Genomic DNA, 72,089 nt, shown 5'->3' on the forward strand with positions numbered 1-72,089 from the left:
GGGTGCGCGGTGGGTGCAATCATGGGAGTACGTCATATGACGCCCTCCCAGAACTGGCCGGCTGAGCTGTAGCCATCATTCGGCTATATCGCATTTGGCAAGCGGGTTAATCATTAGCTGTTTGCCGAACCCCGCACACACATATACGTCGGCAAAATGGCACAGGCAGACAAATGGGTGTACAGGTACATCCCTTTAAATTTGCCATCATTTGGATGCACACCCACCTCGGGAGCGTCCCCGCGGATCCCGGGAACTCGATGTTCGGCGGCAGCCCGTGATTGCAGTGTGGAAAGGTAGAATGGGGAGATGCCTATTTAAACAAGGTATTTCCCCGTTCTGCCTAGTGACATGACAGAGATCCACCGCTCCCTGTCATCGGGAGCAGTGATCGCTGTCATGTCCTAGGTAGCCCATCCGCCCACAACCCCTTGATCGCCCCCTAGTGATTAACTCCTTCCCTGCCAGTGTCATTTACACAGTAATCGGTGTATTTTTATAGCACTGATCTCTGTATAAATGACAATGGTCCCAAAATAGTGCCAAAAGTGTCAGATGTGTCTGCCGCAATGTCGCAGTCATGATAAATATCGCAGATCGCCGCCATTACTAATAAAAAATTTATAATAAAAATGCCATAAAACTATCCCCTATTTTGTAGACGTTATAACTTTTGCGAAAACCAATCAATAAACGCTTATTACGATTTTTTTTGACCAAAAATATGTAGAAGAATACATATCGGCCTAAACTGAGGAAAAAAATGTTTTATATGTATTTGGGGGATATTTATTATAGTAAAAAGTAAAAAAGTGTAGCCGCCATGACCCTTTGTAGGGTGGCCTTGACTTACTGGGCTTACCGGTTACCTCCGCTTGGCTTGTTCTTCCACGTCTAGGGGTTCCCAGGGTTGATACTCAACAATTTGAATGCTGACACAAATAAAGTCCTTTGAAGGGTTTTATTTTGCAGTAGTAACATCCAATAACACAGTCTCTCATGGGAACAGAAGGCACGGGTGAAGAACTCAGGTACCTGGAACTGCAGGTCTAACAAAGTCTCTAATTCCACCCAGAGAGTAGCCACTCGCAGCTGGGCACTTCAAGGCTGAACAGATCTCTAGCCAGAGATCATGGCAGTCAGCACATTGATTCAAAACTTGGAGCAATCCTATGAACGTGTACAGATTGTAATTAAGAGTGAACAGGAACCTTTTTCCTCAGTACCTGGAACGTTCTCTGTCTCCTTAATAGTACTGGAAAAAGCATTGATTTAGTCAATGTGCTTCCCAACTCAGTAACCAGGCACTTCTCAGGATGCCGAAGAGTCCTCCCCCGGTCACTTCCACGAGCTGTGGTGCCTCTCCAAGCCGAGAGCACACCCGGACACCTTGAATCCTCCCTCAGTTACTGCGCCTTGGACCAGCCGGTTCCAAGACTCGGGAACAGACGGATCCCTACCCCAGACCAGGCAGGTCTATTGGGGGTAACTAACAGGAACATGTTTCGGGATGTCAGACACCCCGTGACCAGGACCCCTCGCGGGGCTACCCTGGTCCTGGAAAAAGAACAGACCACACGGGCCTCACAAACTCCTCTCCCTAAACACGTGACCCCAACATCTTAAGCATCCCTTCCCAGACTCCTCAGCGGGGCCCAACACACCCACTGATTGGCTCAGAGAAGGCCGATACCCAAACCCAATCCAACCAGGACTGGTTCTGGTCTGTCCTGTGCACCTCACCATACACATGACCACGCAGAACTTCCAACATAGCCCAGCCAAACTGATGTCAAAGTCATCCTACATAATTAACCCTCAGAACCCCTACTGTTCGGAGGCAAAAACTAAATTTACATCTGTGTGACACTTTAGCCAAAATGTCACCCGCTACACAAATATAGCTTTTTCAAAATTGTTGCTCTTTTTTTGTTTATAGTGAAAAAAATAAAAACTACAGAGGTGATCAAATACCACCAAAAGAAATTTATATTTGTGGGGGAAAAAGGACGTCAAATTTGTTTGGGTGCAACGTCGTACGCCCGCGCAATTGTTAAAGCGGTACAGTGCCAAATCGCAAAAAGTGTTCTGGTCAGGAAGGGGGTAAAATCTTCCAAGGGCTGAAGTGGTTAAATTGTTTCCATGTGCCCAATCTCGCCAGGAAGCTGACACTGCACACCGCTAATCACCGGCACTGAGACATCTCCCAATCCACAACTGCACAGATCGGGAAATGTCTCAGTGCCGGTGATTAGCGGTGTGCAGTGTCGGCTTCCTGGTGGGATTGCGTGGTGTCACCTTCGCTACTTTAGGAATTCCAATTTTCATCACGGCATGGGGGACTAAATACCTGACTCATCACATCACATCATTTCTTTTTGACTGTTAGTCATTTTTTATCTATTATTTACTGTATATTCTAAGTCACGAGTTTATTGGGTTGTAATATAAGCACTTTGATACAAGGTCAAAAAATTGGCGGACTTTGTGGGCACACAATGAGACGGAGAATTTATAAAAAAGTATACATTTTATTACAAAATCATTAACCACTTCCGCCCCGGAAGATTTTACCCCTTTCCTAACCAAAGCACTTTTTGTGACTCGGCACTGCGTCACTTTAACTGACAATTGCGCGGTCGTGCGACGTTGCACCCAAACAAAATTGACATCCTTTTTTTCCCCCCACCAATAGAGCTTTCTTTTGGTGGTATTTGATCACCTCTGCAGTTTTTATTATTTGCGCTATAGACAAAAAAAGAGCGACAATTTTGAAAAAAAAGGCAATATTTTTTACTTTTTGCTATAATAAATATCCCCAAAACATATATTTAAATGTAGCGCTGGTATTTTCAATACCAATGCTAGTATTTTTCTAAATTTAAGTTTGTCTGAAACTGCAGTTTGGTTCAGACTAATTGTGCTTAACCACTTGCTTACTGGGCACTTAAACCCCCCTCCTGCCCAGACCAATTTTCAGCTTTCAGCACTGATACACTTTGAATGACAATTGCGCGGTCATACAACACTGTACCCAAATGAAATTTTTATCATTTTTTTCCCACAAATAGAGCTTTCTTTTGGTGGTATTTAATTACAGCTGGGAGTTTTATTTTTTGCTAAACAAAAAAAAGATTCAAAATAAAAAATATATCAGGTAATTTTTCTCCTTCATTGAAGTGCGCTGATGAGGTGGCACTGATAGGCTGCACTGGTGGGCACCGATAGGCTGTACTGGTGGGCACTGATAGGCATAGTTAAGGCGGCACTAATAGGCACAGATAAGGTGGCACCGATAGGCACAGATAAGGCAGTACTGATGGGCACAGATAAGGCGGCACTGATGGGCAAAGATGGGCACGGATGGGTGGCACGGATGGGTGACAGGGATGGGTGGCACAGATGGGTGGCACTAAGGGGCACTGATAGGTACCACTGATAGATGGGACTGATGGGCACTGATAGGTGGCACTGATAGATGGCTCTGATAGGTGGCACTGCTGGGCACTGATGGGCGGCACTGATGGGCACTGGTAGATGACATTTATGGGCACGGATATGTGGCACTGGGGTGCAGCACCGTTGTTGAGGCAGATTGTGGGCACTGATGGGTGGCACTGTGGGCATTGATGGGTGGCACTGTGGGCACTGATGTGTGGCACTGTGGGCACTGATGTGTGGCACTGTGGGCACTGCTGGGTGGCACTATGGGCACTGATGGGTGGCACTGATGGGGGGCACTTATTTATTCATGAGGTGGCACTGGCAGGGGGCAGGTGGGCACTGATAAAGCTGGCCGTGATCGGCTCTTTTTTTTTCTCCTCGCGCATGCGCCGTAGACAGCGGTGCCTGTCTTCGGGCAAATATCTCCTAAACCGTATAGGTTTAGGAGATATTTCTTGGACCTACAGGTAAGCCTTAATCTAGGCTTACCTGTAAGTCAAAGTTGGTTGTAAGGGTTTACAACCACTTTAAGTTCTGGCTTCTGTACCAGTTTGGCTGCTTTGTGCTGATTTCCACTTGACCGTGGGTGTCGCTGTCACCACCGGTAAATGTTGGAAATACAACAAGCTAAATGTATTGGGTACCCCTTTTACTCAGAAACAGCCCGGTGGGAGTGGTCTACCCGTTGTGCATTCTGGGTAAGGGTACTTAAGGTATTGATGCCATTTTTCGGGGTCTTTTCTTGGAGTTCGTTTTCCCCGACCTCGTGGCCCTCCTGGCCTGAGGTTCCGTAACTGCAGGGTAGGCCCCGAGGCTCTGGGGCCTACTGATCCAGTGATGATCCTGTGCTGTCTTGCCTGCGGGGAGAAGCCAAGCAACTGGAGGATCCAGGGGAGGACTTTTCTGAGGAGGACCGAGCAACAAGGCTGGTGCCTCATGGAGAAGCCTGGAGACTCAGTTGGAGGATGCATCCTGAGTTGCTTACCATACAGTATCGCCGGGTCGGCTGAAAGAATCAGGTACTGTGGGGAAACTCTTTAATCTTTGCAACCAGAAGCTTATCGTGCCTTCTTGTGGCAGAGGATTGCATGACAAAATCACTAAACTTATCAACTCTGTGGCAGAGACTTTGTTCGAGCATCTCACCGGCTGCTAGGTTAGTGAGAGAGGTCTATCCGGTGATTGCCGGATCCAGCTTGTGGAAATTGTTTGTCCTCTGGATCAAGGCAATACTTCTAACCCGCAAAACTATGAAGATACCTGAATTCCCCTTACCCTCTACCGCTCTATTGCAAACGTGTGTGTTTTTGTTAAATAAACACCCAACAGAAAAAGGGCTAAGTGTCGGAGCCATATTCTTTAGTCCACTCTACAACGGACGGACACAATGAGAAGGGGAGGTAACGGTAAGCCCAAATAAAAACCAGCAGCTCCTTCGGGGGTTAGTGCTACATAAAAAAAGTTTTTTTTCTCAGTTTAGGCCGATACGTATTCTTCTACATATTTTTGGTAAAAAGAAAATCCCAATAAGTGTGTATTGATTGGTTTGTGCAAAAGTTATAGCGTCGCGGACCCACGGGCACAGTCACAGAGTATACGATGGATTCATGGGGCCATTAAACATAGCTCCCAACTGTCCCTGATTTGGAGGGACTGTCCCTAATTTGTAGCAATGTCCCTCTGTCCCTCGTTCTTCCTCATTTGTCCCTCATTTTGGTCTGATCTGTATAGTTGTATATAAAATGCACTTTTTATCTATCAAAAAGAGTTTCCCAGAGCTAAACCTTTCATCCAAATTCTAAATTGCGATATCTGTAAACTTCAAAAGCCAATATAAAGGAATAGTAATGGTAAAAAAAAAGCACTCGTGTTAACCAATCTTGTTTTTTTGTACAATTCTCCTTTAAGGGGGTGTGGCAAGGGGTCCTATGCCTGCATACTTTTTCTGATAGGTGTCCCTCATTCCCGTCTCAAAAAGTTGGGAGCCAATCTTGTTATCAGACAGTGCAGACTGGTCTGGATCTCCCAGGTAATTCATACAAGGTGGTTTAAAGCCCCGTACTCACGAGGGGACTTATGTCCGACAGACTTCCGAAGGAGTTCCGTCGGAGTTCTGCTGGAATTCCGACGGAGTTCTGACAGACTTTTCGGCTGAGCGGACTTGGCCACACACGATCACACTAAACTCCGACGGATTCCAACGTGATGACGTACGACTGGATTCGAATACGGAAGTTCATAGCCAGTAGCCAATAGCTGCCCTAGCGTCGGTTTTAGTCCGTCGGAGTAGCATACACACGAGCGGATTTTTCGAAGGGACCGGGTCCGGCGGAGTTCCGTCGGGAAAATTTGAAGCATGTTCCATATTCTAAAGTCCTTCGGACTTTGGCGAGTCAAAAGTCCGTTGCAGCCCACACACGATCGAATAGTCTGACGGACTCAGTCCGTCGGACTTTGGATGTTGAAAAGTCCGCTCGTGTGTACGCGGCATAAGACATGCCCCATCCTGCCACTGGGCAATGAACAGCAGCACTCTGCCCCTATTGGAATGTAAAATTAGTAGGACAATTCCAGGATTCCACTGCTACCTATCTATACCTCTACATCAGTGGTCTCCAAATTGTGGCTCGGGGGCCGGATGTGGCCCTTTTCTTGCCTTTATCCAGCCCTTGGGGCACTATTCCTCCAACTGACACAAACAATGGGACACTATCCCTCCAACTGACACAAACAATGGGGCACTATCCCTCCAACTAACACAAACAATGGGGCACTATCCCTCCAACTGACACAAACAATGGGGCACTATTCCTTCCACTGACACCAATAACGGGGCATTATTTCTTTCTGCTGATAGCAATTAAGGGGCACTATTGCTCCCACTGACACCAACGAAGGGGCACTAATCCTCCAACTGACACCAATAATGGGGCACTATTCCTTCCACTGATAGCAATAATGGGGCACCGTTCCTCCAACTGACACCAATAATGGAAGATTATTCCTCTCACTGACACCAACAATAGGACATTATTCCTCCCACTGATAACAATGATGGGGAACTATTCCTCCAGCTGACACCAATGATGGGGAACCATTCCTTCCTTCCATTTCTATTCCCACTGGCCACAATCTGGCCCACTAAAGTCTGAAGGACAGTAAACTGGCCCTTTGCTTAGAATGTTTTGAGTCCACTGTTGCACTTTTCTAACCCTGAATATGCTGTAGATGTATAGAATTGGTGTTATCTACTGACAGGTTGGCCCATGTGTAAACTGGCCCATGTTGGCCCATGTGTAAACCGGCCCATGTGTAAACTGGCCCATGTTGGCCCATGTGTAAACCGGCCCATGTTGGCCCATGTGTAAACTGGCCCATGTTGGCCCATGTGTAAACCGGCCCATGTGTAAACCGGCCCATGTTGGCCCATGTGTTCACAGTGCCACAATTTTACCCTCTATAATTAGAAACCAGCATAGAATCTTAAGGGGGGAAACACCTAAACTACACCTTGATGTCAGGATCCCAAGGACTGACACCAACAATACATGACACTGGGTGGGGGGGGGGTAAATCAAAAAATGTTACCCCCTCACTATTAGGGTGACTTCAATTTGGAGGTTCAGAAAATGGCCAAACCCAATGGCCGATCCCTCACCCCCGAATCCAAACCCCTGGCATTCAGCTCATCACTATGCACTACCTAATGCAGTCCTATCTAGCAGAAAGACTAGATGTAACTATACCTTGAGAATCTTCTTTTTACCCTTATGACCTGTACACACGACCGTTTTTCCCGTCGGAATAAACTCTGAAGGTTTTTCCGTCGGAGTTCCGACGGAATTCCTCTCAAGCTGTCTTGCGTACACACGACCACACCAAAGTCCGACCATCAAGAACGTGGTGACGTACAACACGTACGGCGGGACTAGAGAAAGGAAGTAGCCAATAGCCTCCGTCTCGTACTTGCTTCAGAGCATGCGTCATTTTTGGTTCGGCCTAACATACAGACGAGCAGTTTTCCCGATAGGAATTGGTTCCATTGGAAATATTTAGAACATGTTATATTACTAGGTCCGTCAGAATTTTCGAAGTGAAAAGTCTGATGGGGCATACGCACGATCGGAATATATGATGAAAATCTCCTGTCTGACTTTTTCTGCTGGACATTCCGCTCGTGTGTACGCGACATAAGTCTCAAAAATGAATTAGCACAAGTACGATCAAAATTTATTTTTTCTTCAATAATAATAATAATTATCTGACACACAGGCATTCTATATCTTATCAGTCACACACATCTATTTCACATTACAGCCTAATGCACAGAAATGTAATACATTAAATGTATGGAGTCTCTGAGACTGCTCCAGGTCCCAATTCATGCATTTCAAAATAGCCTGTCGGAGGTCATTGGTCAATGTGTACCTTTGCCTTGTCCTTATGACCAATTAAAGTAATTTGAAGGAGACTTATAGTACATGGGTGATAGTATACATAACCTAAACTGGCTTTCCCTATTCCTCCATCCTGTTGTAACACAAATCTTAATATTATAAATAGTTATAAGATTGTAGCAAAGCCCATTCTAAAGGTCAATGTCTGAAACAGCTTCACAGTACCCTGTATGCAAAATGTCAAGGTACCGCGGTCTAAAATGTTAAAAACATAAATGTGACTTATCAATGGAAAACCTCCTGAGCCTGGAGCACAAATACCTTGATGAAATTAACTTCATGTCGGAAGCCCCCCCCCCCCCCCCATTTACATCAGAGGCCTCCATCATGTTGACATGCTTACAATCAGAGCTTCCCCTTCACGTCAGAGGCCCCCTATCACATCAGAGGCCTCTGCATCACTTCAGACCCCCCCATTTAAATAAGAGCTCCCCTTCATGTTAGAGGCCCCCATCACATCAAAGTCCCCCCCCCCTTAAAATAAAAGCTCCCCTTCATGTCAGAGGTCCCCCATCACATCAACACCCCCCCCCCCATTCAAATCAGAGCTTCATGTTCATGTCAGAGGCCCCCATCACATCATGGCCCCTGTTCACATCAGAGCCCCCATCACTTCAGAGGTCTCTCCATCACATCAGAGGTTTCTCCATCACTTCAGAGCCCCCCCCATTCAAATCAGAGCCCCCCATTACACCAGAGCCCCCTTTAGAATAAGAGCTCCCCTTCATGTCAGAGGTCCCCCATCACATCAAAGTCCCCCATTCAATTCAGAGCTTCCTCTTCATGTCAGAGCCCCCCATCACATCATGGCCCCTGTTCACATCAGAGCCCCCAGCACATCAGAGGTCTCTCCATCACATCAGAGCCCCCTATACATCAGTGGCCACCATCACATCAGATCCCCCATCACATCAGAGGGCACCCATTAACATCAGAGCCCCCCCATACATCAGAGGGCCCCATCAAATCAGAGCCCCCCTATACATCAGAGGCCCCCATAACATCAGAGCCCCCCTATACATCAGAGGCCCCCCTATACATCAGAGCCCCTCTATACATCAGACCCCTCGATGCATCAGATCCTTATACATCAGAGCCCCCATACATCAGAGGCCCCCATTACATCAGAGGCCCCCTTTACATCAGAGCCCCCCATCACCGCAGAATTACCCCATCACAGAGCCCTGTAATCATACAGACCACCTATTTCAGAGCCCCCTAATTACACAGTCAACCTCTTTACACCAGAGATCTACCTTTTGGTTTTATCTATGATGCAGAGCAGAAAGAGGTGAAAGAGTTCTAGAGGAGACAGACTTCTGTCTTCTCTTGAATGTTGGGGCTGCCTATGTCAGTAACCCCCCCCCCCCCCCACCCTTGTAATGTAGGCTGACCCATTATGAATAGTGAAACTCCCATTTTCCAAGCTTTCCATACATTTTCCAGAACAAAAAATAATCTCTGCTCTCTGAAACAGGCTACCAACCTTCCTCTAAAGCCTCGTACACGCGATCGGACTGTTGGCCAACAAAATTGTGGACTTTTGTCCGAAGGGCGTTGGCCCAAACTTGTCTTGCATTCAAACGGCACACAATTGTTGGCCAACAAACACGAATGTAGTGACATACTACATTGTTTTTCAGCTCTTTAGCGCCACCCTTTGGGCTCCTTCTGCTAATTTTGTGTTAGTAGAAATCTGGTGAGTGTTGATTCGCGCTTTTCATTTTGCACTTTTCAGTTAGTTTCTGAACCAGACATGTTGCGGAATTGGAGGAGATAACGTGTTATTTATTATTGGCCTTGGAGTTATTGCTTTGACATTATTTTTTGGGTTGAATAATAATAATTTGATTTGGTATATTTTCTATATTTTTGGATGTATAGAATGCACTTTTTGGTTAAGTTCTATTGAAGGATAGCATGTCTAATTTTATTTTTATTTTTTAATGCACAATAAAAACATTGTGTAGAATAATACTTGGCTATGTGTTTTACTTCACATGACTGTTTGGTAGTAGGCAGTTACATTTAAAAAAAATACAATGTAAAATTAACAAGGGACACCGACACAGTTATCTTTGAAAACTACGGGATAATGATGTTGTGGTAACTTTCCCAAATGAAAAAAAAAAAAGCATAATAATATTATTCTTGATATCACTAGAAAAAAAAAGCCTTATGCCGCGTACACACGAGCGGACTTTTCAACATCCAAAGTCCGACGGACTGAGTCCGTCAGACTATTCGATCGTGTGTGGGCTGCAACGGACTTTTGACTCGCCAAAGTCCGAAGGACTTTAGAATATGGAACATGCTTCAAATTTTCCCGACGGAACTCCGCCGGACCCGGTCCCTTCGAAAAATCCGCTCGTGTGTATGCTATTCCGACGGACTAAAACCGACGCTAGGGCAGCTATTGGCTACTGGCTATGAACTTCCGTATTCGAATCCAGTCGTACGTCATCACGTTCGAATCCGTCGGAGTTTAGTGTGATCGTGTGTGGCCAAGTCCGCTCAGCCGAAAAGTCTGTCAGAACTCCGTCGGAATTCCAGCAGAACTCCGACGGAACTCCTTCGGAAGTCTGTCGGACATAAGTCCCCTCGTGTGTACGGGGCTTTAGAAAATTTGTTTGCAATAACTCCATCAGTATCACCAGCAAAGCAGCTTCCAGATTTCATTTGCCGCGTCACAAATGTTAATTCTCTAGTTTACAAGACCGACCACTTCCGGCTCCTCCTTGCTTCCAAGCATATGTGTTTGTACTTTGGACTTTTGTCTGACGGACTTGTGTACACACACTTGGAAAATCCGACAACAGACATTTGTCCGCGTAAAAATGTAAAACCTGCTACCCAACATTTGTCCGCGGAAAATCCGACAACAATTGTCCGATGGAGCACACACACACAGGGTCGGATTTACCGCCAACAGCCTGTCATCGAACATTTCCCGTCGGAAAGTCCGATCATGTGTATGCGGCTTAAGCCCTTTTCCGACCGCAAAATCCGTCTGATTTTTTCCAACGCATTTTGTCCAAAACTGGTGTTACATACACACGGTCGGACAAAGTTGTCGGAAAATCCAATCGTTCGGAAAGTGATGACGTTCGTTCATTGTGACGGGACTACGTTCAGGCTAGTAGCCAATAGCTTTGGTCTCATAATTTGATCTGAGCATGCGTGGCACTTTGTCCGATCGGAATTCTCTACAAACGATCGGACAAAGTCCGATCGGATCATGTTGTCGGAAAATTTTATATCCAGCTCTCAAACATTGTTGGTCGGACATTCCGACGAAAAAAAAGTCTGATGGATCGCACACGCGGTCGGATTATCTGACAACACGGTCCGATCGGACATTTTCCGTCGGAATTCCCGACCGCGTGTACAAGGGCTTAGACTCATTTTGAAATATGGTAAAGTTTCAGCCGCAGATAGCGTATCAATCTTTAACCATCAAATATCCCTCATTTCAGTTGTCACTATAACTGGCAGTTTGATATAGAATTTGGATGATGAGAATTTAATATATGTGTCATATTCAGAGTCTGATTGGTGGCCAACGTGAGGAACCTGGTGAAGAATGTAATCTGGTTTAGCTGCCCAGATGTAACTTTCTGTAAATGTATCCCATAGTAGAAATGCTTTAAGATAAATATTATTCCAGAGTAAATCACACCCTCACCGCTGTTCATTCCATTATCTGACTACGTGAAATCCAATTAGTTCTAGGTTTGCTATTGATTTATAAGAATCAGCTATAATACTGTATAGAGATAGAGATAGGCGCGCGCCAAGCATGTGCATTATCATAGTACAGCTGTGTAGTTGGCGGACAGTCAAGATAAGGGAGAGTAGGTGAGAGTTAAGTGTTTCCTGAGAGTCTTCCCTCTACAGTATAAGTCCAGAAATGGGGAAGATGTAATCTGAATTCATTCCAAGATAGCAAAAATGAACTTGCACACCTGCTGCTTCCATTATGAGAAGCTCCCGCCTTCCCAGAGGTATGTTAACTTATGAGAGGTTTGTGTCCATAACCACAGTATGCCAAGCAATCAATGGTGGGGAAAAAAAGGAATCTCATGCAGTATGCTTTATATAAACCCATTCAAGAACAAGTTGGTACTTTACAAAACTTTTTAAACGTATATTAAGATGCCAACATGGAGTGCCCAAACGGTTTCATCCTTGTCCTCCTGTTTTCATCCTTTATGGGCAGGCACTGACAAAGTCTCAGAACAAAATATACTGACTTTTTCTCCCTCCTTCCTTCCTTTTTCCCCAGGCAAGCTCCCCTATCTTACTCTCCTCCTGGTCTTCTTCCACCCCCTTTTCAGTGCCATCTTAATAGCATCATGGGCCCCTGGGCAAAGTAATGCACTGGGGCACCTACCAGCCTGCACCAGGTGACCCCATTACATTGCCCTCTTACATTAGGTTCCTCCATCACAGTGCCCCCTTATATCAGGTGTATCCATCACACCACCCATATAAATCAGGTTTCCCCATCATAGTGCCCTTATGCTTTACATCAGGTGTTCCCCTTACATCAGGTTCCCCCATACCATTGCCCATTTACATCAGGTGTACTTGTCACAGTGTCCCCTTACATCAGATTCCCCTATCACAGTGCCCCCTTATATCAGGTGTACCTATCACAACACCCATATACATCAGGTTTCCCCATCATAGTGCCCTTATACTGTACATCAGGCGTCCCCCTTACATCAGGTTCCCCCATACTATCGGGACCAAATGTGATGGGGGGGCACTAAACCGCTAATGCGGCGTACACACGATCAGACTATCCGGCGGACAATCCACTGGACTTTGCAGTGGAGGTCCACTGGACTTTCCAAACGAGCGGACTTGCACACACACGCCCGGACTTTTCCGGCGGACTAGGTCCAGCAGACAATCCAACAGACTATGGCGGGGGTCCACCGGACTTTTGAAATGAACAGACTTGCCCACACATGGACTAAAGTCCATTCAGTTTGAACGTGACTCCAGGTAGCTGGGACTAGCAAAGGAAGTCAATGTCACCGCCTCCATCGGAGAGATTGACACTTCGTGAGCCCCGTCGCCGGAGGATGCTGGGGTTGTGACATCATATGGGGTGGGGTCACCATGTGACATCACCCGGTGACTCTGCGCCTTATGCCTATATAAGTAGCTGCACAACACGTCCCTGCCATTAGGGCCAGAGAGAGTGTCGTGTCAACATCGGAAGGAAGAAGAAGAAGAGAAGAAGAAGAAGGAGAAGAAGGCAGAAGAAGAAGGCGACAGCGACAAGGCCGGGCCAACGCTAGTAAAAGAGCTGCAAGAAGATAGCGGAGGCCCGGTAAGAAGAATCGAAGAGTGGGACAAGACCCCCGAAGTCGGAAGAAGACCCCCGGATGGCGGCGGCGGCGAGGGAGAAAGCCGGGCTCCTCCGCTAGTAAAAGAGCTAGCAGTAAAAGAGCAGAAGATAGCGGAGGAGCCCGCCGAGAAGAGCCCCAAAGAAGACCTACGGAGCTTTCTAATAAAGTATTTTAAAAACCTTTGTTGTGTTTTTTTATTAACACTTTTTTTCCCCAGGTGAATGGGTAGGGGTACATTGTACCCCATACTCATTCACATAGGGTGGGGGGCCAGGATCTGGGGCCCCCTTATTAAAGGGGGGCTCCCGGATTCCGATAATCCCCCTGCCCACAGACCCCAACAACCAACGGCCAGGGTTGTCGGGAAGAGGCCCTTGTCCTCATCAATATGTGGACAAGATGCTTTGGGGTGGGTGGTTCACCTTCCCCAAAGCACCCCCCCCCATGTTGAGGGCACGCGGCCTGGTATGGCTCAGGAGGGGCGCTCGTCTCCACCCCCCTTCCTGATCGGCCGGGCTGCATGCTCGGATAAGAGTCTGCTATGGACTTTGGGGGAGGTTTTTTGGCATAGGGGTTCCCCTTTAAATCCATACCAGGTGACGGGGCTTGTGAGGTGTCAATCTCGCCTATGGAGGCGGCAACATTGACTTCTTTTGCTAGTCCCGTTCATTTCAAAAGTCCGGTGGACTAGCACACAGATGAGCGGATTACAGCAGACAAGTTTGAGTCAAGACTTCTTTCTAACTCAGCTGGACTTTTGGGAACAAAAAGTCCTCCGGAGCCCACACACGGGTGGATTGTCCGGTGGACTCTGGTCCGCCAGATAATCCAATCGTGTGTACGCGGCATTTATTATTACTTGCACAAATCAATAGTGAATAAACATATCCATAAATGAAAAAAATGCCTTAAGTGTATCTAAATCGGCTAAGGGACCTGTGTGCATCTCTATTACATAACCGTGTATAAATAGTGCATATATCAAATAATAAACCATATATTCAACCATATATTCACTGCATTCACTATATTCACTACATTTTTAACTACACTACAGTGCTGAAAAAAAACTATTTTTGAAATGAATAAAAGATCACGAAGAAAAGTCCAATGTGCAAAACACAAAAAACATGAGAGAGTGCTTCTTCCACTGTAGAGATAAGCCACCTTCACCGACTGCGCTGTACACCCAAAAGTGCTCTGTAAGTGGATGTCTGCTTACCAGAAGTTGTTGACTTTATTAATTAAAAGAAGGTCAAATGTAGCCTATAGCAAGAAATGGCTTGCTGCAATTAGATGGATGAGCCGTGTGGGAAACCTTTGCTCTCTCCCAATGTAAGTACCAGGAAATATATGTAGGAAGAATACAAAAAAACGGAATAGTATAATCCCATTTATTGAAAAAATAAATAAAAACAAAGCCAAATGCCTGCTTACATTTAAAAGTGCCTTCTCCCGGCACTGAGGCTGTTCCGCTCGTCTATAAGTAAAAACTTCGCTCTGCGCGTAGTGTCTAGCGTGTGTTCCACCGCCAGCTGCTGACAACCAGAGGGACCGGATGTGTGAATCAGATCACACAACCAGGCACGCCTTGACGTACGTTTCATATCACGTCTTCAGGAGACGTTTATAATTTATATTTATCCCCCATACCATTGCCCATATACATCAGGTGTACTTATCACAGTGTCCCTTTACATTAGGTTCCCCCATCACAGTGTCTCCTTATATCAGTTGTCTCCATCATACCCCCATATACATCATCCCCCGTCACAGTGTCCATATACTGTATATTAGGTGTCCCCATCACAATGTCGCCTTACATCTGGTTCTCCCATAACAGTGTCCATGTACATCAGGTTCCCCCCATCACAGTGTCCATGTACATCAGGTTCCCCCATCACAGTGTCCATGTACATCAGGTTCCCCCATCACAGTGTCCATGTACATCAGGTTCCCCCATCACAGTGTCCATGTACATCAGGTTCCCCCATCACAGTTTCCCCCATACATCAGGTTCTCCCATAAAAGTGTCCCCAAACATAAGGTTTCCCCATCACAGTGCCCATATACATCAAGTTACCCCATAAACACATCCCCAGAAATCAGGTTCCCCCATCACAGTGCCCATGTACATCAGGTTCCCCCATCACAGTGTCCCCTTACATCAGTTTCTCCCATACCATTGCCCATATACATCAGGAGTACTAATCACAATGTCCCCTTACATCAGATTCCCCATCACAGTGTCCCCATACATCATGTTCTCCCATAAAAGTGTCCCCAAACATAAGGTTTCCCCATAAAAGTGTACATATACATCAGGTTACCCCATAACAGCGTCCCCAAACATCAGGTTCTCCCATAAAAGTGTCCCCAAACATAAGGTTTCCCCATCACAGTGCCCATATACATCAAGTTACCCCATAACCGCATCCCCAGACATCAGGTTTCCCCATCACAGTGCCCATATACATCAAGTTACCCCCATAACCGCATCCCCAGACATCAGGTTCCCCCATCACAGTGCCCATGTACATCAGGTTCCCCCATCACAGTGTCCCCTTACATCAGTTTCTCCCATACCATTGCCCATATACATCAGGAGTACTAATCACAATGCCCCCTTACATCAGATTCCCCATCACAGTGTCCCCATACATCACGTTATCCCATAAAAGTGTCCCCAAACATAAGGTTCCCCCATCACAGTGCCCATATACATCAGGTTACCCCATAACAGTGTCCCCAAACATCAGGTTCCCCCATCACAGTGCCCATGTACATCAGGTTCCCCCAATCACAGTGCCCTTGTACATAAGGTTCCCCCAATCACAGTGCCCATGTACATCAGGTTCCCACAATCACAGTGTCCCCATACATCAGGTTCTCCCATAAAAGTGTCCCTAAACATAAGCTTTCCCCATCACAGTGTCCATATACATCAGGTTACCTCATAACAGTGTCCCCAAACATCAGGTCCCTCCATTGCAGTACCTATGTACATCAGGTTCCCCCATCACAGTGTCCCCATACATCAGGTTCTTCCATACAAGCGTCGCCACACATAAGGTTTCCCTATCACCGTGCCCATATACATCAGGTTCCCCCATCAAAGTGTCCTCATACATCAGGTTCTCCCATAAAAGTGTCCCCAAACATCAGGTTTCCCCATCACAGTGTCTATATACTGTACATCAGGTTCCCCCATTAGTGTCCCCATACATCAGGTTCCCCCATCACAGTGTCCCAATACATTATATTCTCCTTTAACGGTGTCCCAAAACATAAGGTTCCCCCATCACAGTGCCCATATACACCAGGTTCCCAAATAACAGTGTCCCCAAACAACAGAGTTGTGCCCAGCCCTTCACCCTTTTACTCAGAGATCACAAATGCTGTTCCCACCTACAATGGAAGTAGCTTCTCCTTCCTCTCCTGAGTTGATACTGAGGAGAGATCTCAGTCTCAGCGCCACCTCTCTTGCTCCCCCTGCAGGAGGGAGGAGAAAGCTGAATCCTCTCTCCAGCAGAAGCCAGAGCTGCTCCTTCTCACGGGATTGACATTGCAGCTACTTCTGTCAAAGAAACCTTGAATCCTTTGCTTCTCCCCTGGTCTTCCTATTAAAGCCATGCCTTTGAACTTCCTGTTTGCAAAATGATTGTGCTTTCCCCCAAGCCAATGTCTCGCTCTTGTTAATCCTGTTGCCCTCTGTATCACCACTACCACTAATTATTGAATTTTGGCTTGTTCCTTGGCTATGCCTCTGCTTGATCCAAACCTGAAACCACTTGTTACTGACCTTTGGCTTGTTTCTTGACTATGTTTCTGCTTGATCCCTACTTTCTATGTCTGTCTTCTATGTCTACCTTCTACGTCTGCTACTGGATCCTGGCCTGACCATGGTGGTAACTGGTAACAGAACATTGAACAGAGGAAGGTTTGGGCCTCCTATATGTTGCAAAACAAGGAAAGCAATAACATGGCAAGTCAGATAAGTTACAATTATTCAATGAAGTCTTGAGGCTATTCTACATTGAGATCTTGAAGGAGTGCCTTAAGGGGAGCTTAATAACCGTTATTGACATTGGTAAGGTAAACCAGTACTCAAGTAATAACAAAGTAATAAAGCTGAAATCATGTTTCCAAAAAATAAGGTATACTGTGTAGTAATTCGAAAAACGCCAAAAAACTAGGGCGAGATGAGAGTATTGTAGTACATAGTACCCATCATTGAACCATGGTCATTGGTCCATTAGTAGGACCTAGAAGTCTTATTAGGTACTCTAGTTTGGGTGGCCTAGAAAAGGATTAGTGAAGTGGGGTGGGGAGTTGAGGATAAGGGCGAGGGGAAAAGAAGAGCGGGGAGAAATATGTGGGGAAGCAGTGTAGGCAGGATGAACGGTATGTGGTATAGTAGCAGGAAATGTATATCTTCTGTCTCCCCTTAGATCCAGCTCGCCCCTATCTCTATCACCCCTATCCTTATCCCTAGAAGGGGCCTGTTTGACCATTTAAGTGGGATTTGACTGTAATAAAGAGTAATCTGGAGATTTGTGGAACTGAAACCAGCGAGCCCAAATATGGATACATTTGGTTGGTGCATCATGTGCAATCTGTCCAATGTGAACAAACCTGTGGTTTTGGGGGTGTGGTGTCTCCCCATTTAGCTGGAATGCAGCGTCAAGCCGCGTTAACCACATTGCATTTGTGATAAACAAAGCCGTGTCAAGCCATTGGTACAAAGCCTTGTAAAAAGAAAGGCCTTTATTTTGATAACCCTTACAATAACTCTATACCTTTGTTTCCAAACAAGGTCATGTGATTGCCGTGTCCGTGCTGATATGGTGATCACCAGTGGTGGTCGCTCCATTATGGGCGCAGGGGTGCTGCCCTCCTAATCCATGCGCCCGGCCCCTAATCTACATGGGCGCCGGACGCATGGATTTCAATGGGTTTTTTTTTGCGTTTCAAAAAAAGGGCGGGCTTCGGGGGGTGCAGAGCACTGTGCCCCCTAAGCCCACCCAGTTGCGTGTCAATAGCGAATTAATATGCGCTATTGTATTCCTGATTCTCCTCCTGGCCAACCATGAAGCGGTTAAGACTCGATTGGCCAAAAGGAGAAGCGGGCATATTGGCCGCCGCGGAAGAGGCACAGGGGGAATCACCTGAGGAGGAGACGATGAGGAGGAGGCACCAAGGAGGGGGCACAGGCCTGCGACCTAGATGGGGGTAAGTGTGGGGTTTGGCGATCGATCGAGTGATGGGGGGTTTTGACTGCCGGACCGGCCGACTGAACGGGGGGGGGGGGGGGTTGTGGTGGGGGTGTTTGAGTAATGGACTGACCGAGGGGGGGTGGTAAGTGGTTTGCTTGCCACCCCCCCAAAAAAAATAGGGCACCAGCCACCACTGGTGATCACATAGCTATGTTAATAAACAAAGCCATCTTGGAGACCAAGATTTATTAAGCAACAAAGCCATGTCAAAAGGGGACCTTTTTTAAAATCTGCTTTTGCTATGCAGAGCCACGTGGCAAAATTACGCATAAGCCAATCTTCACAACATTTTTTCCAGGAGTGAAATTGTCACGTTCACGGTGAAATGGTCTGCTCATTATTTTTCTAGAAAATATAAACATACAATAATGACTTCAGGCTTCAGGAATTGACAGCAAAATGGTATTTTTTTTTTTTTTTTTTTTTACAAAAGGTCATTCTACAAAATTGTGCGTCCTCATTTACTGCAGCAGTTGCTTTATTTGTTTTATGTTTATATATTATTTACATTTTATTTTAGTATTTTTAACAAGTTTAACATTTGCACCGTCAGCCGTGAATACTTTTTAATATTGATACATTTTCTTCTACAATTTTTTTTTTAATGGTTGCGTTTTTTTTTTTTTGTAATAGGTGTTTACATTTTTTAAACGCATACAAGTAAAAAAAGAAATTGATTGCATTTTATTGTATAATTTAATTACAAGATCTCAATTAGCATATTTCGGTCTTAATTTTTGCTATGTAGTGGCACATGGCAAAATTACATATAAGCCAATTTTCACAACATTTTTGTCAGGAGTGAAATTGCCACGTTCACGGTGAAATGGTCTGCCCTATTATTTTTCCAGAAAATATAAAACATACAATAATGACTTCAGGCGTTGACAGTAAAATGGTATTATCATTATTATTTTTTAGCAAAAGATCATTCTACAAAATTGTGCTTCCTCATTTACTGCAGCAGTTGCTTTATTTCATTTATGTTTATACATTTTGTATATATTAACATATAATATGTGACATATAATTATATATATTTTTTTTTCCTTATTTTTGACTTCTTTAACATTTGCACCCTCAGCAGTGAATACTTTTTAATATTGATACATTTTCTTCTACAAGTTTTTTTTTTTTTTTTTTTAATGGTTGCGTTTTTTTACTCAATAGGTGTTTACATTTTTTTAAAGCATACAAATAAAATAATAAATTAATTGCACTTTATTGTATAATTTAATTACTAGATCTCAATTTGCATATTTATGTATTTATTTTTTCTATGCAGTGCCACGTGGTAAAATTACGTATAAGCCAAATTTCACAACATTTTTGGCAGAAGTTTACAGTGAAATGGTCTGCTCACCCCTAAAAATTTTCCATACAATAATGACTTCAGGCTTTGGGTGTTGACAGTAAAATGGTATTATTATTATTATTATTTTTTTTTTTTTTTAAGAAATCATTCTACAAAATTGTGCTTCCTCATTTACTGCAGCAGTTGCTTTACTTAATTTATGTTTATACATTTTTTTATATATTAACATAATAGATGACATATAATTACAGCTCATAAGTTTACATACCCAGGCAGACTTTATTAATTTTTGGCCATTTTACAGAGAATATGAATGATAACACAAAAACTTTTCTTTCACTCATGGTTAGTGTTTGGCTGAAGCCATTTATTATCAATCAACTGTGTTTACTCTTTTTAAATCATAACGACAACAGAAACTACCCAAATGACCCTTATCAAAAGTTTACATACCCTGGTGATTTTGGCCTAATAACATGCACACAAGTTGACACAAAGGGGTTTGAATGGCTATTAAAGGTAACCATCCTCACCCGTGATCTGTTTGCTTGTAATTAGTGTGTGTGTATAAAAGGTCAATGAGCTTCTGGACTCCTGACAGACCCTTGCATCTTTCATCCAGTGCTGCACTGACGTTTCTGGATTCTGAGTCATGGGGAAAGCAAAGGAATTGTCAAAGGATCTGCGGGAAAAGGTAGCTGAACTGTATAAAACAGGAAGGGGGTATAAAAAGATATAGACGGACTTGAGAATGCAAATCAGCGGTGTTCAAATTCTAATCAAGAAGTGGAAAATGAGGGGTTCTGTTGAAACCAAACCACGGTCAGGTAGACCAACTAAAATTTCAGCCACAACTGCCAGGAAAATTGTTCGAGATGCAAAGAAAACCCCACAAATATCTTCAGGTGACGTACAGGACTCTCTGAAAAGATGTGGTGTGGCTGTTTCAAGATGTCAAATTAACGGGGGCACTTGAAGAAAGATGGGCTACATGGTTGGGTCACCAGAAGAAAGCCATTACTACGCAAATGCCACAAAGTATCCCGCTTACAATACAAACAGCACAGAGACAAGCCTCAAACCTTCTGGTACAAAGTCATTTGGAGTTATGAGACCAAAATTGAGCTTTTTGGCCACAACCATAAACACTACATTTGGAGAGGAGTCAACGAGGCCTATGATGAAAGGTCAACCATTCCTATTGTGAAACACGGAGGTGGATCGCTGATGTTTTGGGGATGTGTGAGGTACAAAGGCACAGGAAATGTGGTCAAAATTGTTGGCAAGATGAATGCAGAATGTTATCATAAAATACTGGAGGAACATTTACATTCCTAGGCCAGGAAGCTGCTCATGGGACGTACTTGGACATCCCAACATGACAATGATCCAAAACACAAGGCCAAGTCCACCCGTCATTGGCTACAGCAGAATAAAGTGAAGGTTCCGGAGTGGCCATCTCAGTCTCCTGACCTCAATATCATTGAGCCACTCTGGGGGGATCTCAAACGTGGAGTTCATGGAAGACAGCCCAAGAATTTCCAGGAACTGGAGGCTCTTTGCCTAGAAAAATGGGCAGCTTTACCATCTGAGAAGATAAAGAGCCTCATCCACAAATACCACAAAAGACTTCAAGCTGTCATTGATGTTAAAGGGGGGCAATACATAATAAGAACTGGGGTATGTAAACTTTTGATCAGGGTCATTTGGGTAGTTTCTATTGCCATTATGATTTTTTTTTTAGCATAAATTTTTTATTTTATCAAAAGAGAACATAACAATTAAGATTGTTGCAAATGGTACATATCATTGTAATGAAAAAAACATTGTAAAGGCATATAAATATAGGCTTTGTTCAAATCTTGATGGCCCCATCCAGCCTACCCCAAATGGGTTCTGTTGTCATTATGATTTAAAAAGAGTAAACACAGTTGATTGATAATAAAGGGCTTCAGCCAAACACTAACCATGAGTGAAAGAAAAGTTTTTATGTTATAATTCATATTCTCTGAAAAATGGCCAAGAAATCATAAATTCTGCCAGGGTGTGTAAACTTATGAGCACAACTGTATATATTTACTTTTTTTTTTTCATTACTTTTCACTTCTTTAACATTTGCGCCCTCAGTGGTGAATACTTTTTAATAGTGATACATTTTCTTCTATTTTTTTTTTAATGATTGTGTTTTTTTATTTTTTATTTTTTTTTTGATTGGTGTATAGTTAAACTTTTCAAAGCATACAAGAAAAAAAAAAAAAGAAGAGGAAATTGATTGCACTTTATTGTATAATTTAATTGCAAGGTCTCAGTTAGCGTATTTCTGTTTTTTATTTATCAGAGACTTGGCTGTAGAATAATAGTTTGTCATTTAGGTGCTGGATTGCCAGTTTCCTCTCTGACGCTTTGTGTTCCAGTGTTGCGCCGGAGTTACTTGGTAACGCAGCCGTTGTTAAATATTATTACATGTACATGTCAGGACGGCTCCATGCTCGGCATGTAAACACTGTACAGTATATCTTGTGTGTTTGCATAAATGAAGAGAGGAAGATCTCCTGCACGAGGGAGGTGAATGGCCCCCCGATATACGCTAACAATGGACGGAGATGTAAACCACTAAAGTGCGCAATTTATGGGTTGAGTCTTCTCTTGTCTCACAATGTTGACTCCATCATGTTTATAGTTTGCTTTATGTTGCCAGATATTAAAACACATTATGAACGTCTTGTTGATAAAGAAGGATCAGATACAATGTAACATTTGTAGGAGGTTTTTAGCACATAAAGAACAGCAGGAAAGTACAGCAATGTACAGAATGTGTCTATCTGGGCTGAAGAGCCGAGCTTCTCAAACTCTTTATAAGTTCAAAATCTGGAGGCACCAAAGTCTAAAATGTAAGAAGTGTGAAGAAACCTGAGCCGGGGTCCATGGCGACAACTACCCCGAGGAAATGACCTTCATATCAGAGGCCCCCCGCTACATCAGAGCCGACCCTTCACATCACAAGTACCCCATCACAGCAGAGCCCCTTTCCATCAGAAGTCGCCTCATCACTTCAGAGGTCCCCTCATCACATCAGTAGTCCCTCCATCAAATCAGAGCCACATCTTGACATCAGAGCCCCCCTTTGACTTCAGAGGTCCCCCCATCACATCAGAGTCCCTTACACATCAGGCCCCCCCATTACATCTGAAGTCCCCCCTTCACATCAGAGGTCCTCTCATCAATTCAGAGTAAGCCCTTCACATCATAGCCCTCCCCCTTCACATCATAGCCCCCCCTTCACATCATAGCCCTCCCTCACATCATAGCCCTCCCCCTTCACATCATAGCCCTCCCCCCTTCACATCATAGCCCTCCTTCACATCATAGCCCTCCCCCCTTCACATCATAGCCCCCCCTCACATCATAGCCCTCCCCCTTCACATCATAGCCCCCCCTTCACATCATAGCCCCCCCTCACATCATAGCCCCCCTTCACATCATAGCCCTCCCCCTTCACATCATAGCCCTCTCCACTTCACATCATAGCCCTCCTTCACATCATAGCCCCCCTTCACATCATAGCCCTCCCCCTTCACATCATAGCCCTGCCCCTTCACATCATAGCCCTCCCCCTTCACATCATAGCCCTCTCCACATCATAGCCCTCCTTCACATCATAGCCCCCCTTCACATCATAGCCCTCCCCCTTCACATCATAGCCCTCCCCCTTCACATCATAGCCCTCCCCCTTCACATCATAGCCCTCTCCCCTTCACATCATAGCCCCCCTTCACATCATAACCCTCCCCCTTCACATCATAGCCCTCCCCCTTCACATCATAGCCCTCCCCCTTCACATCATAGCCCCCCCTCACATCATAGCCCTCCCCCTTCACATCATAGCCCTCCCCCTTCACATCATAACTCTCCCCCTTCACATCATAGCCCTCCCCCTTCACATCATAGCCCTCCCCCCTTCACATCATAGCCCTCCTTCACATCATAGCCCTCCCCCTTCATATCATAGCCCTTCTTCACATCATAGCCTTCCCCCTTCACATCATTGCCCTCCCCCTTCACATCATAGCCCTCCCCCTTCACATCATAGCCCTCCCCCTTCACATCATAGCCCCCCTTCACATCATAGCCTCCCTCCACATCATAGCCCCCCTTCACATCATAGCCCCCCCTTCACATCATAGCCCCCCTTCACATCATAGCCCTCCCCCTTCACATCATAGCCCTCCTTCACATCATAGCCCTCCCCCTTCATATCATAGCCCTCCCCCTTCACATCATAGCCCTCCCCCTTCACATCATAGCCCTCCCCCCTTCACATCATAGCCCTCCCCCTTCATATCATAGCCCTTCTTCACATCATAGCCTTCCCCCTTCACATCATAGCCCTCCCCCTTCACATCATAGCCCTCCCCCTTCACATCATAGCCTCCCTCCACATCATAGCCCCCCTTCACATCATAGCCCTCCCCCTTCACATCAAAGTTCCAACCCCTTCACATCAGAGGTCCACTCATCAAATCAGAGCAAGCCCTTCACATCATAGTCCCCCCTTCACACCATAGCCCCCCTTCACATCATAGTGCCCCCTTGACACCATAGTCCCCCTTCACATCATAGTCGCCCCCCCCTTCTACCCCTTCACATCAGATCCCTCTCTTTTCATCAGAGTTGTCCCCCCCCCTTTACATCAAAGGTCTCACTATAACATCAGTAATCCCCCTCATCACATCAGAGCCCGCCCGTCACATCTGAATCCCCCCATCATGTCAGAGGTTCCCCCATAACATCAGAGCCTGCCCATCACATCAGACCCCCCCTTTACATCTGACTCCCCCTTCACTTTAGAGGTACTCCATCACATCAGAGCCTGCTCTTCACATCAGAGTCCCTGCTTTAGATTAGAGGTACCCCATCACATCAGAGCCTGCCCTTCACATCAGAGTCTTCCCTTCACATCAGAGTCCTCCCCCTTCACATTAAAAGTACCCCATAACATGAGAGCCTTCCCTTCACATCAGAGCCTGCCCTTCACATCAGAGTCTGCCCTTCCCTTCAGAGCCCCCCCCTTCACATTAAAGGTACTCCATCACGTCAGAGCCTGCCCTCCACATCAGAGTCTGCCCTTCATATTAGCGTTCCCCTTGGCATCAGTGCTCCCCCCATCACATCCGAGCCACTTATTCACATCAGAGTCTCTCTTACACATAAGACTCCCCCTTCACATTAGAGGATCAACCATCACATCAGAGCCCCCCCCCCCCCTTCACATCAGAAGTTCCCTATCACATCCCCTCCCCCTTCACATCAGAGGTCCCCCTATCACATCAGAGACTCTCTTTCACATCAGATCACCCCTTCACATCAGAGGTTCCCCCATTACATCAGAGTCCCTTTTCACCTCAGATTCTCCCTTTTAAATTCATGTCCCCCATTCAGATCAGAGGCCCCCGTGACATCAAAGTTCCCCCATACATCAGAATTCATCAATATACAAGTCTACCCATCACATCAGAGTCCCCCCTTCACATCAGATGCCTCCATTACATCAATGTTGCCCTATAAATCAGAGGCCATCTATATATATGAATCTCCCCATTACATCAGAGCCCCCCCCCCCCCCCCCACATCATTGCAGAATCCTCCCATCACAGAGCTTCCCATTCCCACCATCCTCCATCACAGAGAACCTCAATCATACAGCCCTCGAGCCCCTCTTCATATTATAGTCCTGCCTTTTGGCCAGTGGCATCACTGTGGGGGCCCAAAGCGGCCCGCCCCCCCCCAACATCATAGCATGCCCCCAATGTATTAACTTATATAATGGCTGGTGCAAATATAATGGCCGCCCTCTTGCGATTTACGATGACGTGACAACCGGCTGATTCTGGGAGTTGTAGTCTGCGGCTGCACGCTCAAGCTCCCTACTCCCAGTGGGTGGAATGAGCCTGGAGAGCAGCACAGCCAGCCTGAACCTAATGAGAGGAAAGCAAACTAGTACTACAACTCCCTGTTAGGTCTTTCTTGCAAGGAGGAGCACCTGACCTGCTGAGCTGAGCCTGATCTGGCAGCTGCCATCGGCCTAGCTCTGAGGTGTCAGACCCTGACACCCCCAGCTGACTCCCACATGATCATCCCATCTATCTCCCCCCTGCTGGGAGCTGGCCAAGTGCCCATGACCTGTGGATTCTGCTGGCTAGTGACCAGTGGTGGGTCCTGCTGGCCGCTGGCCATGGCCTACAGGCCAGCGAGACCCACAGGCCAGCAGGACCCATAGACCAGCTCCCAGCAGGACCCAACGGTTTGCAGCCAGCTCCCAGCAGGACCCACAGGCCAGCAGGACCCAAAGTGACGCAGTGCTGAATCGCAAAAAGTGCTCTGGTCTTAAGCCAGCAAAATGGTCCGGTCTGAAAGTGGTTAAACACTAATTTAAACCATTGAACATCCCCCATATGACAAGCTGCATAATAATTCAAGCAATCCCATTTGTATGATCTCTCTGGCCTTCTTGGTGGCCCCTAATACCCTTTTGATTTACATTGTGGAGTAAGTAATCCCAAATATAATAAACAGCCTTCTTCACAGCATACAAACTTAATTGGAAAGTTACCGCATTCACTTCTATACATTCCTATTTTGTATTATAACGTTGTTTCTATAAGTGTTGTTTATATTTGAGATTTTACTAGTCAGTGATGACTGTGTGTCCAGCGACCCCTCTGCAATTAATAGTATGTATATTATTGTTCCATGTTGCACAGTATAAGCCCTCTAGTAAACAGTTTCCGTACGTTATATTTCACGTCCTTGTGATATAAAATCAATTCAAATAAAAAAGACTAAAAGTATAATTTGACTACAGGGGCATTTCTAGGATTTTGAATGACCGCAGGAACCCAGCCCTGGGCATGCCAAGAAAATTAGGATAATGGGAACTGCAGAAAGCAATGGAGGCGAATTACTAAAACTGAAGCGGACAGAGATTGGAGCAGCTGTGTATAATTACCAATAACGATGAACCAAACTGCCCTGGGTTTTTTTTAGCAGGTGTTCTTCTAACTTCAAAGAAGCTTGGGTGCTGAACCCAAACTGCATTGATATTAAGGCTGGGTTCACACTGCTGCGGCTAGGAGACCCGGATGTGATTCGCACCGCACTGCAGTGCAAATCACATCCGATCTCTGTGCGATGCGAGTTCAGTCATACAGATAGTATGGCTGAATTCGCATCGCACCCGCCCCAAACTCGCACAGGACCCTTTTTTTGGTCCGCAGCAGAATCGGATCGCATGGGTGTTCACACCATGCGATACGATTCCTGTCCGAGTTTGCAGATCGCACTGCGATATGCGAACTGATATGGGGGTGTCATTAACATTTCACTGACACTCCCAGCAGTTTGCATAGGGCAGTGTGAACTGCCGCCGGGAGGCATGCGATGCGGGAACCCGCCGCGGATTTGCGGCGTTCCCGCATCGCTGCAATGTGATCCCAGCCTTAGGCTGGATTCACACCTATGCATTTTTAGTGCTTTTTGCATTTTGCAGATTTGCACTACAGTCCATTTAACATGGTTTCCTATGGAACACGTTCTGTAGTGCAAATCTGCAAAATGAAAAAAGCACTAAAAATGCATAGGTGTGAATCCAGCCTAATGGTAGCTGAATCGGTCAAATTAAAAATGCCCATTTTCTTAGCTAATAGGAATGGCGGTATAGAAAAAAGAAAATTAGTACTAGGGAAGTGAATGGGCAATGGCCTGGGGGACATGTACCAAAAAGAAAAATGAAAGGGGGCTGGAGTGGTGATAAATTTCATACAAGTCTGGTGGGTATCAAATCCAAAGAAAAAAAAAATATGTAAGGTACCCCAGTGAAGTCCATACCAGACACTTCAGAACTGCTACACATTTTAAGGGGGATTCTATGCAAAAACAAAATGCAATAGGCCTCCTTAAAGTCCCCACCAGACCCTTAATCTGAGCATGCATCCTGGCTGGCCAGGAAAGGGGTGATGAGCATGCACCCCTCCTGCTTAACCATACCAGGCCACATGCCCTCAATATTCCCGTCGTGTCCCCCCCCCCCCCGACAAAGCACATTGTCCCATGTTGCCCGTGCCCGGTGGTTGCGCGGGGACTTATTGAAAATTTGGAAGCCCCCTTTAATAATAAGGGGGTCCCCAGATCACCCCTCCCATGTGAATGAGTAGGGGTGCTCATTTAAAGAAAAAAGTTGTCACCTAGAAATAAAGAAAATCCAAACGATTGACAAGTCCTTTATTAGAAAAAGTTCAAGAAAAAGTTCCTGGTTATGAATCCATCATCAATCATGATGCCTGCCACCCGACGACTCACCTTAAAAAAAAAAAGGAGACCCAGCACATGTGACTGATCCCTCTTCCAGCTGTCATAAGCTATATAAGTGAGGGGGCAGGGATAGTGGTGACATCATTGGCTAAATATGGCCATGCTATTGTCAAAGTTTCGGACCGAACCATCAACTCCCTGGTAACCATTTAACTTGTTTAGTTACACTAAACAATACTGGGAACACCTGAGCTCCATCATTTGGTGGGGTGTCCTCATACTTTTGGCTTTATATACGTAGGTGTGATGGTCAAGTGTTCACAAAGTTTTGGCCATATGGCTTGGGTGTACCTAACAATGTGGCATTTAGTGTGGGTGGTCTCCTACTTAGGTTAATATTCTTTGCACTGAATGGTGAGAACAGAGCGCAAGGCATAATAAGATTACTAAGGCCATTATGATATATTATGTATCTTGCATTAGATACCTGGGCACCCAAAAAGACCAATGAATGATCAGGGGGTGCAGAGTTTTGTGTTCAATGATGTGCATCAGTAATTGATATGCCGGCTGCCACAGCTCAGTAAAGAAATCAATTGCCTCCCTCATGAGGCCTTTCAACTTGAAATACCTTGAGTGCATATCAAAGCACAAAAAATAGAATTGTGTTCATTTCATTACCGCACACTTGTTTTCCATTTTTGTGCCTCTGTGTTCTGTGACTTGCAAACACTTTGTTAAAGCTGAGCGAATCAATTATGCATGTGCCAAATGTCACCGGTGCGGAAATCAAAAATTCCATTTAGATTCAGGAGCATATCAAATCACCAGAAGACGTGGGGAGGGGAATAGCGTCATGTAGAGCGATGGAAGCAATCAGCACCCATGATGTGTCCTAATCCATCACGGATCAGATGGAAGGAAGAGTTGAGATGCAACAGGAAGCACCTGTATAGTGCAGGAGACAAAAGACATCAAAATTATACATCAAAGGGGAACATTTTGTTTGCCCACATATACGGCAATGGTCTGGCATCTACGTGGGTTCATGAATCAACTCATAGGACTGTTGACGTAAAAGGAAACTACAGTCTATTCTCAGTCACCTCTGGGGTGAATTTGGTTCCATATTCTCATAAATGTATTTACTTTAATATTTACACAAGTTTACATAATTCTGCCTTTATTGTTGTATTGCTATGTCCATTTGTATAGTGACTTAATTGCAATAATATGGAGTTTTATTATAGATATATTATTTAAGAGCATATGTTTACAGAGGCTCATCCCCTTCATTGGTATGTAAATAAACCAGTTGGATAGGTTTTGGAGCTGAGCAGAGGAAGTTGGTATGCAGGAAGTTGGTGGGACGGGCTTGGGGAGTTTTTGAAAGAAACGTGTTCGAACAAGAGTTGTGTTTGGAAGGACAAATGAGGAAAGACATGACTAGCAGAAGCTGGAGAGTTTTAGAGACGTTTTTAGTTGGACTGAGCAAGGAACCATGAAGGACATTACATCTTAAACCCTAAGTTGAGTAACCGTTTACAGACAAAAACAAGCTCTGGACTGCCGCACTCTTCAGAAGACCACTTTCTTTTATTGGAAAATTACATCACAGCTCAACAAACACAGCGAACAAGGAAAAATTGCTGTCATCAATTTTTCCTTGTTTGCTGTGTTTGTTGAACTGTGATGTGATTTTCCAATAAAAGAAATTGGTTTTCTGAAGAGTGCGGCAGTCCATAGCTTGTTTTTCGTCTGTTGCTAGTGGTAATAGCCAGCACCTGTGGCTTCCCATCCGAAGAGACAGTTTACAGCCTGCAAGTCTGCTCCTGGAGCCGTGAAATCCCTTCTCCTTCATATTACAATTTCTTGAGTAACTGTTTAGTTTACTTAATGCGTACATATTGTACATGTTTATATTTGTAAGCATATTTTTATAAGCTGTGAGTTGTGTTGTATTGTGCATCCTACAGTTGTATGTGGAGTTGTTTTTTCCTGTTTAGTAAAGTATCGATACACTACAGAAGTCTAAGCTTCCTTGGGTTTACAGCAAGAACTTTAATAGATAGACACAAAGCAAAACATTGGGGTCTCATTTGGGAATTGAGCTAAAATTTCAACTGAAGCAGACCTGTTTTCTGTGGTGTGTTTTATTGTTTGTACTGGGGGAAAATATTGCGTACACTGTTTAAGAAGAGTAAGGCCGCGTACACACGGGCGGACTGTTCGCCCAACTAAGTTCGTCAAACAATCCGACAAACAGTCCGTTCAAAATTTGCATGAACGGACTTGACCACACACGATGAACAGACAGTCCGCTGAAAGCGTGCGCGATGACGTGAACGGCACGTACGACGGGACGACAAATTCGACGTCCAATACACTGCAATGCAACCTTCGCCGTGTAAATCCTTTCTGAGCATGCGCCAAACTTAGTCTGTCGAACTAGCCTACACACGAGCGGACTGTCCGCTGAAACCAAGTTTGGACGTACTGTCTTACGGAAATTCCGTAAGACTTTGTTCGTCAGACTGTCCGCTGAAACAGTCCGCTGAAGCCCACACACGAGCGGATTGTCCGCTGAAACACTGTTCAGTGGACTAAGTTGGGCGAACAGTCCGCCCGTGTGTACGCGGCCTAAGGCTGCAAAGGTTTCTGGTGTCCAGGAGGACTTGAAGGCGTGCACCCTTCCTATCTGGGCCACAAATAGTCAGTGGATGTCTGTTGTAAAGGAGCTGGCTGGATATGCTTTTCTTTTGAACAGAGCTTGGGATGGAGTCTCTGATTTTTCCTCAGATTTTAGTCTCAAACGTTTTGGGTTCAGTAAGGGAACGATGCAGGCAGTTGCTGTGTTTGGTTTGCACTTCCTGCATGCTCTACATATTGAATCTGAAAAGAGGGAAAAGGCAGAATTAGAAAGAGATTTACTGAAGGAGCAGCTTGCAGTAGCATCCAAGTCTTTGGAAGAAGCTGCAAGCAAGGCAAAAGATTTAGAAAGGAGGGTAATCAAAGTTAAACTTGCAGTGGCTTCAAATTGTGCTCAAACCCCTGTAGGCCAAGCTAAAGATTTGAATGAGCGGCGTGCAGCCCTCATAAACAAGTCTAACGATGCCCTAACAAAGGACAAAGGCCCGAAGCATGTAAGCAGAAGTAGGACATGTGCCACTGTTACTTCCCATAAGTGGGAAGCTGAGGATTTGATCAGCTCAAATTACTGAGTTGATTCATATACAAGTAAGGCAAAACCTATGATCTCCAGGAGACACATGTGGATTGATTTACTTAAGGTGGGGGTCCCTAGAGAGGAAATAGTTTGGATTTCTACACCAGTATTGTTTAAGAAATGGAAGCAAGTGGTTGGGAATGGTAGATTCCGTCATATTAACTGTTTCTGTTGCCATAAAATGGGTCATTTTGCAAAAATGGGACATGCTATGAAGACTGGACAACAGCAGGACTGTGTGCTTCCCAGGACAACACGGAGAGACATGCAAGTTTATTCGTTACATTGGAAGTCAATGCCTTTCAGTGAAAGTGTTTTAAGGCAACAGTGGGCACCCTACAATAGTTTTGCAGTTAGAAATGGGAAGATAGAGAAATGTGAGCAGAGAGCTATGTTTTTCGCAAAGTTGGAAGGAACATATAATCTGCTTTGTCTCTTACTCTTTTCAGGTACTGAGCATCGAGAGGTGGAGCAGGCAGAGCAGATGACCATGCTAGATAGGACGAGGCAGACCAGAAGAGAGCCTGAGGTAGATGAGGATGATTAACTGATGGTGGCTGAATTGGAGTGGACTATCATCTGAGAATTTCCTTATGACCAAGAGGATAAGAGACTTTCATCTGGGACTTCTTTACACAAACTGCCAAAGACATTGTTAACCCTGCTCAAAAGTAACGTGGGAGCCTTCCAGGGACAAAAAAAAAAAACAGAAGTCTGACCGCCCAGAAGATATGAGGGTCGAAATTGATTTTTTTCATCCCATTTACAATACGGGAGGTTTCCTGGACAAAAGGCTTTGAGAGATGTTGAAGTTTCCTATATTATGCTATAAAGTCAAGAGGTGGTATGTGTTGCTATGGTCATTTGTATAGTGACTATTACAATAATATGGAGTTAGATATATTATTTAGGAGCATATGTTTACAGAGGCTCTTCCCCTTTATTGATATGTAAATAAACCAGTTGGATAGGTTTTGGAGCCAAGCAGAGGAAGTTGGTATGCAGGAAGTTGGTGGGAGGGGCTTGGGGAGTTTTTGAAAGAAACATGTTCGGACAAGAGTTGTGTTTGGAAGGACAAATGAGGAAAGACTTGGCTACCAGAAGCTAGAGAGTTTTGGAGACGTTTTGAGTTGATCTGAGCAAGGAATCATGAAGGATATTACATCTTAAACCCTAAGTTGAGTAACTGTTTAGCTTACTTAATGCGTATATATTGTACATGTTTCTATTTGTAGGTATATTTTTGTAAGCAATGAGTTGTGTTGTATTGTGCATTCTACAGTTGTATGTGCAGTTTTTTTTCCCCTGTTTAGTAAAGCATTGATACACTACAGAAGTCTAAGCTTCCCTAGGTTTACCACAAAAACTTTAATAGATAGACGCAAAGCAAAACAATTGTCTACCTGTATATCAGGAATTTCATTGACCATCCCACTTGAATGACCACTGACATATTATAATGCCAACATTTTGTAGACACCTGGCCATCACACCTACCACTACTGCCATAATAATGGTTATCTCTTCAAATTATGTAATTCAAGTGTTTCCATTGAGGGGAACTGTTAATGCTACAGCATACAGTATAAAGATATTTTAGGCAATTGTGCTCTTCCAACCTTTATGGTAACAGTTTGGTGAAGGTCCTTTTCTGTTCCATCACGACTGTGTCCCAGTGTACAAAGCCAGCTCCATAAACACATGGATGACCAGTTTGGTGTGGAGGAACTTGAATGCCCTGCACAGAACCCTGACCTCAACCCTACTGAGCACCTTTGGGATGAATTGAAACTCCATTTGTGAGCTAGGTCTTCTCACCCAACATCAGTAAATTACTTTAACCCTACTGAACACCTTTGAAATGAATTGGAGCTCCAATTTTGAACCAGGTCTTCATGTTCAACATCATTACTTGACCTCAACCCTCCCGAAAAGCTTTGGCAGGAATTGAAACACCAAATGGGATCCATGTTTTCACACTGAACATCGGTACCTGACCTCAATCCTACCGAAAACCTTTTGGGATGAATTGAAACACCAATTGAGATCCATGTCTTTTCATCCATCATCAGTACCTGACCGCAACCCTACTCAACACCTTTGAAATGAAATGGAACTTCAATTGCCAACCAGTTCTTCATATCCAACATCAGTGCCTGACCTCAACCCTCCTGAAAACCTATAAGATGAATTGAAACACCAATTGTGATCCATGTCTTCTCATACAACATCAGTACCTGACCTCAACCCTACTGAACTTCATTGGGATGAATTTGAATGCCAGTTGTGTGCCAGGTCTTCTCATCTAACATCAGTACCTGGCCTCATCATTGAAACAAGATATACCTGTGCTCAGATCCCAATAGCTTGCACATGCATATAATCTACCAGGTGCTAAAGGGGTGACCCCCATTTTTGTGTGCTGGTGAAAACATTTAAACATTTACTACTTGAACCCCCCCCCCCCCAGGCCTTTTTCTGGCACTTTTTGTTTACATGTAACAATCAGTTTTTTTTGTTATAGAATTTTTTTTTAGAACCCCCGAACATTATATATTATTTTAATGTAGAGGCCCTAGAGAATAAATTGAGGGTTTTGCAATTTTTTATGTCACACAGCATTTTCCAAATGCAGTTTTTTGGGGAAAAAATACACCGTGCAAATAGATGCCACTCTTCCAAACTTCGCACACCCATGCAACGGCAGCAAACAACGCAAATTCTATCCAAAGGCGATACTTTAAAAGGCTTTAAAGGTTACACTTTAGCTTTACAGAGGAGGTCTGGTGCTAGAATTACTGCCCATGATGTAACTTTTGCGGTGATACCCCACATGTGGGACAATCGCTGTTTGCGTGCGGGACCAACACAAATAAGTTTGCCTTTGTGCGCAAGCATGTGGGGACGGGGGAACTTTTTCAAAAAAATGTTTTATTTATTATTTTTACACTGTCACTTTAATTTTTCTTTATCACTTTTATTGCTGTCAGAAGGAATGTAATGACAGCAATAGGCATGTGACAAATACTCTTTATGGAGAGATTTGGGGTCATTAAGGAGATCCCGGTAAAGCCACTGAAGGCAGACATCCCCCCCCCCACTACTTGTAAAAGCAATCCAGCAGCAAGGTATCTGCTAGGATTGCTTTTACAAGAGAGCGACCATCGGCTATAAAAAATAGCAGCTGCATGCATCATCTCGGTATAACTACTTGAAGTCCACTGTCGTGCCAGGTAAGGACCTGGTCGGCAATCGTTAAAGAAGCCTTTTCAAAATCCACATCTTCATAGCAGACAATGTGTGAGACAGCGTGTGGGGTTAAATAGTGTTTCCTGTTGAGAGGCTGGGGTGGAGCCATGCTGAGAGCTCATACTTAAACGCTTTGGTATGGGGGGACGCTCTCTAGAGTCAGAGCATTTGTGCATAACTGCTTTCCGACAGCCTCACGCAGATATACTGCGGCCGAATGGAGTGGTTGCACAAAATCCCGTACCGGTACGTCGTCCCCTTTAACCACTTTCAGCCCCGGACCATTTTGCTGGCTTAAGACCAGACCACTTTTTTACGATTCGGCACTGCGTCGCTTTAACTGACAATTGCGCAGTCGTGCGACCTGGCTCCCAAACAAAATTGAAGTTTTTTTCCATCCCACAAATAGAGCTTTCTTTTGGTGGTATTTGATCGCCTCTGCTGTTTTAATTTTTTTACGCTATAAACAAAAAAAGCGTCAATTTTGAAAAAAACGCATTATTTTTTTACTTTTTGCTATAATAAATATCCCCCAAAAATATATAAAAAAACATTTTTTTTCCTCAATTTAGGCCGATACGTATTCTTCTACATATTTTTGGTAAAAAAAATCGCAATAGGCGATTATTGATTGATTTGCGCAAAATTTATAGCGTTTAGTTTTTATTATTTTTTTTTTTTACTAGTGGCGGCGATCAGCGATTTTTATTATGACTGCAACATTATGGCGGACACATCGGACATTTTTGACATTTTTGACATTTTTTACACATTTTTGGGACCATTGTCATTTATACAGCAATCAGTGCTATACAAATGCACTGATTCCTGTGTAAATGACACTGGCAGTGAAGGGATTAACCAGGGGGTGGCAGTGTAGGGGTTAAGAGTGTCCTAGCTGTGTTACTAACTGTGGGGGGCTGGGCTGTGTGTTAGTGAACACTGATCTCTGCTCCAATCACAGGGAGCAGAGATCAGTGTCACTTATTGCTAGGCAGAACGGGGAAATGCTGTTTACTTCCGCATCTCCCTGTTCAGGCTCCCCATGAGACGATCGCGGGTATCCCCACTGTGATTGAGTCTGCGGAACCCGCGACCGGACTCACGGGGGTCCCGATCGGCAATTTCAACTGGATGTACCTGTACACCAGTTTGCCTGCCTGTGCCATTCTACTGACGTACATCGTCGTGCGCCAGTCGGGAAGTGGTTAAGAGCCACCAGAGGCATGCTCCCGCTGCATAGGGGGGGACCCGATGCACGTGGCCGACAATGCGCGATCACCACCGGCCATTGCGTGCCCGAGAGCCAGCACAGGGATGTGTGTGTGTGTAAACACACACATCCTTGTTCTGTCAAGGGAGAGGAGACCTATCGTTTGTTCCTACTAAGTAGGAACAATGATACGTCTCCTCCCCTGGTCAGTCCTATCCCCATAGGATACACACAGATTTAACCCCTTGATCGCCCCCTAGTGTTGACCCCTTCCCTACCAGTGACATTTGCATAGTAATCAGTGAATATTTATACTAAAGTGCAAAATACTCCAGCGCTGGTGTGGTGAATAAATAATCAAGAATAAAGTAAAAATAATAAAAGCTGCACCAATTTCAGTGAACCTTCACTTATACAATACAACAAACTATATAAATTATTAGTGCGCTAATATCAATAATCAATATGATAATCTTGTGCCATAAAAATCTATAAATAAAGTAATAAAAAAAAAACTGTGTAGATCAATGTGTAGATAAATAAGAATTAAAAGTGAATTCAAAATTAATCAGTACTCTGTAATTAATACACCGGGTATATAAATAAATTTATAATAAATTAAAAAGAAAAATAATTGATACAATCCATGCATATACAAGTCTGCTCCTGATGGGATGGATGGATGGATCGGGGATCTAATCCGCTACAGCTCTTCTCTCTAACTGCAATGCAAACACTCTCATGTATGTAGTGATATCCAAGGATTCAGGATAAAAACCACAAAAGGACTTATCATATAGTCTGATATAATTTGTCCACATACACCGTGCCCACCACGCTTTTACCACTGTTCCGCATATGCTGCTTATTTCTTGCTCTTTAGCTTTTAATTTTAATTTAGCCATGAAAGAGAAAAAACAGGGAATAGTGTACTACTGCAATACACGAATAGACTTCCTATATACACGTCGATCCACTCACAAAAACCTTTCCGGTCAAAACGTGTAATCACGGCAAACATCAGATTGTACTCCTCCTCACAGCCTCTCTGTGCCTCTGAACACTGTGGGCTTGACGTCACTGGCTCCTCCCGACGCGTTGCGTCACAGGTCACGTGACATTCTCAAGGGAAATATATTTTAGCACTGATTGCTGTATAAATGTCAATGGTCCTAAAAATGTGTTAGAAGTGTCCGACCTGTCTGTCGAAATACATCATTACAAAAATCACAGATCACCGCCATTACCAGTAAAAAAAATATATAAAAATACCGTATATACTCGAGTATAAGCCGAGATTTTCAGCCCCTTTTTTTAGGCTGAAAGTGCCCCCCTCGGCTTATACTCGAGTCACCGCCGTCTGCCTACCCGATCAGCGTGTCGTGCAGACAGACGGCAGCCATTCCACTATTCAAAAGCCGCACCTCCCTGTCTGTGATAGGCGGAACACTCAATTTCCCAGCAGTCAGTGGTCCGCCTATCACGGACATCCGCTCATCCTCATACTACGGACGAGGATGAGAGGATGTCCGTGATAGGCGGAACACTGACTGCTGGGAAATTGAGTGTTCCGCCTATCACAGACGGAGGCGCGGCTTTTGAACAGTGGAATGGCCGCCGTCTGTCACAGACGAGGAGAAGAGGTGCGGCGATCCTGGCATGGCCGCCGTATGTTTTTACATGCAGATCGCTGCAGAAGGACACAGGCTGCAGAAGGACAAAGAGGCACAGGACACAGGTAGGCTGGACACAGGGATGGACACAGTGATGGACACAGTGATGGACACAGTGATGGACACAGGGATGGACAGGCATGTCTCACCCTCGGCTTATACACGAGTCAATACGTTTTCCCATTTTTTTGTGATAAATTAGGGGCCTCGGCTTATATTCAGATCGACCTATACTCGAGTATATACGGTACCATAAATTATTATTTCCGCCAAGCAAAAGATTGAGAGCAGGTTCTCTATTTTCCCGACGGAAAAAGTTCTGATCGGAAATTCCGATCGCCTGTAGCAATTCCGACGTGCAAAATTCCTACGCATGCTCAGAAACAATTAGACGCATGCTCGGAAGCATCGAACTTAATTTTCTCGGCTTGTCGTAGTGTTGTATGTCACCGCGTTCTTGGCGGTCGAAAGTTCAGAGAACTTTTGTGTGACCGTGTGTATGCAAGCCAAGCTTGAGCGGAATTCCGTCGGAAAAACCATCCAAGATTCCAAGAAACGGGCAGCACAGTGGTGTAGTGGTTAGCACTCTCACCTAGCAGTAAAAAGGGTCGCTGGTTCAAATCTTCAACCACGACACTACCTGCCTGGAGTTTGCATGTTCTCCCTGTGCTTCGCGTGGGTTTCCTCCGGGTACTCCGGTTTCCTCCCACACTCCAAAGACATGCAGGTAGGTTAATTGGCTTCTGTCCAAAATTGGCCCTAGTATATGAATGGGGACCTTGGAATGTGGGCTCCTTGAGGGTAGGTGAGTAATGTGAGTGTGCAATGTACAGGGATAGGGGTAGACACTCACACTGGATGGACTGGTGTCTTTATTCAACCTTACTAACTACTACTACTATTTTTCCTGACGGAAATTCTGCTCGTGTGTACGGGGCATAAGGCTTCTTCTCCCCTGCAGCTGCCGTCACTTTTGGAATTCCTGCACAGAGATCTGATACTTGTGCAGTTATTATTTAGTGGTGGTAAAATGACCCTAGTAAGTGGCAAATAACATGCAGCACCACATGACGCTGGAGCTCCCATAATTGGCTCCTTCCTCACATTGATGGCTTTTATTATTGCCTTGACTCGGCTTGCACAGAAATTTGGCAAAGCAACACGTGCTTATGTTTAATTCGGGGAAATTAATTGGTGTCATGTCTGCCAATTTGCTTGCAGCCGTTCTTCATTTGACTTCCAAATATGACTTGACGGAATTAACCTTGGATGTCAGTCTTCGCCAGGCCCACGTCTGCCTTCTCTCTGACAGTTCTTCTTGTTTATCAACATAAGGAGAAAAAAAAAAAAAAGGAACGAACAGGTGACAAAAGGGTTCTGAAAGGTGAAATTAAATGTAATTTTTGAATATAGAATGGATCCCGATTTACATATTGTTATGGTGCGCTTGCATCGTGGGTGTGTGTGTGAAGTGTGGAGGTGTATAGACACGCGGCTAATGTGATCCCTGGACCCTTTTTGCAGATTGTGCGCTGATGTTGTTCGCGTACGCCGCAGTCCCAGCCTACTATTCGCATTGAACATATAAATAAAGCTGCCTTTGTTCCTTCTCTTCCATTAAAGAGGAAGTAAAGGCAATATAAAAAACAAAACAAAAAAAAACACACCCTGTAAGGCAAAGGAATAATGAGCTAGTTTGCATAGCATACTAGCTCATTATGAATAACTTACCTGAGAACGAAGCCCCCGAAGCCGTCCTCCGTCTTCCTCTTTGTCGCTGCCATGCATCCTGGAGCGACTCCCGGGTCTCGCTGCTCACAGCGCCGGAACCGCGATGACGTCACTCCCGCTCATGCGCACGGGAGCCGACACGAGCAGCATATCGCCGCGATCTGCGGCCTGCCCAGTGCACCCGTGCGCCGCTGTCTATGGCGCATGCGTCGTAGAAAGCGGTGGGGTCTTTTTGTAAATATCTACTAAACCGTGTAGGTTTAGGAGATATTTCTTGGACCTACAGGTAAGCCTTAATCTAGGCTTACCTGTAGGTCAAAGTGGTTTGTAAGGGTTTACAACCACTTTAAAGGGGTTGGAGACCCTTGTGTTTTTTCACCTTAATGCATCCCCCCCCCCCGTTTTACTTACCTGGGCACCTTCATCTCTTCGGTGTAGACGAGCTCTCCCTCTCTCCATGGGATCCTGGCTCTTGATTGGATAGATTGATAGCAGCGCAGCCATTGGCTCCCGCTGCTGTCAATCAAATCCAATGATGCGGGTGGCGGGGGGGGCGGGGCCGAGTCCAGCATTCATGTCTATGGACGCAAATGCCGGACTCGGGAGCGTCCTTGCAAGGTAACCCCCGCCCCTGGGATATCGCTTCTCCTAAGTGGTTTCCCGATGCGGGAAGGAGCTGCAATAGCCACCGGGGGACCCCAGAAGAGGAGGTTCTGGGCCACTCTGTGCAAAACGAGCTGCACTCTGGAGGTAAATATGATATGTTTGTTATTTAAAAAAAAACAAAAAAAAACATCCTTTACAATCACTTTAGCCACTTAAGCCCCGGACCATTTGGCTGGCCAAAGACCGGAGTACTTTTTGTGATTTAGCACTGTGATGCTTTAACTGACAATTGCGCGGTCGTGCGACGTGGCTCCCAAACAAAATTGACGTCTTTTTTTCCCCGACAAATAGAGCTTTCTTTTGGTGGTATTTGATCACCTCTGCGTTTTTTATTTTTTGCGCTATAAACCAAAAAAAAACGACAATTTTTAAAGAAACGCATTATTTTTTACTTTTTGCTATAATAAATATCCCCAAAAAATATATAAAAAACATTGTTTCCTCAGTTTAGGCCGATACGTATTCTTCTACATATTTTTGGTAAAAAAAAATCGCAATTAGTGATTATTGATTGGTTTGCGCAAAAGTTATAGAGTTTACAAAATAGGGGATAGTTTTATGGCATTTTTATTAATATTTTTTTTTTTTACTAGTAATGGCGGTGATCAGCGATTTTTATTGTAACTGCGACAATATGGCGGACATATCGGACATTTTTGACACATTTTTGGGACCATTCACATTTATACAGCGATCAGGGGGAATTAAAAATGCATTGATTACTGTGTAAATGCAGGGCTCAAGTCCTGCAGGAACGCATGGGAACGGAGTTCCTGTACTTTTTCCACAACAGGAACTCAGTTCCTGTTAGCAGCCGTGTCCTGTAAGACTTTGAAGTATGCAAGCTGTGTGGCAGGTGCTACACCACAGCTCGCAATAGTAAGTGCCGCACACCTGATCATTCAGGCATTGCCAGTAAGGGGCCCCATGACAGCTTCCGGTTCGATCTACCTGTCAATCACAGTTAGTTGACGGGTAGATCAGGTCCCTGCTGCAAAGAGATTGTATTTAGTCAGACCTCTCGTGATGCGCTCCTCCCCGCCGGCCCCTCCTGATTTTCTCTCTCCTCATCCCCCCCCAGTCTCCTGCATACTTGCTCTGTGTGTCCCGCTGAATCCCCCCTCCTCTATCTTCAGTGCCATATGATGAGAGAACCCAGAGGAGGAGCACAGCTATTCTGCTCACAGGACATGCAGGGAGAGAGGTGAGCTGAGGGAGGAAATTCAGTTTGGGGTGGTAAGCTGAGCACAATACCTGGCAAAGTTTAATGCCAGGAGGGAAGTTTATGTGGAAATATGTGAAGGGTTGGAATAGCAGCGAGTGTGTGTTGGAGCCCCTGCAGAGTTTGCAGCCCCCCCAAGCTAACATACATCTCCTAAGCAGGAACACATCACTATCTCCCCAAGCATTCTGTCCAGATAATGTGCAGTTCATTTATGACCTTTCCGTTTAACCCTGTGTTATCCAAACTCTGTTCAATGAAAAGTGTAAACTCACCACATAAACACTCTATATACAAAATAACATTCCCCAATAAAGATCAGAACATGATGTTCACATTTGCATGGAAGCAAAATTGAATGAATGCTGATTATTCAGAGAATTACCGTATTTATGTTTATTGAGGATTTTTTTTTTTGTATGCACTAACAGTTAAGCTTCATACACACAATACGAAAATTGGATGAAGAATACCACTTTTCGTGCATATGAGCGTATCATTTTTTTTTTTTTTTGGTTGGCGAGTGGATCTTGGGTGGGAGTTCCCACACTTTTTTCCCCAGGACTTGACCCCTGTGTAAATGTGACCGGCAGTGAAGGGGTTAAGCACTAGGTGGCGCTGTATGGGGTTACGTGTGTACTAAGGAGTGATTCTAACTGTGGGGGGGGGGGGGGGGGGCTGTGTGTGACACGACCTGATCACCGCTCCCGATTACAGGGAACGGTGATCAGTGTCAGTGTCATTAGGTAGAACGGGGAAATGCTTGTTTACAATAGCATTTTCCGTTCTTTTTCTCCGTGAGACGATTGGGGGTATCCCCCTGGGAGTCGGGACCCACGATCACGCTCACGGAGCTCCCAGTGGGCGTGCAAGCAGCCTCTTAAAGGGCAACATACAGGTACGTTAATCTGCCTGTACGTGCCCTTCTGCCACAGTATATCTGCGTGAGGCGGTCGGGAAGCAGTTAAGTTGTGCTACAGAAAGCGCGTTTCAAGATTTTCCCAAAAATGAACCCCTTCATGACAAAGGTGAAACAAATTATACATGTGCATTGCCAAAATATGTGTTCGTTCCATTCGTTTTTTTTTTTTTTTTATAGTTTTTCGGGTCATTCGTTATGATCACAATTCGTAAATTCAAAAATTCATAAATTTGGAAATAAGAAAGAAAATCTGAAAATTCGAAAGAATAACTAACTGACTAATAATAACTAACTATTAAATGATAGGTATTGGAATTTCCTTTCAATTTTGGCTGTTTAGTGAACATAACGCATACAAATTTATCCGAAGTTACGAATTATCAAAAATAACGAATGCCGCATCTAAACAAATGGAACGGAATACCGAATTTATAATAAATAATAATAATATATAAAGTTTTTAATATTATTATTACTGTTATTTATTATTATTAATTCCTTACGTTCTATTTGTTTAGCTACGGCATTCGTTATTTCGGATAATTCGTAACTTTGTATAAATTTGTATTCGTTATATTCACTAACAGTCAAATTTGAAAGGAAATTCCAATACTTATAATTTAATAGTTAGTAATAGTTAAGTTATGATTAGTTAGTTATTATTTTTGAATTTACAACTTTCCGAATATTTGAATTTACAAATTTTCGATTATTCGAATTTACAAATATTTGGAAAAAAAAAAACATTAAACAGGTTTTTCGTTAATTTGCATATTTCCAAAATTAACGAATTTGTCTAAGTTTGTTAAAAAATGAATTTGTAACTAAGCAAATTGCACATGTCTAAAACAAATCCTAACGCCCAAACACCGACCAACAAAGTTTGAGAGCTGGATATAAAAATTTTCTGACAACATGATCCAATTGGACTTTGTCCGATCCTTTGTAGAGAATTCCGATCTGACAAAGTGCCACGCATGCTCAGATCAAATTCCTAGACCAAAGCTATTGGCTACTAGACTGAACGTAGTCTCATCGTAACTAAATAATGTCATCACATTACGAACGATCAGATTTTCTGACAACTTTGTCCAACTGTGTGTATGCAACACCAGATTTTGTTGTCGGAATGTCCGACTGTGTGTACAAGGGCTAATACAACTTTAATCGAAGCTAAGTAAATCTCCTTTAATTACATTCTTTGTGTGTTCTGTGTTTTAACCCTTGCATTTACTGACCACATATCTGAAAGGGTAAATATATGAATGAACCTATGATTAAATGTAGCATAGAATTTAACCCCTTATTACATAATGATTGGGACAGATTCTATCAGTTGGCACTGGAAGTGGAGCAGCATGGAATTCCATGCCCCAAGCATCTGTGGAGCATTACATTGCCACTTCCAAGTTCTCAATTCGTCATTCAGTATGCGCGTCAACTTGGCCCTCATACTGCAGAGCGGCAAGAATGGAGCAATCTGGGGAATGAAGATGAGGGGGTGTTCTCGTGAGAACGATGATGTACACGTCAAAGTATTGTTGCTCTACATAAAGATGGCCTAGGCTATAAGAAGATTACCAAGACCCGGAAAGTGAGCTGCAACACGGTGGCCAAGACCATACAGATGTTCAACAGGACTGGTTCCCCTCAGAACAGGTATAATACAAGACCAAGGATAAATCTAAGGAAAAATTCCAAACTTATTTACGACCAGCCCGCAGACAACCGAATCAACCTGTCTAACAGTATGCGTTAAAAACAGGAGTTTAGTCTGCATACATTTGCAAATGCATGCGTAAGCAAAAGGCCCAGCCAAGGCACCCTGGTATCTGTAGTTCTTATCATTAGCTTATGAGCGACTCCACAGTGGAAGCACATGTATTCTGAGTAGGTAAAGGGCAGATGGACTGAAGGGAGCCCACCCCTTTTTATAGATACAGGTGCACACTGAGCACCCAGCAAATCGCACAATGACTGCAAAGATGTCAGTACGTTGCCTGACCAATATAACATTGTTGCAAAAAAAAGGTGTCCACTACCCCCACCTATGACTGGCCATTACAGTAAGCAGCATTGGAGGGCAATTAGATATAATACAAGGCCAAGGAAAGTCCAAGGAAAAATTCCAAGCTTACTTACCGACCAGTCCGCGGACAACAAATATATCTATTTGCCCTCCAATGTGGCTTGCTGTAAAGGCCAGTCATAGGTGGGGGTAGTGGACACCTTTTTTGCTCCACTCAGAACAGGCCTCACCATGGTCGACCAAAGAAGTTGAGTGCACGTGCTCAGCGTCATATTCAGAGGTTGTCTTTGGGAAATAGATGTATGAGTGCTGCCAGCATTGGTGCAGAGGTTAAAAGGGCGGGGGGTCAGCCTGTCTATGCTCAAACCATATGCCACACACTGCATCAAATTGAACTGCATGGCTGCCGTCCCAGAAGAAAGCCTATTCAAGAAAGCCTGCAAACAGTTTAAACTTATTTGGTTCAGATAGTGTCAAGCATGTGTTAGTCCAACCAGGTGAGGAGTAAAAAGACGAGTGTGTCTTGCCTACAATCAAGCATGGTGGTGGGAGTGTCATGGTCTGTGGCTGCATGGGGGGCTGGGGTGTGTTAAATCCGATTTAGGGGTCTCAAAACAAGACAGATGGTGAGATAGTGAGTCCAGATCTTGAGATAAGATAAGGTGATTTGTATTCACTGCAGTGGAGAAATAAAACACAGTTTTTGGCTACTATATCCGAGCAAAAGTGAAAGTGTTTCTGAGCTCCCATCTATGGGTTATACAATTTATACTTTATGAATATGCATAAGCACTAGGTGTATTCAAGGTGTGATCGTATAGTTTAGTCCAATCAGCATTCATATCTTCTTAGTAGCAAGTGAACAGCTAAATGGGTGGTTACATCATGTGACTCTCAAAAAAAGACATTTCAGCAATATTTGGTTAATTCAGACTGCTTTTGATAAGGAAGTCAGCTTATTGGGTTCTTATCAATCACATATCCTGTAGTTTGGTTTTCCAAGGAATTGAAACAAAGAAAAAGGAGAACATCTAGTGAAAGTAAACAAATCAAGCATATTATCAATTCTTAAAGTGACAGTCGCTTTATACATACAGTGTATATATATATATATATATATATTTTTACTCATTTCCCTCCTCTTGACCCCTAGTCCCCTATGGTGAGGTCAGTACCATATCTTTCCTACCTAGTATGATACCAGAGGGTCCACAGTACTACTTCACATCTATGTGGAGTAAAGTTCTACTTAAGGCACGTACACACGATTGGACTTTTTGACAACAAACATACAAATTTGCGGTTTTTAAGGCAACATCCGACCGTGTGTACACTCCATCGGACAAACTTTTTTGGTTTTCATTGGACTTTTGTTGGCTGTGCGAACGGACAAACTTTTCGACAACATAAGTCCGATGGAGCAAAGTCCCATTGTGTGTACAGAAAACCATCGGACTTTACAAACACGCATGCTCAGAACCAATGCAAAAGATCAGACAACAATACAGAAGTTGACCAAAGGTGGCGGTAAAGAGCAGAAAAACCACGTGATTTGGTGAAAGTTGGCTGAAAAAGTCCAATCGTGTGTATGCTTAACAAGTTCAGGGTCAACGCCCTTTGTACAAAAGTCCACGGGAAAGTTTGTATAAAGTCCGATCGTGTGTGTGAGGCTTTAGGGTGTATGTGGATACATATCTTTGCTAATCTGGCTCTCTGATAACATTCTATCTCTTCCTTGGGGTCATCTTCCTCAGTTCTAACTGCCATTGTAGTAATTCTTGTATTTCACATTTAGTACACCTAAAAAACAAACAAATAAACAAGCGATCCTATAACAATGATTCCTATGAGGACAAAAAAAAAAACTGTTGAATCCATTAAAATTTACCATTTCTAAACAAAGTGTAATCTGGGTTTGTCATATTTACTATGTTAATGTTACATTGTGTACCTCTTTTCCTTAATAAACAAGGGGATATTCCCAAAGGCCGTAAGTTATATTGATTCCCTGCAAAGGTAAAGCATAATGGACTACTGTGCATCGCATAGTAGTCCATTATGTGTCACTTACCTGACACAGGAGCCAGCGAAGTCACCGCTGTCCCCTGTAGTCCGGAGCATCCATCTTCTCGGTGGGTCTCGCTGCTCCGCCACTGTCATTCGACAAAGCCCCGATGACGTCACTCCCGCGCATGCGTACGGGAACCGCCACTTGCGGCATATCGCCGTTGACAGCAGCGCGCTCAGTGCGCCTGTGCGCCGCTGTCTACGGCGCATGCTCCGTAGACAGCGGTACCTGTCTTTCGGCAAATATCTTCTAAACCGTGTAGGTTTAGGAGATATTTCTTAGCCCTTGTACACACGGTCGGAGAATCCGTCGGAATGTGTCCTATCGGACCGTGTCGTCGGATAATCCGACTGTGTGTGGTATGCATCGGACTGATTCCGTCGGAATATCCGTCGGACCCAATTTTCCAACATGTTGGAAATATTTCCCGACCAACTGGTTCGATCGGACATACTCCGATCATGTGTAGAGAATTTTGATTGGACCAAGTGCCACGCATGCTCAGATCAAATTCCTACATCAAAGCTATTGGCTACTAGCCTGAATGTAGTCCCATCGTAACGAAATTACGTCATCACGTTCTGAAAGATCAGATTTTTCGACAACTTAGTCTGACCGTGTGTATGCAACAGTTTCGGACAAGATCTGACGGACAAAATCCAACGGATTTGGTTGTCGAAATCTCCGACCGTGTGTACAGGGGCTTAGACCTACAGGTAAGCCTTAATCTAGGCTTACCTGTAGGTCAAAGTGGTTTGTAAGTGTTTACAACCACTTTAACATAAAACGTATTTTCATAATAATAGAACATTTGTGGTATTTTTGGCGGCTTTGTATGGCTTAAACTCAAAATGAAAGTAAATGGGTATCAGGTGTGTGCCTTTTTTTAACTGTCTGGCCTATGTGAACATATCTAGCAATTATTCAAATTAGTCCTTATGCCTGTTAGCATGTGTAATTTATACAGGTGATTTTCCTCTATAGCTTTGACTGCTAACTAAGATCAAGCAAAGGCGTAACAGTAATTTACTCATCTTTTGAAATTAGCTGTATTTTTTTGCATCGGCTGGCATGCATCCACGTCTCTTTACAGCTGTAGCCGTTGTCAGGAACACTTGGCATGGTCCTTCAAACTTTGGTCCCAAAGATACTTTCACGTGTTCTTTCTCTAGGACCCAATCACCTGGCTGTAAATCATGTGTTCCAGTTACTTGGATCTGGAATTGAATCAAAAACAAACTTGTTCATCGCAGTTAGTTGCTTGTAAGACAATTACATAACAAAACATAATCAATATACATTACAGCAGTCGGATGTGGAAAATACAACCCTGTCTTAGGTGGGCCCCCAAATAAAATCTCATAAGGGCTTGAGTTCTCTGACCTATAAGTAGGGGTAATCCTGATGATGTAAGGAACAGAGGCAACAGTCCTGGCCACTGTTTCTTTACTCACCCTTCCTCCCATTCCTGCATTCATTTAGCTATCCTTTCTTTAATGATTCCACTATATTTTTCTACCTTCCCTGAACTCTGAGGATAGTTACATAGTAGGCGATACCCACCCCTACTTTATTTCTAAACACCACATGAGGCAATTTATGCTTTACATAGTAGGTGAGGTTGAAAAAAGACGCAAGTCCATCAAGTCCAACCTATGCAGGATGATAGGGGCATGGAAGGCCTGCTCATTTGCCAAGTCCTTGCATATAATTAACATGATCTGTCCAGTGAAATGTGTTCCTCTGTCACTCTCTATGGTTTCGGGGACTCCAAAGCAGCATATTCATTGGGAAAGGGGCTTCTTTGCTGTTGTCTTGTCATCTGCTTTAGCCACCAGGCAGGCTTCCATTCAGCTTGAAAACATGTCTACGCATAACAAAACATATTGGTATTGGCCTGATTTGGGTAATTGGATGTAATCTATCTGAAGTCTTTGGAAAAGGAAAAGTGGCTTGGCCAAATGTCCTTGCATTACTCTGGTCGGTTTTCCTGGGTTGTTTTTAGCACAGATTATGCATCCTTCAACAAAGTCTTGACATGCATTTCTGGAGTATAGAATAAACCATCCAGCCTTGCTTATGTTTCTCTCCATTGCCTTAGGGCCTACATGACTCGGACCATGGGCTAGTTGCATGATCATCTTCTCCGTTTGAGGTGGGACACATATTCCATTTTCCTGGGGGTGGAGCTGAAGGGGGCCCCGTCAGGTAGGCTGTACGGGGCCCCATGATTTCTACACACCGTATTTATCTGCGTATACCACGCACTTTTTCCCCCCTAAAATCAGGGGGAAATCGAGGGTGCATGTTATACGCCGATCCCCCGCTGTTGCTAACTCTTTCTGCCATTCTCTGCGGCTTCCGTGTATTTTTGGCTGCATTCGGCCATTCATGGCTATCTTTGGCGATTCTAGGCTATCTTTGGTCGCACTCGCCTATCTTCGGAAAGCCGAAAGCCGCCGAGAAAGACCGAGTGTGGCCGAAAATAGCCGAGAATGGCTGAGTGTGGCCGAAAATAGCCGAGAACGGCCAAGTGCGGCCGAAAGCCGCCGAAAGCAGCCGAGAACGGCCGAGAACTACCAGTGCCATTTTAAACGGCAAATGACTGACAAGGCTGCAAATGCAAGGCTGCATATGACTGACAAGGCTGCAAATGACTGACAAGGCTGCAAATGCAAGGCTGCATATGACTGACAAGGCTGCAAATGCAAGACTGAAAACGACTGACAAGGCTGCAAATGACTGACAAGGCTGCAAATGCAAGGCTGCAAACGACTGACAAGGCTGCAAATGAGTGACAAGGCTGCAATGCAAGGCTGCAAATGACACTGACAAGGCTGCATTGATGGGCATTTAAATGTTTTTTTTTCCTTAAACTTCCCTCCTAAAAGTTTTTTTCTTTTAATTTCCCTCCTAAACTTGGGGTGCATGTTATACGCCGGCACGTCTTATACGCCGATAAATACGGTATATATATATATATATATATATATATATATATATATATATATATATATATATATATACACCCCCACCCCAAAGCACCTTATCCCCATGTTGATGAGGACAAGGGCCTCTTCCCGACAACCCTGGCCGTTGGTTGTCGGGGTCTGCGGGCGGGGGGCTTATTGGAATCCGTGAGCCCCCACCCTATGTGAATGAGTATGGGGTACAATGTACCCCTACCAATTCACCTGTGAAAAAAATAAAAAAAAAACACAACACACAAGGGTTAAAATCGTTTATTGCACAGCTCCGGGGGTCTTCTTCTGTCTTTGGGGGTCTTCTCGCCAGAATCCTCCGCTATCTTCTGCTCTTTTACTAGCTCTTTTACTAGAGGAGGAGCCCGGCTTTCTTCCTCGCCGCCGCCCTCTTCTTCGGACTTCAGGGTCTTGTCCCTCTCTTTGGGGGTCTTGTCCCCCTCTTCGGTTCTTCTTGCTGGGCCACCGTGCCTTCTTCTAGCTCTTTTACAAGCGGTGGCCCGGTTTTCTGTCGCCGCTGTCTTCTGGCCTTCTGTTCTTCAGTTCTTCTGTACTCTTCTCTTCTTTTTGGACTTTTCCACCGGATTGTTTGATCGTGTGTACGCGGCATTAGGGTGTATGTGGGTACATATCTTTACTCATTCGTATCACCAATCTTGGCATCATACAACCCCTATAATTCTACTCAGGTACTACAGTTCATTGAGGGAACCATGAATACCAACATGTACTGTGACATTCTGAAGCCGAGCATGATAATGACCCCAAACACACCTCCAAGATGACCACTGCCTTGCTAAAGAAGCTGAGGGTAAAGGTGATGGACTGGCCAAGCATGTCTCCAGACCTAAACCCTATTGATCATCTGTGGGGCATCCTCATACGGAAGGTGGAGGAGTGCAAGATCTCTAACATCCACCAGCTCTGTGATGTCTTCATGGAGGAGTGGAAGAGGACTCCAGTGGCAACCTGTGAAGCTCTGGTGACCTCCATGCCCAAGAGGGTTAAGGCAGCGCTGGAAAATGATGGTGGCCACACAAAATATTGACACTTTGGGGCCAATTTGGACATTTTCACTTAAGGGTGTACTTACTTCTGTGAGATACTGTGTGTGTGTATATATATATATATATATATATATATATATATATATATATATATATTTATATAATTTATATTTATTATTTTTTTTAATAAAATTTTTTGCCTGGAATTGAGCTTTAACGTGAAAAGAATTAGTTTTTTTCAACTTTTCTATAATTGTTTCATTGTAATTTTCTTATGCATGCAAAGGAGCAGAAAAAGAGAAATAGATGCTGTCTGTGGGAATCAAACTTTTGCTCATTTTGAAATGAGCTGAAGAAAAAAAATGATTTATAGGAGCTCAGAAACCTGGAAAAGCGTTGGCTGTATATTTAATAAAGATTAAAAACTTATTTCACGCTAACATTTGCACAAGAGTCCTTAAATGCCCTTATGGGAGGGTTTAGGTTTTAAGTTACAAATGTTTGAAAATCAAAAAGAACACAAAGTAAGAGACAAAGTCATGCTGCAAAAATTTTTAAAACGGTATTACACCCAAAAGCACACATTTATTATATTGCAGTTTACCAATTCATAGATGTGATGGCTGCATTCCTATTGTTTTTTTAGGCTTTTTTTTATTCTATTTGCATCTGGTGATCCAGCCAGGAAGTCTGATATTTTGCAAGAACAAGCTTTCCAGCAGAATGTATCAGTCTGAATGGATGAGACATTTCCTTTTTTGAACAGTTAGTGCACGCTGGGTACCAAGACTGATTTCCTCTTTTGACCGACACAGAAGAGTTGAAGTTTGCACTGCATTGAAAGAGCGTTTTGACAGGGAGGCTGCATTCACGCCTGAGCGTAGCTTCTTTGATTGTTTTTTCCAGCATTTTTTTGCGTGATTTTGGATCATTTGTATGCAGCGATTTTGACTTTTTGCTTTTTTTTCTTTATTTATTAGCCAATAGAGAAAATTATTATCTGTTGCATCATTTGTTGCAAGATATTTCTGCCTATTTAGCTTTTTCATTAGCTTTTATTTATTTTCTGTAATTATTATTCATTTTTTTGTTTTTTTGTTAGGGTAAGGGATTAAAGTTAAGGTTGCGTTAGGATTAGGAGTTGGGGGTTAAGGTTATTTATTATTTATTTATGTTTTGGTTAGAATTAGGGTGTTAATACTACTACTACTACTACTACTACTACTACTACTACTACTACTAATAATAATAATAATAATAATAATAATAATAATAAAATATAAATAATAATAAATGATTAAATAAATGTAAAATAAATACAAAAATGAATAGAAATAATCATAAATAAATAATAAATAAATTCAATAAATGAATACTAGGCAATAATAAACAAACAATTAACCCCTAACCATTGAAAAAAAATAATAGTAATAAACTTTATCTGACAGCACTCGTCACTGAAGCACATTAAGCACTTTAAAGGATTATTCACGGACAATAGTTATGGATTCATGACCCAAATGAGAATTTCATTTTTCATATTCTTTATACATTCAATGATTTTGTTCACTTTATTTATTCATGTTGTAGGAGAAAACTTAAATTATTTTATTTTGTTTTAAACAACACACTAGCGCAAAGATATATGGCCAGACAGCCCTGAGCATTTACACCTTACAATAAAAAATAACTAAACACCCTAACAATAACACAAAAAAAAAAATACATTATTATTATTATTATTACTATTATTATTAATAATAATAATAATAATAATAATAATATATTTTTCTGGTTTGGGTGTTTATTATTATTTTAGTAATAATATTATTATAGTTACTACTACTACTACTGCTAATAATAATAATGATTTATTTAATATTTTTTAAGGTTAGGGGTTAATTATAAATATTTAGGCATTATTACTTATTCATTTATTTATTGAGATTTTTAGTTATTTGTGTAGTTATTTTACATTTATTTATTCATATATTATTACTATTTTATTTTTAGCAGAAAATCGCGTCAAAATGTGTGAATGAGCGCAAAAATGCGTGCTATATTGCGTTTCTATTCACTTCTATGGGACTAAAAAAGGTGTCAAAAACATTCAAATCTGCCCAATTCGAGCGCCAGCATTTTCAAGCTTCAAGCTCCAAAACATTGAGCTGTGAATGGGGCCGGAAGGCTAGGATATTCTGGATGGCATCATTACATGCAATGAAACCTGGGCACGTCATTTCACTTCTAAATCAAAACAATCAAAGCGGTGGAAGCACTCAGATTCACCACCACCAAAATCATTTTGAACAATTGTGTATGGAGGTAAAGTGATGGCAAGTTTTTTCTGGAAAAAATGTGGCATTAATCACATGGATTTTCTACCCTGTGGTGCCACTATCATCAGAGAGTATTACTGTTGTGTTCTGAGTTATGTGCATACACGTCTGCCGAAAAAACGGCCTGGGTTGATCATTATGGGCGTCCTGTATTTGACAAATTTGTTAATTTATGAATTTTTCAATTTCCGAAATGTCAAATTTCCAGATTTCCGAATTTCTAATTTTGAACTTCTGAATTTTGAAATGCTAATTTCTGAATTTCCGAAGTTCGGAATTTTGAATTTCCAGAGTTCAGAATTTTGAATTTCCAAAGTTCAGAATTTCAAATGTCCAAATTTTAGAAAATTTTTAATTTCAGACGGAAATCCGAAACTCGGAAATTCAAAATTCGAAATTTTGGAAATTCAAAATTTGGTAATTCGAAATCCAGAAATTGGAAAATATTGGAAATTCAGAAGTTCGGAAATACGAAGTTCGGAAATACGAAGTTCGGAAATACGAAGTTCGGAAATTCGAAGTTCGGAAATTCGAAGTTCGGAAATTCGAAGTTCGGAAATTCGATGTTCGGAAATTCGATGTTCGGAAATTCGATGTTCGGAAATTGGAAACTCAGAAATTGGAAATGTGAAAATCCAAACATAAGAATGAAAATCTGAACATTCAAAAGAATGAAAATCTGAACATTCGAAAACCCAAAAATCTGAAATAATAACTAACTAAAAATAAATATTAAACTATCGGTATTGAAATTTCCTTCCAAATTTGGCTGTTAGTGAATGTATTTGAACAAATTATCTGAAATAACGAATGCCATATCTAAACAAATGTAATGTAATGATCTAAAAATAATAAATAACAATAATAATACAACTTTTTTTATTATTATTTATTATTCATTTGTTAAATTCATAATAATAATAATAATAAACTAAATTCCAAAATTCAAAAATGTGGACATTTGAAAATTCAAACATTAGAATGAAAATCTGAACCTTCAAAAGAATGAAAATCTGGAAATTTGAAAACCCGAAAATCTGAAATAATAACTAACGAATAATAAATATTAAACTATAGTTATTGGAATTTCCTTTTAAATTTGGCTGTTAGTGAATGTATTTGAATGAATTATCTGAAATAACGAATGCCGTATCTCAACGAATGGAACAAAATGATCTAATAATAATTTATAACAATAATACAACTTTTTATTATTATTATTAATTTGTTAAATGAATAATAAAAATAATGATAATAATAATAATAAATTCAATTCCAAAATTCAAAAATGTGGAAATTTGAAAATCCAAACATAAGAATGAAAATCTAAACATTCAAAAGAATGAAAATCTGCAAAATTAGAAAACCTGAATATCTGAAATAATAACTAACTAAAAATAAGTATTAAACTATAGGTATTGGAATTTCCTTTCAAATTTGGCAGTTAGTGAATGTATTTGAACAAATTGTCTGAAATAACGAATGCCGTATCTAAACGAATGGAATGTAAGGATCTAATAATAATAAATAACAATAATAAAACAATAATAAAACTTTATTATTATTATTTTTTATTTCATTCCATTCAATTTGTTTAGCTGCGGCATTCGTTATTTCGGATAATTCGTAATTTCAGATAAATGTGTATTCGTTACGTTCACAAACAGCCAAATTTGAAAGGAAATTCCAATACCTATAATTTAGTTAGTTATTATTAGTTAATAATTATTTCGAATCTTACTGATTTTCTTTCTTTTTTTGATTTTTGAATTTTCTGATTTTCGAATTTCTGAGTTTCTGAATTTTCGAAACTCCGAAAATCTGAAAATTCAGAAATTTGGAATTCGAAAATGCTAAATTTGGAAATTCAGAATTTGGAAATTCCGAATTCTGAATTTTCAAATTATCGAATTTCCAAATTTTTGAAATTCTGAATTTCTGAATTTCGAATTTCCAAACTTTTGAATTTCCAAATTTGCGAAAAAAATAAAAACACGAATGAAATGAAAATGAACACATTTTTTGTCAGTGCACATGTCTAGCGGGGAGGTATTGCCACATCCCCCTTGCAGTCTGGACCGCACTCACAGTGATTTCCACCTCTTTTTACTCCTAAAAGAGTTCCTCGGAGGTCAGCATTTCAGCACCGATGGCGAAGTAAAGCAGGCTTTTCCTAGGAGGGTTCAGGCGTACTGACAAATCTTTCCATGCCAAAGCTTTCCAGGCAATGATTAAACGATGGGATACGTGTATAAATGTAGCAGGTAAGTATGGCAAAAAATGTATGCAGTTTCCACTCCTTGAATTTCCTTCTTTTATTACCATATTTTTCGCTCCATAAGATGCCCCTGGCCATAAGATGCACTTAGGATTTAGAGGAGGAAAACAAGAGAACAAATATTCTGAACCAAATGGCTGCAGGTCCTGCTGGGAGCTGGCCATGGACCTGTGAGTCCTGCTGGCCTGTAGGTCCTGCTGGGAGCTGGCCATGGCCTGTGGGCCACAGGCCATGGCCAGCTTCCAGCAGGACCTATAGGCCAGTGGCCAGTAGGACACACAGGCCTGCAGGACCCACAGACAATGGCCAGCTCCCAGCAGGACCCACAGTGTTGAGGGCTATTTTGAGGTTACTGGGTGGACACTGGGGCAGAGTAAATGAGGTGTATGTGATGTGGGGGTCAGCTGGCCCCGGGGGTGTCAGGGTCTCTCACCTCTGTGATAGCAGCTGCTAGTGCCAGCTCAGCAGGTCCTTGCCTGGCCTCCTCCTCCAGGGGGACTGATGCTTTTGTCCTGGGGTCAAGCAAAGGTGTAGCCCGAGGTAGTCATGTTGGTCCCAAGTCCCGACTCCCTGGCGCGCCATGCCTCCAAGATTGTTGGAGTTGTAGTTCCCTGGCTGTGCTGAGCTGCTTCTCCACCCACCGAGAGCTTGAGCGTGCGAGCAGTGGGCTACAACTCCCAGGACACAACAGCGTCAGCATGCTTCATCTTGACGGGTCAATATTTGCTCCATAAGATGTACAGACGTTTCCCCCCATCCTTTGGGGGGTACCTGTTTGACTTGATTATTTTTTGGCCTAAAAGCAAAATGCTGTGTGTGGTGGAAAACTAACACTGCACATCACCCTGATCACACCATCCCCACCATGAAACGTGGTGGCAGCATCATGTTGTGGGGATGCTTTTCTTCAGCAGGGACTGGGAAGCTTGTCAGAGTTGAAGGGAAGATGGATGGAGCCAAATACAGGACAATCTTAGAAGAAAACCTGTTAGAGTCTGCAAAAGACTTGAGACCGGGGTGGAGGTTCACCTTCCAGCAGGACAACGACCCGAAACATCCAGCCAGAGCTACAATGGAATGGTTTAGATCAAAGCATATTCATGTGTTAGAATGGTCCAGTCACAGTCCGGACCTAAATCCAATTGAGAATCTGTGGGAAGACTTGAAAATTGCTGTTACATTTTTGGTTTTGGGTTTAAAATTGCTTTAAGAACTTCTTAAAGCTGAATTTTGGGGAAGAAAAAAAACATGTGTCCTGCTGAAAGAATTACCTGTTCATTTTGCCATTCATCACGTGCCTCGTGACGTTCCTTTGAGGAAGTCACAAGGCATGGGACAAACTCTGAAATCATTTCACAAGGCACGGGACGAACTCGTCAGGGGCGGAGCTACGTGACATCCTCACACCTTTCCGAAAAGCAGTTGTAAGGCGGCTTTCTCATACATGTTTTGCCAAAGTCCACTCTTAAGGGGCAATAGAGATCATAGACCAGGTGTAGGCATCCTGGGGCCCTCCAGCTGTTGCAGAACTACACGTCCCATCATGCCTCTGGGAGTAATTGTAGCTGCCAGCCTTGCAATGCCTCATGGGAAATGTAGATTCACAACAGCTGGAGGGCCCCAGGTTGCCTACCCCTGCCATAGACCATACCAGAGTGCACTTGATTGATGTGCACTTTATTTGTGGTTTGCCATACATTTTTCAATAAAGGGAAGTTTTAATATACTGCACAATTACATTTTTTTTTTTAAATTGAGGAATAATGTGAAGTTTCAGCCTGCTTGGGAACCTGACGCACAGTGCCTTGTAAAAGTATTCATAACCCTTTAAATTTTCCACATGTTGTCATGTTACAACAAAAAACGTAAATATATTTTATTGGGATTTTATGTGATAGACCAACACAAAGTGGCACATAATTGTGAAGTGGAAGGAAAATGATAAATGGTTTTGTCACAATCTGGAGGGAGGCCGAGATGCTGAGAGGGCTCCCCTTGCGGCCGAGTGCAGCACAACCCTGAAGATGACACAGGGATGCGGTGCCCACAGTAGCACAGGTTGCCTGGTAGCAGCAGCAGATGAAACAGCTTAGTAGACAAGTCTCCTGAGGCAACTGTGCAAGACAGTACAGGACAACGGAAGTCCAGCAGCAGGGTCAAGGCCAGGCCGAGGGTCAAACACGGAAGATCAGTCCTGGGGTCGTAACAACGGGTCCTGAGCTGAAGACCGGGGAGCGGAAGCCAAGCCAAGCCGAGGTCGGGTGCAGGGAGCAGACAAGGAACGTCAGGTACAAGCCAGAGGTAGCCGGGAGAACAACAGAAGCAGGTCGGACAAGCCGGGTCGGTACACAGGAGGTCAGACAGCAGAAATCACGGACACAGGTACAAGGAGAAGCTGACGATAATCCAGCGATGCGGCATTGCCAGGTGAACGTTTAAATAGGCAAGGAGCCTGGGTCACGTCGTGTGCGCGCCATGGCGTTCGCACGCCTACGACGTGTAACGTTATGCGTTCGTATCACACTGCGTACTCGCGCTCGATCGGACGCAACGTTGGGCGTTCGTCTAGGAACCACATTGCGCCTCCGTGAGCGCTGACACGAACGTGCCTCGCGAGGTTGCGCCTATTTTCCTGACAGTGCCCCCCCCCAAGGGGCTGCCTCCGGATGCCTAAACGAGCCCATTTTTCAGGATAACGGCTGCGGAACCTGTGTATAAGCCTAGGAGCATGTACATAACTTGCAGGTTCCCAAGAATTCTCTTCAGCAGAATACCCCTTCCATTTGATTAAAAACTGGATTGTCCTACCTCTCCGACGACAGTCAAGGATAGACTCAACTTCATATTCAGTTTCTTCACCAACCTGAACTGGAGGCGGGGGCGCTTCTTCTCTTCCTGAAAAAGGACTGAAGGTAACACATTTAAGAAGGGAAACATGAAATACAGGATGGATTTTAAAAGATTCAGGCAAAACGAGTTCAAATGCTACGGGATTAATCTCCCGTTTAATCTCGAAAGGACCCAGGAATCTAGGTCCCAATTTCCGGGATGGACAAGGCAGTTTAAGATTTGCTGCTGAAAGCCACACCTTGTCCCCTGTCTTGAAGGTAGGGTTAACTCTCTTCCTTTTATCGTACTGTCTTTTGTACTGTTCCTGAGCCTTCTTCATGGTATCTTGGAGCATTTGGTAGTTTGCTTGAATAAGGTTTACTCTATCTTGAACTGCCGGGACAGAGGATTCAGGGATGGTATTAGGCAGAAATGAGGGGTGGAATCCGTAGTTTGCCCAGAAAGGTGATTGGTTGGTAGAGGCGTGCACTGAGTTGTTATATGCAAATTCTGCACAAGGTAACAAGGAAACCCAATCATCCTGGGAAAAAGAACAGAAGCATCGCAGGTATTGTTCCAATGTCTGGTTGGTTCTTTCAGTTTGACCGTTGCTCTGCGGGTGATAGGCTGAGGACAAACATATTCTGATTGACAGTAACTTACAGAGCTCTTTCCAAAACCTGGAGGTAAACTGTACCCCTCTATCCGATACAATGCTGTCAGGTACTCCATGTAATCGGACAATTTCTTTGATAAAGATTTTTGCTGTATCCAAGGCAGAGGGGGTCCCTTTCATCGGCAAAAAATGCGCCATCTTGGATAAACGGTCCACCACCACCAAGATGGTCGTATACTCTTCTGAGAGAGGTAACTCCACAATGAAATCCATGGAGATTTCTTTCCAAGGCTTTTCCGGGACTGGCAGCGGCCTTAACAGGCCCCAGGGTCTAGCATTAGCCCCTTTGTTACGCTGGCAGGTTGTACAGGAGTCAACGTACTTTTTACAGTCTGATCTTAGGGTAGGCCACCATAAGGACCGCTGCACAAGGTCAATTGTCTTCCGGACTCCAAAGTGACCAGCTAGTTGGTGGTCGTGAAAGGTCTTTAATACGAGTAACCTGGCTTGCTGGGGAACAAAAATCTTACCCTGATGCCATAGAAGCCCTTCTTGGCTTCTCAGGGAAGAAACTTCAGTTTCCGTACACTGACTAGAGGCCTGCACAATTGAAGCTCTTAGATCCGGTTGGATTAGTTGGAAATTTTGGGGAGACAAAATTGTACTGGGTGGGATTCCTTCCGGGGGTATCTGGGAACATTCGGGACAAAGCGTCGGCTTTGCCATTCTTCGATCCTGGGCGATAGGTTACATGGAAATTGAACCTCGAGAAGAATAAAGCCCATCGGGCCTGTCGGGGTCTTAGGCGTTTGGCCGTGCGGAGGTATTCTAAGTTTTTATGATCGGTAAAAACCAGAATGGGATGAGCGGCACCCTCCAAGAGATACCTCCACTCTTCGAGGGCGGTCTTGATTGCCAGAAGTTCCCGATCCCCTACATCGTAGTTTTTCTCCGGGGGACTCATCTTCCGTGAAAAAAAAGCTACGGGATGCAGTAACGCCTTGGGACCTTGACGTTGGGATAGAATCGCCCCTGTAGCCACCTCTGAGGCGTCAACTTCCAGCACGTAGGGTAAGGCGGGATCTGGATGCTGCAGAATTGGTGCGGTAGTGAAGAGGGTCTTGAGCTGGTCAAAGGCGGACTGTGCTGCTGAGGACCAATGGAACTTGGTGTGTTGACGAGTGGTCTGAGTAATGGGTGCTACAATGGTGGAGAAGTTCCTTATGAATCTTCGGTAGAAATTTGCAAACCCAATAAATCTCTGAACACTCTTCTTGTCAGAAGGAGCGGGCCAGTCTAGGATAGACTTCACCTTTTGGGGATCCATGGCAATTCCACCTGTGGTGATGAAGAGTCCCAAGAATTGAATGGATTCCTTTTCAAATTCGCACTTCTCGGCTTTAACGAAAAATCCATGTGTCCTAAGGATACATAATACTTTCTTAACGTGTATTCTATGGAGTTCCACAGTGGTCGAAAAAATAAGAATGTCGTCAAGATAAGCGACGACAAAGTGGTCTAAATGCTCCCGGAAGATGTCGTTAATAAAGTGCTGAAAGGTTGCCGGGGCATTGCACAGTCCGAAAGGCATGACTAAATATTCGAAATGCCCAAATCTCATTCTAAATGCAGTCTTCCATTCATCCCCCTCCCGGATACGGACAAGGTTGTAGGCTCCACGTAAATCAAGTTTGGTGAAGATACGTGAAGTGTGGAATCTTTGAAAAAGTTCAGGGATGAGTGGAAGTTGGTAGCGGTTCTTAAGGGTGATATTATTTAATTCCCTGTAGTCCACACATGGTCTTAAAGTCTTGTCCTTTTTCTCTATGAAGAAGATGCCAGCACCGGCAGGGGATGAAGAGGGATGAATGAATCCTTTTGCCAGGTTCTCGTCTATATATTGTCTCAGAGCCTCAAGTTCAGTTTCAGAAAGAGGAAATATCCGGCCAAAGGGAATAGGGGCTCCCGGTAATAACTCGATGGGGCAATCATAGGGACGATGTGGAGGTAAGATGTCTGCCTTCTTCTTGTCGAACACATCTTTGAATTCCAGGTAAGCTGCTGGTATGTTAGGAACTGAACTGGGTATGGGTTGTATAGTCAAACAACTGGACAAGTCTCTAGATTCAGAATCCAGACAATGTTGCCGGCAGTAGGCGGAAGTAAAAGATATCTCTTTCTTGAGCCAATCAACCCGAGGGTTGTGTGCCTGCAGCCAAGGAATTCCTAGGATAACGGGAAACATAGGAGAACTCAGAACATCAAATTTAAGAAATTCCCGATGACCCGAATCTGTGGTCGTTAGGATGGGTACTGTTTCCCTGGTGACATGGCCAGAGCTAGGTAAGGAGCCATCGGCCAGGCGGACAGTCAGTCTTTGTTTCTTGAAAAGGAGTGGAAGAGCAAGACTCTTAGCTAGGTTTAAGTCCAGAAAACAGCTACAGGCCCCGGAATCAAGTATTGCCTGTAGATGAACTCCTTTGCCCGCTACCATCAACGTGACAGGAAGGGTGATATGGGCCGAAGCTGGCTTCGTTACTTGGAGGTGAAACGGGGTACAGAGGATGGGTTTACTTGGTCTTGTGGGGCAGTTGTTTATGAAATGTCCTGATTCCCCACAATAGAAACAAAGGTGGGCCTGTCGGCGATGAAGTCTTTCCTCGGAGGTTAAGGAGGGACGGAACAGGCCATTCGGAACAGACGTTGCCGCCGGGCAGACCGAAGGTGGAGCCTGGATAGGACAAAGAGTCCGAGCGTTCCCGTAGACGCCTATCAAGCTGGATGGTAAGTTGGATGAGATCTTCAAGGGTTGAGGGAACCTCTAATCTGGCGAGCTCGTCTTTGAGGGCTTCAGACAACCCCACCCGGTATTGATATTTCAGAGCCGCTTCATTCCAGCCGGAATCTGTAGACCATGTACGGAACTCCACTGTATAGTCCTCAGCAGGCCGTTCACCCTGGCGAAGGGAGTACAGAGTTGCTTCAGCTGTTGTTGTCCGAAAGGGGTCATCATATAGACGTGCCATAGCTTGGAAAAACTGGTCCAAGGTATCAATGGAAGGGCTGCATTGCTCCAGTAGGCCATGGGCCCACGTCTGGGGATCGTCCCTTAATAGAGAAATGGTAAAACCCACTTTGGTCACTTCAGAAGCAAAAGTCTGAGGTTGCAGGGAGAAGTATAAATAACATGAGTTCTTGAAGGATCTAAATTTCTTTCGGTCCCCATGAAAGCACTCTGGGCCTGGAACTCGTGGCTCTGGAGAGGTTGTAATTATGGTAGCAGAACCTTGGCTGGAGGGGATGGGCGACTCAGGAGAGTGCTACAGATGTTCCTTCAACCGGAGATACCCTTCTTGGAGTTCCTCAATAGCTGGGGTAAGGGCCATGAGCTCCTGTAGAATGGCCTCCATTGGGGAGTCACCTCTGTCGGCCTCTGACGTGGCTGGATTATACTGTCACAATCTGGAGGGAGGCCGAGATGCTGAGAGGGCTCCCCTTGCAGCCGAGTGCAGCACAACCCTGAAGATGACACAGGGATGCGGTGCCCACAGTAGCACAGGTTGCCTGGTAGCAGCAGCAGATGAAACAGCTTAGTAGACAAGTCTCCTGAGGCAACTGTGCAAGGCAGTACAGGACAACGGAAGTCCAGCAGCAGGGTCAAGGCCAGGCCGAGGGTCAAACACGGAAGATCAGTCCTGGGGTCGTAACAACGGGTCCTGAGCTGAAGACCGGGGAGCAGAAGCCAAGCCAAGCCGAGGTCGGGTGCAGGGAGCAGACAAGGAACGTCAGGTACAAGCCAGAGGTAGGAGCCAGGAGAACAACAGAAGCAGGTCGGACAAGCCGGGTCGGTACACAGGAGGTCAGACAGCAGAAATCACGGACACAGGTACAAGGAGAAGCTGACGATAATCCAGCGATGCGGCATTGCCAGGTGAACGTTTAAATAGGCAAGGAGCCTGGGTCACGTCGTGTGCGCGCCATGGCGTTCGTACGCCTACGACGTGTAACGTTATGCGTTCGTATCACACTGCGTACTCGCGCTCGATCGGACGCAACGTCGGGCATTCGTCTAGGAACCACATTGCGCCTCCGTGAGCGCTGACGCGCGTTGACACGAACGTGCCTCGCGAGGTTGCGCCTATTTCCCTGACAGGTTTTCTACATTTTTCACAAATAAATATGTGAAAAGTGTGGGGGGCATTTGTATGGCGCCCCACGGAGTCAATACTTTGTAGAACCGCCTTTCTCTGAAATTACAGCTGCAAATCTTTTTGGGGGTGCACATCTAGAGAGGGACATTTTTGCCCATTCTTCTTAGCAGAATATCTCAAGCTCTGTCAGATTGGATGGAGAACGTCTGTGAACAGCAATTTTTAAGTCTTGCCACAGATTTTCAATTGGATTTAGGTCTGGACTGTGACTGGGCCATTCTAATACATGAATATACTTTGATCTAAACCATTCCATTGTAGCTCTGGCTGTATGTTTCGGGTCGTTGTCCTGCTGGAAGGGGAACCTCCGTGGCAATCTCAAGTCTTTTGCAGACTACCAGGTTTTCTTCTAAGATTGCCCTGTATTTGGCTCCATCCATCTTCCCATCAACTCTGACCAGCTTTCCGGTCCCTGCTGAAGAAAAGCATCCCCACAACATGATGCTGCCACCACCATGTTTCACGGTGGGGATGGTGTGTTCAGGGGGATGGGCAGTGTTAGTTTTCCCCACACACATAGCGTTTTGCTTTTAGGCCAAAAAGTTCAATTTTGGTCTCATCTGATCAGATCACCTTCTTCCACATGTTTGCTGTGTCCCCCACATGGCTTCTCACAAACTGCAAACAGGACTTCTTATGGTTTTCTTTCACCAATGTCTTTCTTCTTGTCACTCTTCCATAAAGGTCAGATTTGTGGAGAGACGATTAATAGTTGTCCTGTGGACAGATTCTCCCACCTGAGCTGTGGATCTCTGCAGCTCCTCCAGAGTTACCATGGACCTCTTGGCTGCTTCTCTGATGAATGCTCTCCTTGCCCGGCCGGTCAGTTTAGGTGGACAGCCAAGTCTTGGTAGGTTTGCAGTTGTGCCCATACTTTCTATTTTCGGATGATGGATTGAACAGAGCTCCGTGAGATGTTCAAAGCTTGGGAGATTTTTTTATAACCTAAACCTGCTTTAAAGGATCACTAAAGGCAATTTAAAAAAAAATAACAAACATGTTATACTTACCTGTTACCTCCACTGTGCAGCTCGTTTTTCACAGAGTGGCCCCGAACCTGCTCTTCTGGGGTCCCTCGGCAGCTGTCTCGGCTCCCTCCCGCAAGGACTCCACAACTTCATGCAAGCTCCCTCACATAGTGTGTAGTGCTTGCGGGCACGCTCCCGTGATACAGCGAGTGGCCGTAGCCATTCGCTGTATCACTCGGCCCCGCCCCCCTGCGCCGCATCATTGGATGTGATTGACAGCAGTGCGAGCCAATGGCTGCTCTGCTTTCAATCCATCCACTCTAGTCTTCTTCACCACGGTCTAGATGCCTAAATGCATTGAGTTGCTGCCATGTGATTGGCAGATCAGCAATTTGTGTTACCAAGGAATTGAACAGGTGTACCTAATAAAGTGGCTGGTGAGTATATATATAGAATAATATCTTGGTTTGCGAGTAACGCGGTATACTAGCGCTTCACAAGATAAGCTATATTTCTTTTCAGATCCTGGCTTGATTTGTGAGTGCTGTCTTGCAAGAGGAGCGGGACTCAAGCCACTGGTGTATGTATTACCGTATGTGGCCAGAGGTTCGAGGGCGCTGGAGAAATCAGAGATGCTCGGAGACACTCCCAGCTGGGTGGGGCGGAGCCAGGGTTGCCAAACTCCTGCATAATTTTTTATTGACAAAACATAGAAAATTTACTGGCGGAGCACACGATCAGCCCCTGTTATTTACTGGCAGTTGTAAAAAAATCCGATTTTTACAAACTGCCAGTAAATTTACTGGTAGTTGACAACCCTGGGCAGAGCACCCAATAGTTCCCAAGGGTCCAAGTGCCTCCGATTGTCACCAGCGCCCCCCCCCCCGCACCTCTGGCCACATACAGTACTGCATACACCAGCAGTGGTTGTGGAACTAATCATCTGAGTTTCCATTATTTTTTATGGGAAACTCGCTTTGATATACGAGTGCTTTGGATTACAAGCATGCTTCTGAAACTAATGATGCTCGTAATCCGAGGTATTATTGTATTCGGCGAGGTTTTGTTTGGGTATCATCCAAAAATCTACCAGTGTATGGAAAACTTCTCTCCTCCAATGTCCGCCTCTCACAGGTTGTGGTTAGGACCTCAAACCTGCCACAATCAAATGATGATTTTATCGAAACTTGTCGTGCATAAAACGCACATTCATTCTCTAATGCCCCGTACACACGAGCGGAATTTCCGTCGGGAAAAATCTTGGATAGTTTTCCCAACGGAATTCCGCTCAAGCTTGGCTTGCATACACACGGTCACACAAAAGTTCTCTGAACTTTCGACCACCAAGAACGCGGTGATGTACAAAACTACGACGAGCCGAGAAAATGAAGTTCAATGCTTCCGAACATGCGTCGAATTGTTTCCGAGCATGTGTAGGAATTTTGCGTGTCAGAATTGGTACAGACGATCGGAATTTCTGATCGGAACTTTTTCCCACCGAAAAATTGAGAACCTGCTCTCAATCTTTTGCTGGCGGGAATTCCGCCAGCAAAAGTCCGATGGGGCACACACACGGTTGGAATTTCCAACCAAAAGCTCTCATCGGACTTTTGCTGGTGGAATTTCCGATCGTGTGTACACGGCATTAGAGACTGGAAAACTATTGACCAGCAGAAACAAAAAGCATATGGTGTTTAAAGCGGAGTTCCACCCTAAAGTGGAACTTCCGCTCAGCGGATTCCTCCCCCCCCTCCGGTGCCACGATTAGCACCTTTCAGTGGGGGAGGGGGGTGCAGATACCTGTATAATACAGGTATCTGCACCCACTTTCAGGAATAGCTAGCCGCAGATGCCCCCCCGTCGTGTTTTGGGAAACACAGGGTGCCCACAACACAACGAGGACCAGTGAAGACGCACAGTGTGCTCGCGCATGCGCAGTAGGGAACCGGGCAGTGATTGCTACGGGGGGCAGCGATTGCTCGTCATCTGCTGCCGACATCGCGGGCATCCTGGACAGGTAAGTGTCTATTTATTAAAAGTCAGCAGCTGCAGTATTTGTAGCTGCTGACGTTTAATAATTTTTTTAAGGTGGCCCTCCTCTTTAACATGTAATTTTTTTTTTTAATCAATCAATTTTTATTGATTTTAAGATAATGCATATAAGATGTACATTGTACAATAAATGTCGAAATACAAATAAACAGAAGAAATCCGATAAGAAATATTAACATTCCTGCAAGCGTACAATTCATCCATTAAATAAGAGATCTATAGTACAGTACATAAAAAGAAGTGCAAAACTAGCGTGTATATGTGATATTGTATAAATGTTAGCCTCCCCTAGACACCCCAATGGGTGCTCAACTGTGTCTTGGGGGAGGGTAATGTCGCCAAAATTGAGTATTTTTAGTTACCTATAGCTACAATGCATCCAGATAAAATGCAACAACAAATTGAAAGTATAGTAAAAGCATATTAAGATATGGTTTAAGATTATTTCAGAAAATCACCATGGTGACCACCTATGTCTTTCTTTTGGTAGATTACCTACACTGGAGGCCATCATTAATTCATAGCTGTAATGCAAGGATACAGTATCCAGAAGTTTAATACAGTGGTGTGAAAAAGTGTTTGCCCCCTTCCTCATTTCCTGTTCCTTTGCATGTTTGTCACACTTAAGTGTTTCGGAACATCAAACCAATTTAAACAATAGTCAAGGACAACACAAGTAAACACAAAATGCAATTTGTAAATGAAGGTGTTTATTATTAAAGGTGAAAAAAAATCCAAACCATCATGGCCCTGTGTGAAAAAGTGACTGCCCCCTTGTTAAAACATACTATAACTGTGGTTGTCCACACCTGAGTTCAATTTCTCTAGCCACACCCAGGCCTGATTATTGCCACACCTGTTCACAATCAAGGCATCACTTAAATAGGAGCTGCTTGACACAGTAAGGTCCACCAGAAGATCCTTAAAAGCTACACATCATGCCGAGACCCAAAGAAATTCAGGAACAATTGAGAAAGAAAGTAATTGAGATCTATCAGTCTGGAAAGGGTTATAAAGCCATTTCCAAAGCTTTGGGAATCCAGCGAACCACAGTGAGAGCCATTATCCACAAATGGCGAAGACATGGAACAGTGGTGAACCTTCCCAGGAGTGGCCGGCCGCCCAAAATTACCCCAAGAGCGCAGCGACGACTCATTCCAAGAGGTCACAAAAGACCCCACAACAACGTCCAAGGAACTGCAGGCCTCACTTGCCTCAGTTAAGGTCAGCGTTCATGCCTCCACCATCAGGAAAAGACTGGGCAAAAATGGCCTGCATGGCAGAGTTCCAAGGAGAAAACCACTGCTGAGCAAAAAGAACATCAAAGCTCGTCTCAATTTCTCCACAACACATCTTGATGATCCCCAAGACTTTTGGGACAACATTCTGTGGACCGATGAGACAAAAGTGGAACTCTTTGGAAGGTGTGTGTCCAAGTATATCTGGCGTAGAAGGAACACTGCATTTCATAAAAAGAACATTATACCAACCGTAAAATATGGTGGTGGTAGTGTGATGGTCTGGGGCTGTTTTGCTGCTTCAGGACCTGGAAGACTTGCCGTGATAAAAGGAACTATGAATTCTGCTGTCTACCAAGAGATCCTGAAGGAGAATGTCCGACCATCTGTTCGTGTACTCAAGCTGAAACGAACTTGGGTTCTGCAGCAGGACAATGATCCTAAACACACCAGCAAGTCCACCACCGAATGGCTGAAGAAAAACAAAATGAAGACTTTGGAGTGGCCTAGCCAAAGTCCTGACCTGAATCCTATTGAGATGTTGTGGTATGACCTTAAAAAGGCCGTTCATGCTCGAAAACCCTCTAATGTAACTGAATTAGGACAATTCTGCAAAGATGAGTGGGCCAAAATTCCTCCAGGACGCTGTAAAAGCCTCATTGCACGTTATCGCAAACGCTTGGTTGCAGTTGTTGCTGCTAAGAGTGGCCCAACCAGTTATTAGGTTTTTGGGGGCAATCACTTTTTCACACAGGGCCATGATGGTTTGGATTTTTTTTCACCTTTAATAATAAACACCTTCATTTACAAATTGCATTTTGTGTTTACTTGTGTTGTCCTTGACTATTGTTTAAATTGGTTTGATGTTCCGAAACACTTAAGTGTGACAAACATGCAAAGGAACAGGAAATGAGGAAGGGGGCAAACACTTTTTCACACCACTGTATATAGTTGGAGGTGTCACTGATTTCTAGACATGTGCATTTCGTTTCATTCAGATTCGAAATTCGGACGGATTTTCATTATTCGGACATTCGGATGCATCCGAATTACCGAATTACAATGCTAACGAATTCAACCGAATTCGGCCGAAATTCGACTCAATACCGGATTCGAAATGATTTCAACATGATTCGACATTATTTCAACCGCATTCGAAATGATTTCAACATGATTCGACATTATTTCAACCGCATTCGAAATGATTTCAACATGATTCGACATTATTTCAACCACATTCGAAAATATTTTGTGACCCGACTTTAGGGCCATGTATCTCGGGGTCACTTGGTGCTAGAAACACCAAATTTGGATATGTTGTAGTGCTACTACTATTGTGTTTGCATACCAATTTTTTGGAGTTTCTAGCACCAAGTGATCCCGAGATACATGGCCCCAAATTCGGGTCACAAAATGTCAAGCACTTTTCTGCAGTAGAGAATGACATTTTGCGACCCGATTTTGGGGCCACATATCTCGGGGTCACTTATAGCTAGAAACCCCAAATTTGGAGTTTCTAGCACCAAGTGACCCCGAGATACGTGGCCCTAAAGTCGGGTCACAAAATATTTTCGAATGCGGTTGAAATAATGTCGAATCATGTTGAAATCATTTTGAATGCGGTTGAAATAATGTCGAATCATGTTCAAATCATTTCGAATGCGGTTGAAATAATTTTGAATCATGTTGAAATCATTTAGAATCCGGTAGAAATATTTTCGAATTTGGTTGAAATATTTTCGAATGTGGCCCATTTTTCGAATTCGGTAGAAAACTAAACGAAATCCGAAAACGAATTTAAGGAAGTTAACGAATATAACTAAACGAAATTAATGAATTAATGAATTAAAACGAAACGAAACTAAACACATTTTTTCCTTTTGCACATGTCTACCGATTTCCATAGTCTGGTTATGGATAATCTGGCTGCCAGGAGAACATGTGTCATTACATGACGAAAAGGGTAGGGTATGTCCTCTATAGTCAGGTTTAATAGAGCTAACCCAGGGGTAAAAGGAATTTGTATTTGGGTTATGTCTGTTAATATAAGGAAAACGGTTTTCCAGAAATTTTGGAGTTTATTACAACTCCAAAAATCATGAAACATGTCACCTTTATCAGAGTTACATCTCCAGCATAAGTTCGATAAAGTTGAATTATAGGATGTTAATCTTGATGGAGTCAGATACCATCCGAGTGTTATTTTTTGAGTAAGTTCCCATAATGCTGAACTTTTGGTAGTTTTGTAAATACTTTTTAATGCTAGTTCCCATTGTTGGTCTGTAAAGGATTTTTGTAAGTCATTTTCCCAGTGCGTATGAGAGGTTGATTTTGTGAAAATACTTTTGAGGTGTAAGATATTATATATTAAGGAAATTCCTTTTTTATGAGATGAGGAAGAGTTAAGAAACTCCCATATTGTTGGCGAGATATTGTATAAAGGAAGTTTGAGTTTGTTGAGACATTGTTGTATGAGGGTATATGTAAAGATGTCTGAATGTAGTAAGTTAAATTGTTTTTGTAAGACAGAAAAGGGTTGCGTATGTGTACCTATAAGGAGTTGGTTTATGTATTTGATGCCTTTTTGAGACCAATGTTGTAGTGATAGGTCATGTGATAAATGGTGTAAAGATTCGATAGGGATCGATATTTGTGGTATATTTGGTTCACAATGTATTTCTTGATTTAAAATTTTCCAGGCTTTGGTCGTGACTATCATGGTTGGAGGTAGATCTTTGGGTAGTTTTGTCCCCAGTGGAGTACTCAGTAGCCAGTCCTTTAATCCGGGACTTAGTAGTAAGGTATGTTCAATGTTACTCCAGAGTTTACTTGGGGGATTTTGGAACCATTCTTTGGTTTGATCAATTATTACTGCTATATAGTAATCTTCTAAATCAATCGATCCTCCCGCCAATTTATGATTTCTTAGTTTGGAATGAGCACATCTAGGTTTTGTTCCGTGCCAGATACATTGGTTGAGTAACCTTTGTAGGGATGTGAAGAAATATTTAGGAATGGGGATAGGTATAGTTCTAAATAGGTAAAGAATTTGGGGCAAATGCATCATTTTGAACGCTACTAATCTGTCGGACCACGATAGTTCCAATTTAGTGATCTTCTGGGATTCTGTGCGCAATTTATTCAGAGGGGGTTTATAATTTGACTTAAAAAGGTGTTTTGTAGATCTTGTGAGTTGTATTCCCAAATAAGAAATACTGTCGTCACACCATGTAAAAGGGTATTTGGGCTTGTAGGAGGTGTCTAGTGGTAGCATCCAATTTTAGATCTAATATATGTGATTTGGTTTTATTTAGTTTGTATAGGGATACCCGACTAAACCAGTCCAATGTTTCACAAGCTGCGGCTAATGACGATGTAGGGTTTTTTAGTATAAGAATTACATCATCCGCAAAGAGGCTAATTTTATGAGTGGTGGACCCCAAGGTTATTCCCGTAATCTTAGAGTTCTTACGTATGTGTTCAGCCAAGGGTTCCATTGCCAAATTAAAGATTAAAGGTGATAGGGGGGCAGCCTTGGCGTGTACCATTTGATATGTGGAATGGTTGGGAAAGCATATTGGCTGAAAATACCTGGGCCGATGGATGAGTATATAGTGCCATGATAGCATTGTATATGTAATCCTTAAATCCGAATTTTAACAGTACCTTTTGAAGATATGTCCACTGAACCCGATCGAACGCCTTCTCTGCATCCAAAGAGAGAAGCAGAGAAGGCGTTCCACTAGATTCCACATGATGAATTAGATCTATCATCCGCCGTGTTGCATCAGGAGCCTGTCTCCCTTCAATTAAGCCGGATTGATCCTTATGTATCAGATCAGGCACAATGGAAACTAGGCGTCTAGCTATAGTTTTGGCATAAATTTTTAGGTCAAGGTTAAGTAGGGAAATTGGTCTGAAATTTTGGGGTGAGGTTGGATCTTTCCCAGGTTTCGGGAGTGTGACAATGAGTGCTGATAATGATTCTGCAGGGAAATCATAAGACGACGCAGCTGTATTGAAGAATTTCGTCAAATGGGGAGTCAAATATGTGGAGATTTGTTTAAAGTATTCCCCCGAAAGACCATCGGGACCCGGAGCTTTGTTGCTTGGTAATGAAGCAATAGTTGCAAGAATTTCTGTGGTAGAGAATGGCGCATTTAAGTAAGTTAATTGAGATTCAGTTAGGGTAGGTAAGTTAATTTGGTTAAGAAACGTATCAATTTCCTCCGGGGACGGTTGGCGGGTGGAGGCATCTGTATGAAGATTATAAAGATCACTGTATAGGTACTAAAAGCATTCGCTATATCTTGTGGATTAGATAATTTATCTTTTGAGTGTGGGTGGAAGAGATATTGAATTTTAGATTTAGTTTGTATACCTTTAAGTCGTTGAGCTAATTTTTTACCAGCTTTGTTAGAAGTGGAATATGATGTAGCTTTAAATTTACGTTGCATGTACTCATATTTGTGAAAAAGGAGTGTTCTAAGTTCCTGTCTGAGCTGCATTAGTTGAGCTAGAGTATTAGGTTGTGATGAGGCTTTGTGTTCAGACTCTAATTTAGCAATTTGGGAGGTAAGGGAATCAATTTGCTGTGTTCTTTTCTTTTTGTAAAACGAAATTAGTTTCATAATAATACCTCTAATAACTACTTTATGTGCATTCCACACCACCGCAGGGTCCGACGCTGAGTCGACATTTAGTTCAAAGTATTCTGTCAGGTGATTAGCAATTTCTTTGGAATATACTGGATGTTGTAATATGTAATTATTAGCTCGCCATAGAAAGGAATTCCGCTTGGGAGAAGCGCCATCAATGGTAATGGAAATTGGATTGTGGTCAGACCATGCCATGGTGTGGATAGCAGATGAACTAACATTTTGAAATAACCATTTGTCTGTAAGAAACATATCGATTCTGGAATAAGGCTTATGGTGGGGGGAAAAGTATGTGTAGTCCTTCTCTGATCCGTGATAACATCTCCAGACATCATAAATATCGAATTAATTCAGTATTTGACCCAAAGGAGATGGTTTCCTCTTTGCCGCTGAGGTGGTGTCCATATGAATATCCGCAACTAGGTTAAAGTCTCCGCATACAAGGACAAGACCTTGTTTTATGTTGTTGACTTTGGCGAAGATTTTCCTAAGGAAAGTTGCTTGGTGTGAGTTAGGAACATAAAGGTTGAGAATTGTGTATTTGATTCCATTATTTGTGCAAATTAGGATTATGAAGCGGCCGTTAGGATCGTATATTTCTTGTAGGGAGGTAAAGTCAATGTCTTTTTTATGAGTACGCCTCTCTTTTTAGTGGTGAAGGTGGAATGAAAAATATGAGGGAATTTGTTGTTTCGACATAAAGGAGATGACGTAGGAGTCAGATGCGTCTCCTGGACACAAAGAATGTCAC

The sequence above is a fragment of the Lithobates pipiens genome, unplaced genomic scaffold (assembly GCF_037356315.1).
Source record: "Lithobates pipiens isolate NorthernLeopardFrog02 unplaced genomic scaffold, aLitPip1_a1.2 Scaffold_19, whole genome shotgun sequence".
Taxonomy (NCBI): Eukaryota; Metazoa; Chordata; class Amphibia; order Anura; family Ranidae; genus Lithobates; species Lithobates pipiens.